Below are 67,196 nucleotides of genomic sequence, written 5' to 3' on the forward strand. Positions count from 1 at the left end.
CTAGTTGTGGATTGTATATGTATAGAAATATCTTACCTGTGTGGGAAATGGAATCTTCCACTATTTAGCAAGCCTTTGTTGAATGAGTCATCCTGGCTGCATCTTATTGGTTCACATAGTTAGCATCCAAGGAATTGCTGCCTGGTAGACCTGCCAGGCCCTGCTTCATTCACAGAAATGCTGGTATGCTAGCCAGCTCTTTCATTCACATATACAGAAATCCATTCATATTTTCCAGTTTTTTTGTTTTTTTAAAAAAATCTACTTTTCATGAAGGGAATAATTTCTGAATGACAGAGATTGCGGCTTATTGCAGAACACAAGATCAGAAACGATCCATACCATGTATATTTGCTGTTGCTAGGGTAGCAGGAGAAAAGGGGAAAAAAATGAATGCAGTGTGGAAGCTGTAGCAGGTTTGCACTGTGATGAAAGGCTATTCTGCAGATCACTAGAAATTTGCTTTTTACAATGAATGGGACATTTTCATTCATCACTGCTGGGATCAGAGGTGCTGCCTTCATTTATGTATCATAAATTTGTCTCATTAAATACCTGCATTGAAAGATGCTGTTGTGTGATTGCTTTTTCTGTAATTCAGCCTTTACTCTGAGAAAACTGTCGTATGTTCTCTGGATAATATATTAAGTTGTGTGCTGCCATTCTCATTTCTGTTTTTTTTGTTTGTTTGTTTAAGTTGCAGTAGGATTATTCTGAAATTTGCCTTTTTGGTCTAATTGTTCAAAATCATAGTTTAAAATATAAATACATGAATTTAATAAAACATGAGCAAGATTAGCTTTCCATAATAATGTTACATTTTGCATGATTACAATAAATACATTACACATGTTTTAAAGGTTGATGTGTTGCTTATTTCTTCATATTAGGAATTTTATGCATCTTTTATTATTATTGATGAAAATCAAAATGCTTATTAATGGATTTATTTTCAGTTTGGAAAGGAGGCATTCCTATTTTGTCTTAGATATTTTTCAGTTGTCCTTTAGCATTTCTGAAATATTAGATTAAAGTAAATATGCATGTGTGTGTATGTGTGTGTGTGTTAATACAAATTATTTAAGCCGTATGTTTTTCATACTGTGCAGCACAACATTTAATATAAAACTGTTGGCACTAAAATACCATAATCAGAACACTGTGGTTTTGAAAGAAAGACTTCACTTTGGTGATTATGGTGACAAACATATGGCTATTTTAATCGATAATGAGCTTTTCTGAAAGAGAGAGAGAGAGAGAGAGAGAGAGAGAGAGAGAGAGAGAGAGAGAGAGAGAGAGAGAGAGAGAGAGAGAGAGATTCTGTACTATATAGAATTTGTAGCATTGCTTCTAATTTGGATAGTTGCACACTGGGACATATTTTATAAAGTTATTGGAATAGGCTGGTACTTTGCATAAGGAAAAAAGTTAATGCAATTGCTTTGAGCCATTGCAGACATCCACCAGGAAGGAAGGAAGGAAGGAAGGAAGGAAGGAAGGAAGGAAGGAAGGAAGGAAGGAAGGCTAAATATCTGTTTCAAATAGGGAAAGGAAATGTGAGAATTGATTGGAGGTAGTGTGCTGTAAGTGGGTGGATTTTTTTTTCCTTACAGGAAGTGCTTTGCAGCATTCACTGAGCCTTTTGTTGAAAAGGGTCCTTCTCATTTGTGTGAGTCATGCTTTTGCTGTGAGAGACTTGGCAGCTCTGAGCTGGACTGGGATCTTTCTGTTGCACAGAAAATTACCGCTTTGCCTAGCCTTACCATGGAACCTTAAGCAAAATTCCTTTCATTTTTCTCTTTAAAAAACCCCCACAAGCTCCTCCCCATGGCCACATTTTCACTGACCATCTTTGATACTCTGAATCATCTGCTATGTTAGTAGAGGAGTTTCCTGTTTGCCGGAACGTACACAAGATTCCAGATAGAAGGGCATGCTTCAGCGTTCCAAGTATAACCGCTTCAGGAATGATTCGATGACATCAGTGGATGATATTGTCCATAACTGGTCCATCAACAGCAAGTTCTCCTCAACAGATACCACCTCAGCATCTTCACCATATCTGGACTCACCTGAGAACCTCCAGAAAGAGCATGATGGACACACCACCCTTTCCACTCTTGTGCCTAAAGCGTCCCACTTAAAACTCTCCTCCACAGGCAGCCTTTGGGGCATCAAGAGCCTCTCCTCTGCAGTGAAAGAGCTGGCTGTGTCCAAGTTGCAGAGTAGCTCAGCAGCAGAGACCTCAGACAACATATGTAGCCTTGCTACTTCCACCCTGTCTTCTCAGCAGGACAAGAACAAGATGAATACCGGAAAAAAATCATGGTCGGAGGAAATGTACCTGGGAGGTGAGGACTGGAATCAACGTGGCAGCACTATCAACAAAGTACCCCAAGGGTGGCTGCATTCAAATGAGAAGATCCTAGGACCTGGAGTGATGTACATTGTGAAGGTTGGTCTTTTTTCCCCTACGCTCTATTTTCTTTGTATCTGTTTAATAAAGGGGGGGGGATCTAGACACCAGCCAAATTGGCTAGAGGATTTTTAATACTAGTGTTTTATTTCTGGAAATCTGATGAAGACTGTTAAGTGCAAAAGACTTTATTATGAAACAAAAAACTATGTTAATTTGCTTTCATTAAGTGAGCATTCAAGCTGACTGCTTGGCAGTTTAAATGATTTAAAACAGTGGGAAAGAGCACTTCCAAAATTAAAGGGATTATATATCCAGCTCTTCAGAGCGCTGCATGTGTTTGTCTATATTCATTAGTATTGTCTCTAGAGAATCTGTAGTAGGTGAGGTAACATCTTTCCGTATGATAATTCTGATTTCAAACGTCAAATATCTCAAATGGAGTATGTGTGTGTGTGTGTGTGTACCAATACACACACAACTCTTTTATTTGCATGTCAAGGCTAGAAGAGCAACAGCTTGTAGAATGTGTCTTATTTGCAAACAGAAATACTCTTTCTTCAAGTGGTGCATTCAAAATGCAGTCTTGTTTTACATAACAGTCTTTAACAGGACTTTTTTTCTCTCTCTGTTCCCTGATAGTTGAGGGGTAGGACAAAAAAAATCCTTGTGCATTTCTAGGTTAGTTTTTTTATTCAATGTAGTTAAGGTCTCATCTGACCAGGTGAAGTCTAAGACTTAAGGGCAAAATTAATGATTTATTTTGTGACTGTATGCCGATAGTTACTTGGTTCTAAAATGGCACTGTTGAGAATGAACATTTATTGTAACAGAGCAGATTTTCATAAAAAATAATTTGATGTTTCATAAGATTAAGCAGAAGCATTGTATTTATATTTTATTTATTGAAAATAGGAATGATTATTTAAAGGGAAAAATTGTGATGTACCATATAGTACAACAGAGTGCAGACTTTTAATTTCTCATTGCTCAAGATTCCACACTGATTGTACTTTTATTTCAGTTATCTTCTTAATTATCTGTTTTAAAAGTTTGCTTTTATAAAAATAGGAAAATTGTTACTGTTTGTAATTTGTAATTGTTTGTAATTATAGCTGGATTACTTAAGAACCATATTTAATGAATAAATTGATCATGGCACGTAGAGTAAAATATGCTTCTCAATGCTATCTTTCAGAATATAGTACTTATTATTGGATAATGAAGGATATATATAATACGGTGTCAGATTTTAGAATAGCTATTCTGTATCAGTTGCTTACTGATATTCTGATAAAGCAGCGTCAAATTTCAGCTGACTTTAAAAACTTGATTGATGAGGCACTATTATTGGTGGATTAAATAATATGCTTGATAGAAATATTTTCATTTTAATTATTTATTATTGAAAGCTTCTCTTAAGCATTCGTGCTGACTTTTGAAAATAGAAAAACAAAGTGTATTCGTGATCTCAGTATATAATTCTAGTTCAGCAAAAAGATTATCATTATTGGACATCGTTTTTTGCTTCCTGCTTATGAATTGACTTGGAATGGAATAGAAAGTAGACCAGTATTATTCTGTTTGGTCAAAGTTTAATGTATTTAAAAGAGAACTGATATTTCTATTTTACTGAATTTTGTTTGCCTCGTATTTTTTTTCTTTTTTAGATTCCCTTTTTTCCATTTCCTTTTTTTATTATTAGAGCAATTTTTTTTTAAAAAAGTTATTGACATAGAGAATAATGGATTGTGATTCCATATATTTCAGATAGTTTGCTGCCTAAAGTGATTTTTTTTCATTTGTTTCCAGACTTCACTGATAATTATTCTAATAATATTTTATTGTTTTGAATTTTTAATGTTTCTGTTAGTCCCCCTGGTATATGTAAGACATTACATGAATACACAGAATTAAAAAATAATATAACAATGATATTAGTTTTCCTCCAAAAAGAAAGGGAGGAAGAAAGAACTAGAAATTTATCTTATGTCTGAAAAAATTCACAAACAGCTGAAAAATCTTCTTTCTTGTCTCCTTGTTGTTGATAATGATGGTAAACACATATCAACAGTCTTTTGCTGTAAGTCAGGAATAGATTTGTCTTTCTGATAATAAGAACATAATATATTTACATTATATAACAATAACATTATGCACAACAATTCTTTTTTAATGAAAATATCAATATACTTTTCTAAAGATGATTAACTGGCATATTTGATGGAATTTTCCAATGATCGACAGATTTTGAACATTTGTTGTTAGGGAATCAGATCTATTCTTCCTCCATCCTTGTAAAACAGAAACAATATTTTTTAGCATTGCTTGAGAGAGAAAAATAAGGATTTGATTAAGTTATGTTGGTGACAGGAAGGATGGCTATAGTTCATAAATGGAAGGAGATGAATATTCCAAATTTAAACTTTTAGTACTCCAAACTATTAGAAACAGTCCTAATTGAAAAACTCCAGGATACAATACATTAAATCCAGAACATTATATCATAACATCTCTTATATTTAACTTGGAAAGACTTTGTTTATCTTAATAACACATTCAGAATCCATTAGGAAACATTTATCTTCACCAATGTTAAATATATAGTGGGATAAACATGAATGATAATTTTGAAAAAGAAGATTTAATGAGAAGTCGTGAATCAGTAATGCATTCAGCAAAGATATACTGTCCATGTAATATTTTAGTTAATTATCTAAAAATTTGAGTATTTTTATTCTAACCTTCTAATTGTTAGTGAAGTAGTTTAAAATTTGCATTATCTATAATATTATACACAATGAATAAATGAAGGAATGAATAAAAGCAACTCATTATTCAGCATTTTGCTATCTTAGAAGTTCATTATTTTAGTATCCTTCATTTTAATAATGCACATTATTAATTCTCTAACAACTTATTAGTTTAACTACTTTAGATTTTGTCTAGTATTTTAATAACTAAACTTGCTTTTATACTGTTTGATCTGCTTTAATTTAAAGGATCTGATTAGAAATTTCCTTTTGCAATTTTCTTTCTCTCTGTATCTTGTTTAAAAAAAGTTTATATTATATACATGAAGCCAAGTAGAACTATACATAATTTTAGAAGTCAGTGATTATTTTTAGTCATATTAGCAATCCTGTGAATTTCAGCCAAAATGTGGCAATAAGGCAAGTTCAGACTGTGAGAATTGACATAACATTCAAAAATTCAGAAATTGGAAAATTAATTCTCACTCTGATGACATAACTGACAATCATATAAGATTAGAAGTTCAATAAAACATATTAATCCAAAGTGTAAAATTTTGGAGAAATTCAGTGTGAGTTAACATCTGTGTCAGAAACTTTGAGAAAATTACATCAAAAGCTTTCTTTGTATCTAAAGAAATAAGTGCAGAATTTGCATTAATTAACAATTTAACATTATCAGAAGCTTTATGACCGCACAGAAATCCAACTTAAACAGTTGTGCAATATTAGGAAAAAAAACAAGCAGCAAATCTATGAGCCAAGGTAGATGATAAAATCTTAGTATCTATATTTAAAGAAACAGTTGCTTCACTGGAACTTTAACACTTGGGAATGTGTGTGTGGGTGTGTGGGTGTGTGGGTGTATGCATTATTGAAACTGAGAAATAGGAGGAGGTTTGCAAAACATTTGATTTATATCACCTATTAAATAGAAGGAAAAATAATCAAATTAGCTGGGAAATCACCAAGATCAGCAGACTTCTACAAAACAGTAAATTTTAGTTATATTCACAATTTTTTGAAGACAGGGTTAGAAAAATAGTCCTGCAATAATCTCATTATCTATTGATGAAAAATTGAAACTGTTTAGTTTGAAGTAAAATTTTAAAAACCATTGAATAATTGGTTTAGAATCTATATACATTTCCCAAGTATACAATGGTACTGATGCAATTACTGAATTTGTTGAAGTATAAGGTCAGCATTTTCCTAGATTTTTCTTTCCTTCCCCAGCATCTATGCCTGGTGCAATGTAATAAAAACTCTGATTTGGCAATGTACCACTTGTTGAATTCATATTTAATAAAAGCCAGAGGTCTATATAAATTGTAATAAATGCTTTTGTTGCAGCCCATAGTAAAGCAATTAAATTAAAAAGGGGAAATGTGTAGCCATCTTTTTTTATTTGGTTACCGTAATAGTGCTTTATCATTCAAATATTCATACAAAGACTAGTTCAAAAATGTATATAAATTATTGCCAGGTGTGTCTTTTAATTCCACAGAAATATTTAGCATCTGTATGAGCTGCCAACTTAACATAACCAGGAATTAATTAAAGAAAAGCATTTTCTTTGTGCAGAAGAAAAGTAAATTCATGTTGGTAAGGATTATCACTTATCAGATATGCACGAGGTTAATTTGTATGTATTATAAATCCTGAAATATAATTTGGATTATATGGCAGTTGGTGTGATCTAATTAGGGTTCTAGAATATGTTAGGCTCCTTTCTATTAAATGCTACTGAAAGAAGATGAGGATAATAAATAAATTTAATAAATACATGGACATTGCTTTAAAATATATAGTACAATATATATTGTATGTATTGGAACTCAAAATGCTAATATTTCTTTTATCAGACATCCAGTATTCTTAGTGCAATGCAATACATCAGTTCTTATGATGGATGGAAACAATGCATTCAAGTCAATCCCTTTTCAATGCTGTAATATCTAACAGTTTGGAACCGTGAGCGTAACCTAACCTCAAGGATCAGTGGCTGAAGACAGCTAAAATCTCTATTGTTTTTTTAAACTGTTGTGAGTTTGCATTGATTTGCTGGTTTAAATTAATAAAAAATAAAAATTCAGGTGGTGCTTACAACCAATTTTCTCTGATAAAGATAAATATATTTTGAAAACTGATATTCAGTGGGTTTATAGTCGAAATATATAAGGTGAAAGTACATTTTCTGAAAATAAAATTAAGCCGTTTTTTTCAGCCTAATTTGCCATCTTAAACTCAGGTCCTTTTAAAAATAAATATAGAAAGATGCAATATTGCTGCTTATAATTGACAATGCCGTGTATGGAGATACATCTAACACACATTAGTCCTGTGTAATGGGATTTCTTCTGTTTTGTTTTGTTTTTTCCATTTTTGCACCAGAAAAATCTATTTTACTTATGGCAAGTTCTAAATACAATTATGTTGGTCAAGATATTTTGTAGTCTGAGAATAGGAAATTATGTTTTTCAACTGTCTTATACCAACACTTACCAACTAATCAAGATGAGTAATTCCTAAAGCTATACAGTTTGTCTTACAACTGATAGAAAATCCAATTAACATCTCTCCCTATTTATAAAAATATAACTAGATTATATTAAAAACAATTAACTATGCTTCCAAAGCCAGCCACCTGATTCTTTCAACCATTGTTGGATACAGGTGACTACCAATAGAGAAAAAATTCTTTCTGTTGGCTTCCTTATTATCAAATTAAACAAGACAAGTCAACCTTTTGTTAATATATACACAACTAACAAATTTGTGTGTGAAATCTCTATATGTATGCATTAAGATTCTATTGTTCATGTTGACTTGTAAATTTAAAAAAGCAATTCAATCATTAGTCTTTGTTCAAAAGTTTCTTTTGATTTATTTGCTGTGAAATTGCAGGAACTTTGTAAAATGCAAAGCTCCATTTTACAGGCACAGACACTGATCAGGAAATTAGCCAGAAACAATTTAAAACTATTTAAAGATGATCATAAAATAAAATGTTCTGATTCAGTCATGCAGTGGAATTCTAAAAAGCATCATGGCCTCTATGCATAGCATACGAAACAAATATGTTTCTCAGTGTTTTGGCATGGGAAGTTGATGTTTATGTTTGAGACAAGTGAAAAAATGCATTTAGGTGGAAATTTTAAAGTTTTCTTTTAAAAATATCCTTCATTGATGAAATGTATACTGGATTAATCATTTTACCTCTGGTAGTCTAACACAAAGCTTCAAAGGCTTTTCCTTTTCTTAAAAGGCTTTAGCTGTCTTATTGAGGCATAGACATCAGGTCTTAAACGTCATACTAAAACGGTGAAACATATTGTGACATTGCAGTAATCATTCCACCTGTTTCTACTTTTGTTGTGATGTCACATGCAAGTAATAAGGTCTGGAATTCATGTCACAACACTATACAAGCTTTTTAACAGTTCCCTTTTGCTCAGACCTTCTAGGGTTATTTTGTGCAAAGCTACCTAGTGAATCTATGACTCTGGAAATTTGATGTGTTATCTTCTGGATCTTAAATTAGAGTTACAATCAGCAGTGATCTGACAGTGATCCAATTAGCTAAAAGCAATGTTGTTTGAAAGGATCAAAATTCTGACACAATCTGACTTTTTTTCTTAGTTTAAAATGGCTCCCTGTTCAGCAAAGGAATGGCACTCTCTCAGTAAAAGACTAGCAATATCTCAGGCTGATTTCAGGAGAAACTGGATCCCGTCTTAGAAATAGCAGTGGAAGACTGTGGCCTGTTGTAAAGATGAGAGAAGGATTTACATCCATAGCAGCTTAAATTGTCCAATAATAATAGGGCAAACCCAAGTTCTCAACTTCACCAACAATAACAGAAGGCATGCCAATGATAGAAATTGTGTTAAGAGTAGAGAGAAAATGTGACTTGAGAATTGGAACAGCTGAAGATGATTTTTACATATCTCAGCTTTGGGCTGAGGTGAGGTAAAGTCAACTTCACAGAGACAGTTACTGGAATATGTTTATGCTGCAGATAAAGGAATGTGAAAATAATAATAATAATAACAACAACAACAACAACAATAATAATAATAATAAAAACAACTTTGCAAAATACATCAAGAACCTGCAGCTTCCTGCGATAACCCCAGCAATGTTACAAAAAACTGCGCAACTTGGAACATCTTATATTTTAAGGAGATACCTGGTTGACACCTAGGATGCTGGTAGCAACCCGTGTCAACCATCAGCGCCAGCCAATTTGAATGTTCAGTTCACTGAGGTTCATGTTTAATGAATAAAAGATAATAACAACAACAACAACAATAATAATAATAATAATAATAAAGTTAGAAGGGACCTTGGAGGTCATCTAGTCCAACCCCCTGCTCAGGCAGGAAACCCTATAACATTTCAGACAAATGGCTATCCAGTCTCTTCTTAAAAACTTCCAGTGTTGGAGCATTCACCGCTTCTGGATGCAGGTTGTTCCACTGGCTAATTTTTCTAACTGTCAGGAAATTTCTCCTTAGTTCTAGGTTGCTTTTCTCCTTGATTAGTTTCCATCCGTTGCTTCTTGTCCTGCCTTCAGGCGCCTTGGAGAATAGCCTGACTCCCTCTTCTTTGTGGCAGCCCCTGAGATATTGGAACACTGCTATCATGTCCCCCCTCGTCCTTCTCTTCATTAAACTAGACGTACCCAATTCCAGCAACTGTTCCTTATATGTTTTAGCCTCCAGTCCCCTAATCATCTTTGTTGCTCTTCTCTGTACTCTTTACTCTTCTCTGTACTCTGTACTCTTTCTCTGCACTCTTTCTAGAGTCTCAACATCTTTTTTACATTGTGGTGACCAAAACTGGATGCAGTATTCCAAGTGTGGCCTTACCAAGGCATTGTAAAGTGGTATTAATACTTCACATGATCTTGATTCTATCCCTCTGTTAATGCAGCCTAGCACTCTGTTGGCTTTTTTGGCAGCTGCAGCACACTGCTGGCTCATATTTAAGTGATTGTCCACTAGGACTCCAAGATCCCTCTCATAGTTACTACTATTGAGCAAGGTACCCCCTATACTATACCTGTACATTTGGTTTTTCTTGCCTTATTTTTTTCACCATTGAATTTCATTTTGTTGGACAGCGCCCCAGGTTCATATCACTTTCTGATACTTTGCTGGTTCTGAGTAGCATTTGATTCCATGGATACAAACCAACTAGGACTTGCCAATAACTTGCCACCATGGTGGAGTTTGCATGATGTTAGTTTACCTTAGAGTGCCAGGAAGTAGCACACATCAAGAACAGGGATTAACAATCCAGCTGCTAAAGCAGGGGTGTCAAACTGCCGGCCTGCATGCTGGATGCATCATAGCGAAACCGCGCCCACCCCATTGCTGGCAATGGCAAAAAAGTTGTGATACGTCGTGACACGTCACATGACGTTGCGAGTTTGACACCCCTGTGCTAAAGAAACTTTTGGGAATTTTGATATTGCATCACCATTGAAACTACTGTGACTGATCTCTGTATTCATTAGTGACGGAACAGAACCATGATCTGACAATTTGATATAATAAAAAGGGCTATAGGAAATTATTAAAAATATGATGATAACAATTCCTTTAATTTATACAATGGTATTTTTAATTATTGCAAAGACATAAATAACGAACACAATTAGTGCAACACAATTAGAAAAAAAGGCATAAGGCAAAATATTTTAATTTGAGAGCTGCTCTAGAATTAGATTGCAGCTGACTTCACAAATAAAATGTAGTATGATTCTTTCTTAGTATTAATGAGGAATTTCTGAGCATTAAAACACAATTTTGATTAGTTCAAGGAGGATTTATCGAAACATCTTACTCCTGGACTCTGCTCTGGGTATTTACATTTTCTGAACCATTTCTTATCAAATTATGTTTGCTTTCCATAGTTTTCATCTGGAAATAAAAGCATATTCACTACATACATTAATGAGAAGTATATATTAGAAATATTAATATTTGTGATCGCACATTTAGTAAAATTCTGCATCTGTGCAAATGATATTAAGGGTTAAGAAATCTTAGCTGCTTTTTTCTTTATTTTTGGAATACACTAGCGAGCATATAGGGATATTTTCTGTTCTATTTCATTAGATTTTTGTCAGGCAGAAGGAACCAGAACGACACTAAAAATTGATCAGGACAGTATTTTTATTGCCACTTGCCTATTTACAAAAATCTCGCCAGACCAGCTGCACTCACTACAGAACAACTCGGTAAGCATTCCAAGGTTTGGAGAGGGTGTCTGCTTTCTGTTGCTTCCTCCCCTTTCGTGATTCCAGACTAGCCAGTCTCTTAACTCTTCCCTCCAACTCCACAACAGATTTGCAGCAATAATGAAGACCACTGAGATAGTGATACTGTAAAATAATTGTTATTTTCTCATCAGGAAGATAGCCCCAAATAAAACTGTACAACATACCAGTAGTCCTCAACTTGCGACTATTCGTTTTACGACGGTTCGAAGTTATAACGGTGTTGAAAAAGGTGACTCGTAAGTGGTCCTTGCAGTTATCCCCATCAGAGTCCTTGCAGTCTCATGATTGTGATTCACGCACTCGGCAACCAGCATGTATTTACCGTGGTTGCAATGTCCTGGTCTCACATGATCGCCATTCGCGTCTTTCCCTGAGGGTTTTCTGACAAAGGTAATATGGGAAAGCCAGATTAATGAGCACAGCCCCCCCCAAAAAAGGTCATAAGACTGGGCATGACTCGATGATCAAAAAGGTTTAACAATGGAAGTTCCACTCATAATTATGGCCACAATTCAAGGACCACCTGTAATATAAAATTAATAATGATAAAAGCATGCTTATTGGAATGGGATCTAAGATCAGGAAAATAAAGACTTAGGAGGAAAAGAGATCAACTTTAATAGGTCTTGTGTTGCTACTCACCAAAATATTATCATGAGTAGATTATTATGTTTTATGCTACTCTTCCCAAAAGGTTCTCAGGTCAGTATAGATAATTCTTAGCTCTTATAATAATTCAGTAAAGGCTTGAGTGCACATTTTGAGTAAATGAAGTTTTTTGGGGGGTTTTTTTAGTTTGGTGACCAAGGGCCAGAGCATCTGGGTGGGGTAGGAGTTAAAACAGTCAAAATGACTTTATGTGCATGGTGAGACTTTTTTGACTTCTTCCTGCGGATATCCCTGCAAAGGCAGAGGAGGTATATCCTAATATCACATCAGTGGGTGTAGCCTTCAACCCCACTTTTTCATTTTTAGTTTAATTTTATTTCTGTGTTTTAGAAAATCCAACTGTGAACCTGACTTGCATAACTACTACTGTATCTGCCTCTGTTCTCTGTTATTACTTTCCCAAATGGGTAAGAGCTATTATATATTTTCAATAATGGAATTAATTCTTTCTGTTTATTTTTTTCTATTTTTAATATATTAAAACTTAAAGTTTCTCTTTAATTCTTCTGTTTAAGTAATTAAATTTTATCTATTTATATTGTAATTTTGATTCGAAAATCTAAGAATAATAAAATGCAATCATGCAGAGTTCTGCTATCTTAAAAATAAATTTCAATCAAATGTAACAGAATATTTATAGAGCTTCACACACTGATGCTTCACACATAAAAATACCTGAAACAAAACGTATTCTTAGCCCTTATTCATATGCAATTAATATCCTGGATTTTTTTTTATGAAGCCAGTTCTGTTTTATGACATTACTATACACATAATCAGTTCAACATGAATAACTATTGGCAAGTTCTCAAAAACAGGCTTATTTTTCCCAGCTAAAAGTATTAAGCAGCCGTAGTGAAACAGATTGCATTCAGACAGGCATGAATTTAAATGTGCCTATATAAGAAATGTCTAATTCTGCAAGCTTATTTTTAGAATATTGGCTGACTGGCAAACTACCAAACTTAGGGGAGGAGTTTGGTGCTAGCTTTAGAAGCAGCTATGAAAATGCTATTTTCATGATTTAAAAAATGCAAGAATAGTACCTATATAAATTGCATTTTGTTCAGGCCCTATCTCATATTTGGGGATGTGGCGAATTTCTTAGAGAATTTAGTACCTGCTCTTTGCATGTTTTTTCCTATCCCAGTCATCATTTTTGCAGACTTCTACATAATCATTTTTATTTCTTCAGCAAGACAATTTTATGTATTTTTATACACGCACACTTTCTTATGGCATTTATTGATGGCCAGGTTCATAAGTATCAGTACTCATTCTATCTTGCTTCCTTAAAATTCCAGGACTCCCCCAATAACCCAAAATGTCAGATTATTTGTGAATGTTACTCAGGAATATCTATATTTCTAATTGATTTATATAACATGCTGAACCGCTCAGGTAAATGTATTTACCGTCTATGCAAGTTGAAATCATAAATGCTATAAAAAGCGTGTTTGTGTACACGTGTGACTCTATACACCTTTGTTTGAATCAGTTTAAAGCCTCGCTCAAATCTAAAGTAAATAAGGAGGGCTGGGTTTTGGAATAGTCACTTTTTCTCAGCCCTAGGAAGGGACACAATGGCAAACCTAAGCTACTCAGGTCTGTTTACCAATAACAGCCTGTATTGTATGCTCACCTCTGGTATGGGGAAAGAGTGGTCAGATTAGCCATTAAATTGCACAGGTTCAAGTCAGAAGGGAAGGAAGTCTGAAATGAAAGAAGAAAATAACAGAGTTGGAAGGGACCTTGTAGATCATCTAGTCCCGTGGTGGCGAACCTAGCCCTCTCTGTGGACACGCGCACCATTGCTCCAGTCCTAGGCCTTCAGCTGGGTTTTATAAAACCTTTTCGCTTTAGGCCTCCGCCACCATGTGCAAAAAAAAAAAAAAAAGGTTCAATCAATCAATCAATTTCAACTTATCTGGGAAAAAAAAAAATCTCGCAAAGTTGGAATTGATTGATTGAACTTTTTAGTCCCACCCAGTCTGCTGTTACCACCGAAGCCAATAGGCCACGCCCACCCAATGGGCCACGGCCACTCAGCACCCAATGATACATAAGTGGGTTTTGGGTTGCAGTTTGGGCACTCGGTCTCTAAAAGGTTCGCCATCACTGATCTAGTCCAACCCCCCACCCAAGCAGGAGACCCGACACTATTTCTGACAGATGGCAGTCTCTTCTCGAAAGCTTCCAGTGATGAAGTTCCCACAACTTCTGAAGGCAAACTGTTCCATTGGTTAATTGTTCTCACTGTCAGAAAATTTCTTCTTATTTCTAGGGTGAATCTGTCCTTGATCAGTTTCCATCCATTATTCCTTGTCTGGCCTTCGGGTGCTTTGGAAAATAGGCTGATCTCCTCCTCTCTGTGACAGCCCCTCATATATTGGAACACTGCTATCATGTCTCCCCTGGTCCTTCTCTTCACTAGACTAGCCCTGCCCAGTTCCTGTAACTGTTCGTCATATATTTTAGCCTCCAGTTCCCTAATCATCTTTGTTGCTCTTCTCTGCACTTTTTCTAGAGTCTCAACATCTTTTTTATAGTGTGGTGACCAAAGCTGGTTGCAGAGAGAGGAAGGAAGAGATGACCCCCCCCCCAAATTTTAGCATAATCCATAGAAGGTCCATTACAAAAAAAATACAAAGCAAGTCTTTTAGACAAAGAAAGAAGACAAAAGTGCTGAGTCCCTCTGCCAATTATGTCTGCATCTATTGCCCCCAATGGTCAATAGATTTATTGGTGCAGAAAACTGGTGCATCCAAAGTTGAATTCCAACCATTACCCCTCTATATTCAGCATCCCAGCAACTGGCCCAAAGTTGTTTACTGACTGAAATATCTGGACCAGGAAAAAGATGTTTGTGGCCAGGAAATTTACAGCTGCCTTCTATTTCTTTTCCAGCAAAGACAGGAGAGATTGGCCAGACCTTATTATGATCACTTAGTCTAATTTAAATATATCTACACAGCTGTCGAATTGTCAATAGCCAGTTAGCCTTTTTACCGTCAAATCTAAATTCTCGTGCACGTGTGATGGTGTATAAACACTCATGAAAAGAACCTGAAACAGTCTGCATAGCCTCTGATGCCTTTCACAATTTGAGGGTCATGCATGCGGCACAGGATATATCTTCCCACAGTACACACAAATGATATCGTGTATGCAAATTTTCTAACTCATTCTTTTCTTGCACAGCTATTATGCACTTACTAGTAGCATCAAATTAAATTATAAGCATAAGGGACTTTCTGCTGCATTAACTAACTATGCAACCTAGACTAATAATAGTATGCTTAAAAATGTGCACACATGCTAGTGAAAGGGCCTTTTGTGTGGCTTCTAACCTAACAGGAAAAAACAGAAAGAGGGTTCCAATTTTTTTTAAAGGATTGCTGCTGTATATATAAGTGAAAAAAATAATAAGAAGAAAGGGGGTGTTGGGATTTACTATACATCCTTAGCAAGCCATTTTGATGGACTATTTGTTGAAAAAGAGATATAAATAAAACCAACAACCTCCATCTATCAAAGTGTGAGTATGGATTATGCTAGACAAAGTTTATTTCAGTTATACTTATACACACACTTTTTTCTCTTTGTAGTATTTGGGATGTATAGAGGTCTTGCGGTCCATGAAATCTCTGGATTTTAATACTAGAACACAGATTACAAGGTAAGATGATATGTTCTACGTACATTCCCATTCCTTTATTTTGAATCAGGTACAATTCACTCGAAGGAGACAAGAGCAATAGTGCAGAGTGCAGGCTGCTGCTGCTGCTGATAATTATATGTAAGTTTGTACACATAACAAATGTTTTCAGATATCTTCTCTGCCTTAAAATACTGAAAATATAAAACTATTTATGGCCATACCATATAGCATATAAAATTAATTATTTATGGCATATAAATGATTGACATATTCTTGGACAGTGTCTTCAGGGACTATTCTACTTCGGCTAGCAGGAAGTCCAAACACCTGCTTCCTCTGTACTCACCAGGTCTATGAGCTGATCTCCAACTCAGAGACCTAGCAGTGGAGCAGCAGTGGTTGTGGGGTTTGTAGGGAAAAGATGAAGGATGAAACAAGCCACTTTGTAACACAACCTCATGCCCACTATCTCCACATCTTGTTTGGGATTCTTTTGAACATGAGTTTTGCACCAAGAGCACTAAGCTCCATGTTTAAGAGTTGCACAGTGAAGCAGCAGAGAGAGACAGAAAGGGAGATGGAGGGCGATGGCTTTGCAGGATCCCTTCATTGGGCCTGTCCACTGTTGTTCTGACTAATCCTACAGATCTAACTATCTGAAATGCGGTGATTGGTAGGTGATTTTCCAGCCACTTGGAGATATTGAGAAGAGTGCAGACGGTAATCAACTCTATGAGCTAGCAACTGAAATTGACCGTGGGGAGAATATACCCTGCGCAGCTTTACTTTTTGGCTTTCTCACAGAAGAAATATAATAGGAGGAGAGTTGTGTTAGTCTATGTTGCAAAAAAACAGGAGTCTGGTGGGATTCTTCTGCTGACTAACAAATTTATTAACAGCAATAAGCTTTTGTGAAATGCAGCTCAGTGTTTTATTTGAGCTATGGGAAAATGTCCTAAGCTAAAAAAGGCTGCTTTATGTACAAAATTTCAAATAAATAACACAGTATGTCAAGTTAAGATTGTTTTATTTGACTTATTTTGTCGTGTGAAATGTTTTTTAAGGCAGGAAATATTGTAACTAGTATATTGTTTGAGTCTAATCTTTAAAGCATACTGCTGTAAATTTTGGATCTATGTTTTCAATGTAAAACAACAACTTCGACAGGCTGGCCAAACCAGGTCGAGAGTAGCCGTTGTGTCTTTGACATTCGGTGAGCAAAGGATTTGTCTATCCTGAGCATGTGAAGACAGACTCTGGCGGATTGAGCATATGAGACCTATTAAAATAGGACCAACGGTCATGAAGGCAGTTTTCTGCAAGCGATGTGGTACGCTGAGAGCACGGCAAGACACGAAAGACGCCCTGGTCAACCACTGCGCCCAGCCCATCTCCAGCTGTCTCGACTTTTGTCCTGCCATTGGAACAAGATGGAATCTGGGAAGAGAGAGAGTGAGGCTGACTATGCGCACCTCTCCCTCACTTTAATCCAATCCACGCGCAAGTCTTGACATCTTGACCCAAGATGTCAAGGTCTTCATCGAAATCGATGGACAAACAACATTTGCACCATTTCTCAGAACATTTTTTCAATACAACTTCTGAATAGTTTCAAATCTGTGATTGATTCTATAAATCCACAAGAGTATATATATTTGAAAGTGAGGATGTGCTGTTATAAATCTGGAGGATATAATAATTTCTGTGGAAAAGCCTTGGTGTCTGTCACTTGGGGAAAGCAATAGGTTTCCTAAATAGTAAGGTGAAACTAAGGTAATATTGAATAACAGACACTGGGTCCATTGTGAATATACGAGGGCAATTTGGAAATAAATCTCCGTTTGGCTATCAATTACAGACACTCGCAGATACAGAACTTTTATTATACACATTAGAAAACTACAACATTACTTGACTTTTTGACATAATCACCATTCAAATTGAGGCACTTGTCATAATGTCTTACAAGGTTTGACATTCCTTAGTAGTAGTCGCTTGATGCTAAATCTGTGCTATGGGGAGGTGATCAAAAACATCCCAATGGAACTGCATCAAAGGTTCTTGGGTGCGTCTAGTGGTGTGCGGGCGAGCATTATCGTGAACCAACACCACATTGGAAATGGTGCCATAGAAAATCCCACCAAATGTGAAGATGCCAAAGGAGTTCTGCTAGTGAAGTTCATGGAGTGTGGTTAGACCATCAGTTCAGAAGTCTACTGTGAAACGTTACGAAAACTCGGACAAGCCATCCATAACAAGCGTCGGGAGAAGCTGACTTCCGGTGTGATGTTGGTTCACGATAATGCTCGCCCACACACCGCTAGACTCATCCAAAAACTTTTGAAGCAGTTCCGTTGGGATGTTTTTGATCACCCCCTCATAGCACAGATTTGGCACCAAGTAACTACTACTAAGGAATTTCAAACCTTGTAAGATGTTATGACAAGTGTCTCAATTTGAATGGCGATTATGTCAAAAAGTCAAGTAATGTTGTAGTTTTCTAATGTGTATAATAAAAGTTCTGTATCTTCGAGTGTCTGTCATTGATAGCCAAATGGAGGTTTATTTCCGTATTGCCTTGTATGTATTGAAAAGTACATAATGCTACCTAAGTAAATCAGTTTTAAGAATTATTACAGTAGCTTATTAATAATATCTGATTTAATATTTTGAACCCAATTTTTGAGGGCATTAAGTTAGGTTTGAACTTGTCTTAAAAAATCATCATTATATGTGAATAAATAGCTAGACATATGCCATAATATATAAGGGATGGATAAAGAAGAAGGAGAGAAAGAAGGAGAGATCTTACTTATGCATTGTTCTACCTTCATTGCTCCAATAGCCGTATTAGTAATTGGTTGGAAATCCTTTTCTGGTCCAGTGGTCAGTTTTGATCAAGAAAGCAAGATATATCATAAACACTTATTCACGAAAGAATTAGGGACCTCTTTTCCCCAACAGATTCTCTTCTGGGAATGCTTGTCAGCTGTGGAAATCAGGAAATAGAAGTCCAATGGTCTTCAGATGAAGACAGCACCAAGTTGGAGAAGGCTTATCCATTGCTTCAAAGGGGTTAACAAATGCAAGCCAGCATTTAACCCCATTTTTGCCATACTTTTTTTAAGCACTTTTAAGCAGATTTTGATAATCTGGTGTTTCCAGATAAGGGTTTTATGGGGCAGTCATCTTGTTGCATTCAGGGAATGTGAATAAGAAGTTGCTTTTTATATTTTTCTATTTATAACCCACTCAGTCTTTCCCACTTTTCCTTTTGCTATTTTTTTAAACAATAATTTACTTCTGCTAGGCTAATCTGGATTTTTATCATCTGATTTGTTGCCATAGGCAGAAAGGATAAGAGGTGCCAATCGTTCCTCCTGATTATCTGTTATTTTTTCTATGCTGGGTATAAAGAAGTCACCTTGTTCCTGCTTTGCCCAGAAACAAACAAACAAAACTCCCAGAATTCTGTGTTCTTTCTTTCTTATAGAATCCTTGCAGTTCCTGTCTCAGCATAGGGAGCAGCTAGCCGAGGAAAGAATGCTAGCAACTATTATGTCATGCCCTATGAAACAACGATTGTGCAGCTGCTGAAACAGAATCCAATTTAGGGAATCTGCTTCATGTGTCATCTTCACAGACTTCTGGTCTATTCTTAAGCCTTCTCCCAGGCACTAAATTATTTTGAAAGCCCTAAATATCTTATGGTCAAGTTTCCAGAAACATAGTCTCTTCTGTATTATGTAATATTTCCTTTCAACAATCATAGAATTTCCCAAAGAGTTCCTGATAGTAATAAAAAAATACTGTCTTGGCAATATTGTAGATGAAAAACACAAAAGCAACTGTACTCCTGAAAAAGGCTTTGGATACATCACACATGTAATGAAATCCTCTCTAAAACCATGCTAAACAAAATAATTTCTGGGGGAGGTAGGGCTGAGTTCCTGATTCTTGTATGTGGTCATTCGACATCAGGGTTTATTCTGCGTCAGCCCTAGTCTTCCTGTGTCTATAGCACACTACCAACAACCCTTTTTTGTCTATGGAACTATGAAGGCTATTCAACACTAATTTTTTACTTTACATTATATTTCATTTTATTTTATTTCAATCATAGATTAGCATACAACTAATAATCTTAACAGTCACTCTAAAACAGAAATAAATGTTAATACTGAGAAGTCTTTTTCTGCAGCAGAGCACTCAAATGACCTTGACATCATATTGAATAAGGGTTTATTTGACCCGATTTGACTGTGAAGGATTGTGATCTGTTTTGGTGTATGTTTATGTGCTTGTGTGCATTTAAACCAAAAACTGCAAGAAAATGAGAATTAAGAGTTGGCAGAGTTTGCCGTGTATTTATTCAGACTATTTGCATTGATTCTTAATAAATGTTCATAATAAATGTTTTAGGTATTGAAGTGCCTGTTACATCTAATCTAAAATCAATCTCATTGACTCCAGAAAACCCCAAAATATATTTCAGGTAGAAGGAAAATCCATGCATTAAAATATATATTATGCTATTAACTCACATTCCTCTAGGAGAATTTGCTGTTTGAGTCATCCAGTTGTTCCTATTAGCACAATTAATGCAATCTATGACATTGTCAAAATATACAATATTTCAACTGCCTAATATCATACAATGCTAATTTAACTTCAGATTTTTCTGCAGATTCTTATATACATAAATGTCATAAGGAACCAATTTAGATTTTCAAGCACTGTTCGTAAAAATTAATGAAGAAAAATAGCATAAGCATTTGCTTTTGACATCATATTTCATGTTTTTTAGAGAAGCAATTGGCCTTGTTTGTGAAGCTGTGCCAGGAACCAAAGGAGCTTTTAAAAAAAGAAAGGTAGTAATCTTAATTACTTATTTATTACCACTATATTGTTGTCCAACCATCACGTCCTTCTTCAATTTTATCTATGAAAAATGTCCCAAAATTAACCAGTCAGCTTCTGTGGAGACATGAACTTGAGTCTTTTCAGTCCTAGAACATCTTCACCATCAAATGGAACTGCTATCTTGTTTCTTTATTAATTTATATTGCTTCTACCCAAGATAATGGGATACGAATAATTGATCAGCACTAAGTATGTTTATGTTTAGTTTTTTGTACAAACATATACTGTATAAGAACTTAAGCAGGATAGGGGAAGAAGAATTAACTTTTTATTTAGATTTATATTTTGACTTCTGGTGACTACTTGGATAAATTCATTCAATTTTCTCGGCAACATCTTTGGAAGTGGCTTGCTACTGCCTTCTTCCTAAGATTGAAACCACCCCAAAGTACATAGTTGGGTTCTACACCTAAAGTAGGACTGGAACTTGCATCTTATTGTTCCTTGCTCGGTGTATTAACAGGAATTAACCAGAGTTAAAGATTAACCATTAGACCAAATTGGTTTTCAGTCCAGATGGCTACTAGATGACTGTGAAGAGACACAGAAAATTTTAAGTCTTGCCATTTAACAACCTAGCAGCTGTCTAGGGGCATCCCAAACTTGGTAGCCCTAACCTGAATATCATAAAATTACCTATCCCGAAGCTACTCTTGATCCTATTTTATAGATTAATATTAGTTAATGCTCTAAGGAGAGTATTATTTTAATAGATCACACAGTTCTTTTTTTTACCAAATGCTCTATTGCAGATGGAACTACGTTAAGAAAAAGACAAAGTAGAATATCTTTCTATGTAATTTTTAGCTTTTCACAGGCATGATATTTTTGTATCAAGAAGTGTTGTGCTAGGGTACATTCAATGTGTGTATCTATCTTAGCATTGAGACATGATAGAGCTCCTAGTTTTCTTTACATGGATAAAGTAACTCATGGATACTTCAGTTCAAACATTGCTACTAATTTACATGTACCTATATAATTATTTATCTGCTGTTCTAGTTCAGATTGTATTAAGCACAATGGGTTTGAGGCAGTTAGGAACATTAAACATGTAAAGTGAGAGCTGTATTAAAACCCTAAACAGAAATAGAAAATTGTCACAGCATGTGTGAACTTTCCTCTTTACAAAATGTTCTTCCATTGATCTATGTTTTGTATTAAGGTTTCATCTCTAGCATTTCAGATTTCTCCTGGTTTATTATTTTAACAAAGGTGGTTTATTATATTTGTTAACATTCTTATTACTTTTTTTGACTGAAGACAAATAGGTTTCTGAATAGGTACTGCATTTTTTTATGATCCTAATTGCTACAGGGTGGGTTAATGATCATATAAATATGTGCACACACAATACACATTAAATGCATATAAATGTAAATAAATATAAATATGGCCTAGTTATTTCAGGGACCATCTATCTCCTGAAGTTTGTGTCCATCCTGTAAAATTGAGCAGAGTATAGCAATCCAATCATCATACACGGGATCTGCCACTCAGTCTAAGTTGTAGTCCTTGGAGAAGAATGAGATTTAAAGGGCTAGTTTAGATAAGGCCAGGGTATAGCCCATGTGAAACTCTGAGGAGATGTTCTTACCAAAGGGCAGAACCAGAAACAAAGAAAGTCCATTTCATGAACCTCATCAGTTGACACTTTTAATTGATGGAACCAAAAGGATGCCAACTCTGCTCAATTTTACAGGATGTGCACAAACTTCAGAAAATCAAATTTATCTTGCATACTTGGTGATATCTATGTGGAGCCAATAATCTGGAGATTTTGTCTACATTGTTACAAATATGTAAAAGATACATGCCTATCTCTTGTCTACAACTTAATCCAACAATAGTTGTGGATATCCTGGGGGAATCATTGGATAATGTTTGAGGGAAAATAGGCATGGATTTAATTTAGACATTTTGAGAAATCAATTGTTTGGAATGGGTACACCTATCTACTTGGTGGGATAGCTTCCCTCTTGAAGAATTAAGTGTAAAGTTGAGAATTCTCTTGAGCTTGCTACTATAGTCAATAGCCTGGATGGTAGAAGTTATAAAAATATCTATTAGACAACACAGCAGTTATCACACTGTTTGAAACTGTAGGAACTAGTCATTTGTAACCCATCTCTACTTATCACTAAACTGAAATAATGTTTTGCCCTACACTGTAGTTGCTTTGAATCTAGCTCAGAAACTCACAAACACCTCAATGTGAATGAAAGAACAACTAAATGAAATGGGTTAGGTTTGGTTAGAAGTTGAGTTAAAGAAGTGAACACGAACTAAATACTCTGCCCAATTTTACAGGACGGACACAGCCTTCAGGAGATAGATGGTCCCTGAAATAACTAGGCCAGGGGTAGGCAACCTTGGCTCTTTTATGACTTGTGGACTTCAACTCCCAGAATTCCTGAGCCAGAATGGCTGGCTCAGAGAATTCTGGGAATTGAAGTCCACGAGTCATAAAAGAGCCAAGGTTGCCTATCCCTGAACTAGGCCATATTTATATTTATGCACATTTATATGCATTTAATGTGTATTGTGTGTGCACATATTTATATGATCATTAACCTACCCTCTAGCAATTAGGATCATAAAAAATGCAGGGCCTATTCAGAAACCTATTTGTCTTCAGTCAACAAAAGTGTTCTTTAAAAAGTAGTTCTCAACTTATAACCATTCCTTTAATGACCATTCGAAGTTACAACAGCACTGAAAAAAGTGACCTGTGACTGTTTTTCATACTGACAACCATTGCCACATCCCCACAGTCACATCTCAGATGCTTGGCCACTGGCTCACATTTATGACAGTTGCAGCGTCCCAGGGTCATGTGATCACCTTTTGCGACCTTCTGACAAGCATAGTCAGTGGGGAAGCTGGATTCATTTGACAACCAAGTTACTAATTTAAAACTGCAGTGATTCATTTAACAACCGTGGCCAGAAAGGTTGTAAAATGGGCAAAATTCACTTAACAACTGTCTCGCTTAGTAACAAAAATTGTGGGCTCAGTTTTAGTTGTAAGTCAAGGACTACCTGTAAATGCTTTTTGAAAACCAATAATAAAAAATCTTAAGTAGGGTTTAAGATTTGCAATCCTGCAAATTCTCACTCAGCAATCCGGATTACTGGGCACCAATCATTCACACAGTGGTGTCTCACCAGAAAAGGTTGGTATTCCAATTTTAAAACTGTTTCTTCCATTTCTCAGTTGTACAAAATGAGATCCATTTTTATCGTATTTTCTCTTTCTTTTAAATCAGTACTTAAAGCATCAGCACACTGTTGATTAAAATGTCACATTCTTGACTATTAAATTTTAGGGGTGACAATTTATTCAGCGGGATTCAGAGGGTATCAAATGTGGATAGAGTACTGAAACACATGCATTTTACTTTTCCAGCCACCAAGTAAAGCTCTCTCTAATATTCTGGGGAAGAGCAATCTTCAGTTTGCTGGAATGAACATCAGTCTGAATATATCCACTAGCAGCTTAAATCTGATGACTCCTGACTGCAAGCAGGTTGGTATTTCATCATCCCTATTCTCTCTTTTTAAACTCTGATGGTTATTGTGAGAAAGCTATTTCTGTTCTTAATACTCACAATTGTTAAACAAAAGTTAATATTTGAATAGTCCAATTCGTTTCAGTAAAAATACAGGTACATTAACAGATGTGTATAACTCAAGAGGCAGTTTCTTCCATTTGAACTCACCACTAATTGAGATCATTTTCCAGTTCCCACCACCACTACTTCGCGTACTCGCTCCAGATGTAAAATGGGTAATGATCAGGGATATTTCTTTGCATAGTTATTGTTGTGCTATTTTCAAGCTGTATATTCGCTTTGTATGTTGTTAGATTACCTTCTTTAGATATTTTTTTATTTTCAGTTAGAAAAGAGAAATGTAAATGTTTTAAAGAAATGGATATATACACCTTTTCTGGAACTTGATCTTAAAGCCGTAAATACAAAAGAACTCATATTGGAATGAAAGAAGAGAATAATTTAGCTTTTTAGTACTCCTAAAACTTCAGCCAGAGAACAAATTTTACACAGCATTGTGATGCTACTTTGGTGGTTTAAAGAGAAAGGACTGGGTGTTTATCAGTATAGAAAACAGTAGGGTACAGCTGTGTAAACCATGGCTAGGGATGAGACAAGAACAGTGTCATGGGGACAGGCATTAAGCTGGGGTTGTAAACTCTTTGCACTGATTCTGGAAGTATCTAATAATGAAAGGCTCTCTGTAGATTAAGAGCCATATTGGAATAAAAAATGAAAATTAAAAAAAGTTGGGAAAGCAAGGCAAGGCATTGGCTTTCATTGCCAAATTCCAGGTTCACATCTGAAAGTCTCTTGAAGATCTTACAGAGTTGTCATTTGAATATACTTTAAATGGAGGCGTAGAGATGCATGATGTTTGTCACTGATAGATACCCTTGTATTTCTAATTTGGGCTTCTGATTTTACATGCTCAAGAACACAGCTGGAAAAAAAAAAGGAAAACTAGCATTCTGTGTATCTCACACATTGTGTTTTCTTAACTCTGCAGATTATAGCAAACCATCATATGCAATCTATTTCTTTTGCATCTGGAGTAGATGTGGTAAGTCTCTTCCTTTCTACCATTTGCTATTGATGCAAGAGGTTATTGTGCCAAATTTATTACTTATCTTTCTTGGGAAAAATTGCTCATTGTTACACCCTTGTGGCTTAGTGATAAGGGAGAAAGGCAAAGAAAATTTCAGTTTATTTAAACATGCTTGTGATACATGAACATATTTTCAGTGGGGCTTACAATACGGATGACGTTTAGTCAAGATTTACCAATAATAATTTCATAATTTGTAACAGCTTCATTTGATGTATATTGAAAAATACAGCTCAGTTTTTAAAAATAGCATATTAAGCTTTCAGTTGATTTTTTTAACCTAAATATTTGCTCAGTTGTTTTACAAAGTAATCTGTGCAAGACGTTGAGAATGCCTGCTTGATTAATGTATCTGTTTTAAAATCTAATTGGATCAATGTTTGTAACATACTTGTCACCATGGGATCCAGACATAAGTACCAGGTTGCAAAGATTCAGATGAAAATTCAACTGACCTCTAATTCAGCGCAAAAGGAAACTTTCATATTCATGACAGATGCTTCACTTTTTCATTCTCTATCCTCCTCCAACAGGATACAACAGACTATGTTGCATATGTAGCTAAGGATCCTGTTAATCACAGAGGTAAAGAATGTCTTATCTTGAGTCTGATCTTCCTTTTGAAAGCACGTATTGTTCAGATTCTCTTCAAGGAGCCACATATTTTATTTCTAATGGCTTCCTGCAAATATTTGGCTATAGTTTGCTTGTATTTATTTGTTTGAATATTTCTTTCCTTTATAACACTCTTGCCTTCAAAATGATGAGGGCCAAATTAATAAAATAATCAAATATTTGAGACTGACTCTCCCATGTTTTTATGTTAGAAATAAGAGTTGCAATAGCAATAGCAATAGCACTTAGACTTATGTACTGCTTCACAGTGCTTTACAGCCCTCTTTAAGCAGTTTACAGAGTCAGCATATTGCCCCCAACAATCTGAGTCCTCATTTTACTGACTTCGGAAGGATGGAAGGCTGAGTCAACCTTGAGCCGGAGAGAATCGAACTGCTGGCAGTTGGCAGAATTTGCCTGCAATATTGCATTATAACCACTATGGAACCATGGCTCTTTGCAGTGGAAGAAGAATGATTGTCTTAGCAGCCAGTCCAGCAGAGTGCACTGCATCTGCATGAGAGATGAACTTACTTTTATAACTTTGCTCCCTCAAGAACTTTTCATAAGAACTTTGTTGAGGATACTTAGATATGTAGCATTTGCAATGCTCCTGGATTGGCTCCATGTCCCTGTAAACCTATGCCCCCCAACAGGAAGGGCAATATTCTCAGCATTTTACAAATGAAGTGGCAGAGTTCAGCAAAGGTTGAGGTGGGCTAGTTTTCTTTTGTGTGTGAATTTTTGATCATCAGATTTTGCAGAGAAGCTGAAGAAACAGTGAACCACCTAGTTAACTGCTGCAAGAGAATTTTTGATGATGCTTAATTTATTTATTTATTTATTTATTATTTATATTTATATCCCGCCCTTCTCCTTGCGGACTTTGAGAGCTCTTTGAGAGCTCTTTTTGGCTAAGAAGTGACTAGAAGTGCATTATGACATGATCTTGAGATACCTTAAAGACTAATTGATGTATCAAACTTTATTAAAGAAATGAAACATGTTAACCACTTATATCAGGAGTAAACACCCTATAGTTCCAGTCAGATCTTCAAATTTTTTGCTTTACTTTCCAGGGATAGCTTAGTGGCCAGATAAAATTTTATTTATTTATTTAAAACATTGTATATTAAAGTCTGGGCTGCTCCCAATCAAGAATTAAAACAATACCAGTATGATGTCTTTAACATTGCTTAGATCAGTGGTGGTGAACCTATGGCACGGGTGCCAGAGGCGGCACTCAGAGCCCTCTCTGTGGGCACGTGCACCATTGCCCCACTCCTAGGCCTTCAGCTGGGTTTTATAAAACCTTTTCACTTTAGGCCTCCGCCACCGTGTGCAAAAAAAAAAAAAAAGGTTCAGTCAGTCAATTTCAACTTCTCACAGGAAAAAAAAGATCTTGCAAAGTTGGTATTGATTGATTGAACTTTTTAGTCCCACCCAGTCTGCCGTTACCACCACAGCCATGCCCACCCAATGGGCCATGCCTACCCAATGGGCCACACCCACCCAATGGGCCACACCCACCCGGCACTCGACGATGCATAAGTGGGTTTTGGGTTGCAGTTTGGGCACTCAGTCTCTAAAAGGTTCACCATCACTGGCTTAGATGATTTTTTTTTCATATTTATAAAAGTCAGCAAATAAAATTGGAAAGTGTAATACAGATTTGTCCTGGATATATATTTGAATAATGGTCTTGTTTTCTCATCACTTCCAGCATGTCATATTCTTGAATGTTGTGATGGTCTTGCCCAGGATATAATCAGCACCATAGGGCAAGCATTTGAACTTCGTTTTAAGCAATATTTGCAGTGCCCTTCTAAGATTCCAGCACTTCAAGGCAGGTGAGTAGTACTACCGAGATTTTTATACACATAGATTTGTTCATTTAGTGGAATACAAAGAATTATTTTACTCAAGAATTTTAATACTAGATCTAGCTGCAAATGTTTTAATTAGATCTACTTGCAAATGTTTTAACTAGAATGTTTAGATATGATAACTGAGTAGCATGCCAGAAGAAATTCTCTTTTTATACATTATCTTATATACAGTATTTAGCAATAGTACTTAGACTTATATACTACTTCATAGTACTTTCAGCCCTCTCTAAGTGTTTGTAAAAGCCAGCATATTGCCCCCAACAATCTGGGTCCTCATTTTACTAACCTCGGAAGGATGGAAGGCTGAGTCAACCTTGAGCTGGTCAGGATCGAACTCCTGGCATTTGGCACTTAGCCTGCAATCCTGCATTCTATCTACTGTGCCATCACGACTCTCTATATTATATATTTGTTATACTGTACATAATATAATATGATATTATTTTGATTATTTTCGGTATCTAAGAGACTGAAGGGGCAATAAAGTTTATTAGAATACCTTTTAATGGGACAAATAAGTTCATAAGATAGGAGACAGAGCAAATGTCTTTATGCGGAAGATCTTAGACAGCTGAATTTCCCTGCTTTTCTATTGAGAATTAGGCAGGGCAAAGTGGTATATGNGGTATATGTATATCATTGAGTTCTGATTAGATGTTTTCATAAACTGGATATATTATATTGTTATTATTACCTTTGAATAACTGTTATAAAATTATCAAAGTAGATCTAGAAGTTGGGCTGAATAGTCTAGGAACAGGAGCAACCTTCAGTAAAAGTGAAGAAGTTCTTTATTTATTTGTATTCTGTTTAAAGCATGGGTGTCAAACTCAATTCCATTGAGGGCCGCATCAGCATTGCGGTTGCCCTCGGGGGGGCAGGTGGGTGTGGCCTATTGGGTGGGTGTGGATGGAGTGGGTGTGGCCTACTGGGTGGGCATGGCCAGCTCTACATCGTTCACGTCAAGGGTGCCTGTGGGGGCCTGGGCAGGAGTGGGACAGATCTGAGAGCCTCTGGCAGAAGGGGGTGGGACCGGGGCAAGCGCCAAGGCATGGTCCATTTCTTCATTCCTCACAAAGGATGACACCTCTCCAGCATGCACCCAGGGGGCGGGGCTGACACAGCAGGGGCTGGTTCCTTGCTGTTTCTAGATGGCCTTGTGGAGCTAAGACTGAATGTGTTTCAGCATAGATGGCCACCACAAAATTGTACATTGGCTCCCAGCTGGCCTGGGCCAAGGCCAAGGCAGCGGGGGCCGTTCCCTCACTGTTTCCAGGATGGCTTCACGGGCCATATGAAACCACTTCGCGGGCTGCATCCAGCCCCCGGGCCTTGTGTTTGACATGTCTGGTTTAAAGGAACGAGGACTCAAATTGTACCGTAGTAGAGCTTTTAGTCCCAATGCATCAAATCCTGATTCCAATAAAGAATATCCCATCTGTAACATACTATTGAAGATAGAAAGTGGCATCCTTCTCACACTTCATGTTTGTCCTTTGGAGGATGATATGAACTCAGAGAAAAATAGGATCCAATCTGGGTCGGTCACCGGGACCAGAGATTTTTGTCTTCTGAGCTTTTGGACTTGTACTACAGCTCATCTTCAGGGAGAAGATGGGCTCCATCTTCAGGGCTTCTGCTAGAGAGAAGTTTCCTGAAGATGGGTTCCAGTACGAGTCTGAAATCTCGGAAGACAAAACCTCTGAATTCTGCAACACTGTCCTGGGACACGTATATTTGCCTTCATTCGTCAGAGAAACATAGTACCCCAATAAAATAGTCCTAATTGCTTAATAATTAAAAGAAAGACTTTTACAGTAAACATGAACTTTACAATCAAACTTTACAATCCACAGATACTCTGTGATATAAAAAAAAAACTTAATTGTTTATAAACCATTCCCATATTAAAATATTGTTTCCTTATGATAACAAATGAACATAAATCAAGAAGCAATTAACAGAACCTCTCTCTGCAGGATGCAAAGTTTGGATGAACTGTGGATGGAAGAAGACAGTGAAGTGGCAGAACATCCCTACTACAATAATTTCCCAAACAAAACGCATCCCACTGGGGGCCTAGTGGACGAAAGAGTCAAGGTCAAAATCCCCCCTATTTCAGATCCTGCTCAGGTAAGCAAAGCAGTCCCTATGATGGATTGAAAATAGCTGCCTAAAAGAAGTAAAGGATAGAGAGGAACTTTGCTAATGCCTCTCCAGCCAGTCCATGTAGCTGCATGATCCAAAGATTTGATATCATAACAGAAGATGAAGTTCTTGCCCCTCTTAATTTTATCTATGCCAAGTATGATATATACGATATCTAGCTGCACCACGTCTATAATTGTGTAAGTCCTTCCTTGCTATATTTTTATTTGATCCATGAAAGCTGCCCATTGTCCTCATTGGTTTCTTGTAACTTTTTTTTTTTTACCCTGCCCAGTTCTGCAACATCTTTTCAAAATGGTAGTATAATTGTATGCAGAAGAACAGCCCCATCATAAATCTCTATTTCTGTATTGCCACTGCTTTTGCTCATGGGAACAAGATCTTCACTAGAGTTCCCGTTTACGTCTAAGGCGTATTTGAGCTTTGTCTTTCCTAAATGCCATTACTAATTGGGCAGATATTAATGAATGTAGTGTCTTCATTTAAAATGCAATAGGTAGCACAAAGACAGCATTTAGGGGGAGAATGGTATGTTATATTGTTTCCATAAGTGAGCCATATATCAAAAAGAGATGTTGGTGTAGTTAACTCAAGGATAATAACATGACCTGATAATATCTCTTTCCTACTTGGTCATGTTTGAAATTAACGTTGGTTCAGTTTTGTTTTTCTCCAATGTACATTAACTGAGTTTCTAAATGTTCTGGTATCTTGCATCTAATAATAGAATGAAAGAAATATTTAATATTTATTTAATATTTAATGTTTACAAGATTGTGAAAGGAAAGCACTGCTCTGGTAACTTTTGTTCATTACACTCTCCTAATTTAACTAAGATAGTCTTCTTCCTTCCTTCCTTCCTTCCTTCCTTCCTTCCTTCCTTCCTTCCTTCCTTCCTTCCTTCCTTCCTCCCTCCCTCCCTCCCTCCCTCCCTCCCTCCCTCTTTCTTTCTTTCTTTCTTTCTTTCTTTCTTTCTTTCTTTCTTTCTTTCTTTCTTTCTTTCTTTTTTTCATTAGGAGAGAGTGATTCAACTGGAGGAGTTCCTTTTATAGATGTAATATACCAACTTTGTCATTTAGAATTACAGGGGTTAATAAAACAGGAAAAGAATGCAGTTTTCCAGAAGGTCATCATTACTCTCATCCTCCTATGCAAACTCATTCATGCTCAGGCATAGTGTCATACATGATGAATGAACGAAGACTGGGTTTGGGTAGAATTGCACCTGGACCAATCATAAAAAAAAGACCTACTGATAATGCATTACAGTTTTTAAAAGTAACGTTTGCATGAAGAATATTTTTACTACCGCCTTAGTCTGCCTCAGCATTGGGAAAAGAGCAAACATACTACCAGAGACAGCACATTAGAAACCTATGTGGTGAAGACCGGCAACAGGCACCCAGCAGGCAAGGTAAGCTACACTCTTGTATTTTATAGGTATGTATCAGTGTAATATATGTGAGAATCCAAGCAATGTAGGCTTTTATAATTGACAGGTTAGAGAATATTGTGTTAGAAGAGCTTTCTATTTTTATCCTGATTAAATTTTGTTTTCACACTATGGTTCTTTAGCTATCAAACATATCTAGCAGAGTTCTTCTCTGTTGTAAAAAATCCCCCTGTAAGTTTACTTGAAGTCAGTTTTATTTAGCAAACAATAATTCCAAAATTAATTAAAAACTTCCTGCTGTCACTTTTATTGTATTCTTCTAAAGTAGCAGGGGTATTTCAGATGAATTGCTATTAACTGACTTTAAGTTATTTATAATAATTACATTTAGCTGTACTTGCAAAGGATAAGAATTATTAACATTTTCTCATTTTTTTCTTATCTATTTGTATGTTTTTGTGTCCAGATAATGCTCTTTTACTATATGAAAATGAGAAAAACAAGGTTATAAAATTAATATTGAAACAAATAAGCATTTTTAAAACTGCACATGCCTGATTGTTCACAGGATAGGAATAAATAATACTGGAATGATCCAGGGGTCAACAGTGATGCAGAATGAATTCTACATAATGGACAAAGAGTGACAATTGAATATCTAGAATTGAAGCAAAATGACCCATTAAAATCAAGATATGTTGGTTTTCACAGGGTCTTTGGACATTTACAGTATGCCAGAAGGAAAATCCAATGTTGATCCATCAAAGGAGATGCCAATGTATGTGAATACACGACATATAAATATGGAAACTCTACATGCTCTTCAGACAGAGGCTGAACATTTGTTTACTGAAAAAATAGAAAGCACCAAAGACAGCAGACCAGGAAAAGATCTTTTTGACATGAGTAAATTCATCTTACAATCTTTTAAAAATCTGTTTTGAAGTAGATTATCTTTTTCTTTCTTTTTTTCTTTTTAGACTTTATTAAGTTGTCAACAATTTTATAACCACCATTATATTGGTTGAGAAGTGCAATCCTGGAAAGAGATTAAAATGGACACATATTGGCTAATAAATTATGGCATGATTCAACTTCCCCAACAATTGCTAAAAATTAGCTAATTTCGAACCAAATTTTCACATTCCTCCTGCTTTTTGGGGGGGGGACTATTTTTGACTATCTTGCTTTCGGAAAAACAAATGAGAGCTGAGCAGAAAGGCTGCCATTTCTTATGCAGGGAGGAAAGGGTGGATTAATTGAACTTCCAATCATTTGCTGTTGTGAGCAGCGATGATCTTCATTTTAGGACTCACAAAAACAATCAGTGCGCAATTTCCATCGATGTTCTAATTTAATTTAATATTCCAATTTCAATTGAACCTGGTCACAGAGAAAGCAGAAGAACTATTGTGAAACAATGCCTCCACTCCCAAGCCTGAAGCCGATCCAAAAGAATACCATGTTCAGTACTGCTGAGAGATCAAGAAACATGTTCCTCCATCCTGACTCTGTCACAGGTCATCAGTAAGCATGATCAATGCTATCTGCATGCTGAAGCCTGACTCTAACAACCTAGAATGATAAACCCTTCCCTTGAGAGTCTTCTGGAGTTAAGGCCTAACTTTCCTCTCTAAAAAAGAAAGATTGCAGACTGGACAGAAATTGTCGAGCAAGCCCTTCCTTCCTTCCTTCCTTCCTTCCTTCCTTCCTTCCTTCCTTCCTTCCTTCCTTCCTTCCTTCCTTCCTTCCTTCCTTCCTTCCTTCCTCCCTCCCTCCCTCCCTCCCTTCCTTCCTTCCTTCCTTCTCAGTGCCTCTCCTGGATGATTAAATTGCCTTGGGGAATGACTTGTGCTGGAAAATGGATAGAGGTATATGTGACTAGTTCTCTTAAACCTCTTCAAGGCTTTGAATACCAAAAATCATGAGATCCTTTTGGAATGCAGGTTGAGATTGGACCTTAGTTCTTATCCTTCCTGTTAGGCAGGGTCCAGAAAGTGGTGCTTGAAAACATTTAGGAATTTCTTGCTTTTTAAAATTTATGTACTTTGCTAAGGTAGTAGACTTGCTGTTATTCTTTTATTACATATCACTCCATCGCTCTGCAGCTTCTCTTTCGCCCAAGTTTTAATCTGAAAAGTTCTTTAATCACCTTATAACTAAATTAGTACAGAAACACTCTATGCTATTTATAAAAATTATACTGAAATGTATTTAGTTTTTTGGGGGAAAAGTTAAATACAATTTCTTTTCTACCCAACTGAATTACAACTAGTCCTCGACTTACAGCCATTCATTTAATGACCTTTCAAAGTTACAACGACATTGAAAAAAAGTGACTTCTGACTGTTTTTTACACTTATGACTACTGCAGCATCCCCATGGCAACTGGCTCCCCATGGCAACTGGCTCATATTTATGATGTTTGCCATGTCCTGGGGGGTCATGTGATCCCCTTTTGTGATCTTCTAGACAAGCAAGGTCAACGGGGAAGCCAGATTCGCTTAATAACTGTGTTACTAACTTAACAACCATTGTGATTCACTGAACAACTGCGGCAAGCAAAGTCATAAAATTGGACAAGACTCATTGAACAACTGTCTTGCTTAGCAACAGAAATTTTGGGCTCAGTTGCGGTTGTAAGTCAAGGACCACCTGTAATTAAAAGAGTTCAGAGGTTCAGATTAAGCTAGTTTAAGACACCCCCCACCTTGGTCTCAGTGGAAGAGAACAGTAGTTGAAATTTATTCAGATATCTTTCCCGAGTACAGTATACAGAAAAATTAAGGAATTTGGATGGCATAAAATAATTAGTGGGCTACTTGTGATGCTAATTTCTCTCTGTTATTTCCTCTCTTTCTCCAGGCCCTTTTGAAGATGCTCTCAAGAATCAAATGCCTGGGCCTGTTTTGAATAAGGCTACCTCATTTGAATGTACCAGTCCTCTCCTTTCCAGAGCAAGTGGGGCAGCTGTAGCTGAAGAACTGAGCACTGAGCCCTGGTATCAAGGAGAAATGACCAGGAAAGAAGCAGAAGAGCTCTTAAAGAAAAGTGGAGACTTTCTGGTTAGGAAAAGTACCTCCAATCCAGGATCCTATGTACTCACTGGATTACAGAATGGACAAGCCAAGCATCTTCTGTTAGTAGACCCTGAAGGAGTTGTAAGTATTTGATCCTAAGGACAGAGGAGACCCCTTTTTATTTTAGGTTGTAGAGACACAGCCTTCTGCCCTATCCAATTTCGTCATTAAAGCAGACTGATTCACACTTACTTGCTAGTGGTGCACTAGGATATTCAGAGCAATAGAGAATCTTATCTTAGGGACCAGCCAGGGCAATTTTGAAGAGATGCTTCAGCTGGGAGGAAACCCACTGAAGAGAAGTCCTGCTTCTTGAGGGATGGCACCCCAGAAGCCTTGTCAGGATTCGGTGTGTGCAAATAAGCCCTGATTTAGTTCAGATTGAAAACCTGAGATTCAATAGTTGCATGGCTTGATTCAGTTTTGCATTTTGAAATTCATAGGCAATACGATTCAGTTCAGCTGGATATGAGTCCATAAAAGCTTCAACCGCAAGCATCAAAATATCTGCAACTGCCTCATGAGGGCGGACGAATGGGATTACAATTCAGTGGGGGAGAGATCTTTAAGGGAGAGTGATGCTGCAGAGGTTCAGCTTAATAACTTCAAGGATTTCATTGCAATAAAGTTTTGAGACATTACACTTCGTTTCAGGTAAGACAGCAAGAGAAGGACAAGGCAGCCTAATCACACCAAATTGCCCATCGAAAAGCCAACACAGTTGTGTGGAACTACTGCAAAGAATATTATATTCCAATTTTAAAATAAAACCTTTTTTAAAAAAGAAAAAGAAAAAACAACGACAACCACAGTACTTTACTTGGCTGGCAGGGCTTGCTGGCGTGGTTTATTGGCAAAGGAATCCTCCTCTGGGAAGGATATGAAATAACCAAGATATTAAAAACGGCAAAAGTCCATTCTGCATCCAATTATCTCTTTTCTCTTCATATCATTTCTGAATCATAAGAAATCATTCTCTCATAATCTGCCTTGGTGAGATGCAGCCTTAAATACTTTGTCCAGTTCTGGGCTACAAGCTTTAAGATGGATTGAGCTTGGAGAAGGGAACAATCAGGGTACTATAAATTACGCCCTAGGGTGATAGTTTGTAGTCATTAGCCATGCTTAGCTTTGAGAACAGCTAAGGGTATGTTACACACTTCAAATACTTGAGAAGATGTTTCAAAGAATAAGATCATTGTCTCTTGCTCCAGATTTTGGATATAAAGGTTGGACTCCTCCCTTGAGCTTAGGCTTGAATCTGATGAGCCAGATGCCACTTTTTGGCTGCTAAAAGTATTCCTGTGCAAAGCAACCTGCATAATTCTCGGTTGAAGGTTTGCCTTCTTCTCATCCCCATCTCCACTGAAAGCCTCAGGCTTAGCTGAAGACACTGTTGACTGTCTGAAGAGGAAAGCTTGGAGGGCACTGGGTGATGGAATTTCCTATTCCAGTAATATCCTTCTTCTTCTATATAGACAAAGCCATGACATCTCTCTCTCTACCTCAATCAACAACAGTGACAGAACAACAGGAGAATGGTTTCTCTTTGTCTGTTGATTCTCACTCTAAGAGAACTTTCTAGGACAGTGGTTCTCAACCTTTTTAATGCCGCGACCCCCAACCGGTCGTAAGTCGAGGACTAAACCGGTCGTAAGTCAAGGACTAAACTGGTCGTAAGTCGAGGACTACCCAACCGGTCGTAAGTCGAACACTTTCCCTGCTCGGGAGCGCCGCGCATGCGTGGTTCTGGCCCCTGCGCCGGCCGAGGCGTAGCTGGCAAGCAGCAGAGATGGAGCAGGCTGACCACCAGCTGACCCAGCTCAAGGGAGGTAAGGCACCCGCTGGAAAAGGGGAAAAAATGGCGGACAGCCTTGCTTGGCGACCCCCATGAAATGGTCTATCGACCCCAAATGGGGTCACGACCCATAGGTTGAGAACCGCTATTCTAGGAGAAGAGAGAGACAGGAATGGCAAAGCACAGACACTGAGAATAACAGATTATGTCATTTTCTCCCGTCTGACGGCAAAGTTTGTGAAGCGATTCCCCAGTCAATGTCGGAGAACTCAGCATAAAGTCGAACCACTTGCTCCACTAAAGCTTTATTCGTATATGGAAGAAGAGTTTCAGCCCTGTTTAAGCCCTCGTCAAGGCCAGAAAGGTGGCTGAACCTCTCCAAAGCAATCTGGGAGCAAATAAACTGATGTAATGCTTTGGATCAGTTTGGCAATTCAGGTGTCAGATGACATGATTTTGACATATGCATCAAATTCATTTCAAGTGATCAGCATAACTAGCTAGATTGTACATGGAATCATTTTCTTCTGAAAGAGAAATGACTCTGCTGGTTCTTTCTGTGGAATCAGTTTTATTTACAAATAAGTCTCTATTTCAAGAATGCACCAGCAGATCTACTTCAGGTTCCCAGCCAATTTCTCTGAAAACTGAGTACTGAACCACATTCCCTGGAAGCCAACTCTGATATGGCTTGGATCATCAACCTTAATTTAGGCGGGAATTGCTTTCCCATCAGGAAAGAAAAAGGGAAAAATTCTTTCCTGATAAGGTTTTTTTATATTATTTGAAGTAGAATGGATAAGTCTGTATCATCCCTAGCACCCACAAAAGGATGCATAACCCTTTTTATGGGCCCTAAATTTCACTACTACTTTATAGGCTGGTCTCTGGTTCTTGATGAAGAACCAAGAAGTAATAGATGTAACTTTCATGTTTGAACAGCAGAGGACGGTCAAAGATTATTCTCACAACATCAACGAGGCTGTATTAGGCTGAAGTTGCAAAGAGGGAGACGCTTCATAGAGAGAGGAGAAGTATGATTCTGATTTTTCTGCTCAAAAAAGTGGCCAGTCTGTTAAAGGTTACAGTTCCTAAGCTTGGATCTAAGCTTTTAAAGGATATCCCAGTGCTTGAATTTGACTTTCGTCTCCCTATTCACGATGTGATCCATGTATTTGCTCATTATTTACATCAGTAACTTGGACATTAAAAATCTGCAAAGGAATATACAAATGATGAAAAGTAGTCTTTTTCACAATTGTAATATAATGTTATTATATTGTGATTTAGATTGGTGGACTCAAGCATGGTAGTTAAAGAAATAAGCATAGACCAAAGAAATAGGTTCATTTTGAAGTTGATCCCTCACTGATTTCGTTGGTCTTCTCCCAGCCTGATCTTCCAAACCTTATAATTTTTCCAGACTGCCATACCTATCAAATTCGTATGACTGGATTGTCACATCTGGCTTTGGCCTTAAGTTAAGCATCAAAACTGCCTTCTCTGGCAAATGATATGACTGCATGTCCTTTTTTATTTTCAGATTCGTACAAAGGATCGTACCTTTGACAGCATTAGCCACCTGATCAAGCATCATCTTGAGCACAATTTGCCCATTGTTTCTTCTGGAACTGAACTCTGCCTCCAACAGCCTGCTGAAAAAACCCAGTGACTGGCTCTGTGGTTGGTGAGATGTGCAACAAGCCACAATCAGAAATAAAGTGTAGCTGTAGGTCCATAGAAAAAGAACATCACCTGTTGAGGTTTTCTGTAGACTGAAGAAATACCATTCCTGCAGGGTACTAGAATAATATGTTCTTCGGACTTTGGAATAGAGTAGCATTTAAAAAAATACTGCTTAGGAGGATTTTCAGAAAAGTGTCTTTAACAGGAACACTGCTTGTGTACATACACACATGTCCCATTCTGTGTAGACATGGTAGATAGTTATATTTTTGAAGTCAATCTGCTGAAGAGAACAACCATTTTTCTACTCTTCAATGCAGTTTTAACAGAAGAAAAGATCTGAGTTGTGTACGATTGTGAAGTTAGAATATAAGTATCACAAGTCTTGTTTCCTTTAGAAAATTAAAGCTAAAAAAAAAGGTCAGAGTAGAAATGTAGTATAATAAGCACAATAATAGAAATCAAACAGAAAAAAAAAATGCAACGAGCGAGCATCAAATAAAGGAAATGTCGCTGTGAGATAGTATTCCAACCGGAAATGTTATCCCGAATCAACTTTTTAACACATTCTTGTTTCTCAAGTAAATGAACATTTCCCCACACTTCAGATGTCTCATTTTGGTTCCTATATAACACTACTCCAGATTGTTTGCGATTTGTTTTGACTTTGACTTGAAGTGATCTGTGTATGGAGTACATGCATTCAATTTTCTAATAATATGCTGTATGAATTTACTTTGATTTAATAAAATAGTGTTCAATATCAAGGTTTTATTATACATGTAATTCTTCTTTTGCAGTCAAGTCTAAAATTATATGCCCATCTTTTTCTAGAAGAATGCTCGGGGTGTGTGTGGGGGGGGGGAAGCATATGTGGTAGGGGGAAGGAGAGACTTGTCTTGCTGGACATATTTTGTTAGAACCAAAGATTATACAATATTTTTAAAAGGGGGCAGGTGGTGGTGGTGGTAATGTTATAACATTACAAGGTAGAATAGGGTTTCCAGTTTTTTCATCTTTTACTGATTTGGGGGTGGTGAGGCTATCTATTTAATAGCTATATGAAAACTGCTGAAAATATAATAGAGTTTTTTTAAGATTAAAATTAATAAAGGAAATAATAAAGAACATTATTATCTTATCCTCATAAGAATTTGGATTACTGAAATACCCATTTACTTTATAATTACATTTGTTCATATATTATAGATGTAATAAAAATCCCCCCAGACCCCACCACACCCCAAATTATGAAATTGCTCTGAGACTTTTAACAAAAATGTTGAATTGGTTCGATTAATGAAGGATAAGCCCATTGACAGCTATAAACATGTAAAGTAATTGTATACTTTATGCCCTCAATTAGATTGTGGTTTTGGCAACAAAACTGAAATTATTTGCTGCTACCATCTTCTGGACTTTGAAACTTCCCAGCCTAGTCTACAGATTAGACTGTAGATTTCTGCCTACAGCCTAGAGTAGTGTTTCTCCTCCCTGGTGTAGGAATATCTATATCATACCAATAACTGTCTTATGAATGGTTGCCATTAAGAAGATAATGATAGGTGTCGGCTGTATCTTTGGAATTTCAGATCCCAAAGACTTTGTTCATTTCAAACAAATGCAATTGTCTCTATATCTATAGCCACTTTTGCATTGTCTGTATAATAATAATAATAATAATAATAATAATAATAATAATAATAATAATAATAATAATAATAATAATAATAATAATAATAATAATAATAAAGTTGGAAGGGACCTTGGAGGTCATCTAGTCCAACCCCCTGCTCAGGCAGGAAACCCTATACCTATCTATCTCATCATTCCAGGAATCATGGAAGCTAAAAAAAAAAAACCTTTTACTTTCTATAATGTCAATATTTACCTCTAAATGCTATGTATTTGTAGCAAGGTCACATTAAACAAATCTTACAAAAAGCCATTTCTAGTTTGGAAAACTAACATCTGGAGAAGATAACTGAACAGTCCTCCTTGCTAGCAGCCCAGCTGGCAGAAGTCATCTCTTCATGAGCTATATTACCATTTGAACAATGCTATTTTGTGTCCAACTTATTTCAGAAGAAAAAAAACATAATTTCTTACAGAGTTTTAAAATTGGAAACTGATGAAACATTGCTTATGATTCAACTCACTTCACAAAGAACAGCTGCTAACCATCCTAGGCAGTTTCTAAAAAAGAAATTAGAAAATAAAGAAAACAAGGTTCTTGGCTGCTTTTGAATGGGAGGGACTTAAATATAGAAAACGTGATTTTCCTGCGTACAATTTCAGCAAACTGCAAATCTGAAAGATTCAATTTTTCATTAAAAATAAGAATCCTATCTGTTTATATCTAGACTACATTTTTTTCTTGATGATTATGTTGTCCTGAGGACATATCAAATGGGTACTTAGAATTGTGTGCAAATGCAAATATTACAGCTTTCTCCAAATTTATATTTCCAGATGTCCAATAGTACAGCTTTATCATCTAAGACAGGGCTTTTCAACCTTTTCACCCATTGTACCACTTTTAGGATATGGCAATATCCGAGTACCACCAGTCGCCTAGCAAGGTGTCAAAAACTTGATGACAAAAAAAAAGGAAAAAAGTGATAAAGTACAGGTAGTGCTCGACTTACAACAGTTCGCTTAATGACTGTTCGAAGTTACAATGGCACTGAAAAAAGTGGCCCCCAAGCCACAGCCGAGCAAGACACCTGCCTGCCCACCCAGCGGCGCTCTTCCTCCTGTTTGAGGTTTTCATTGTTGTGAGCATTTCTGTTGAGGATTGGCAGCGGAGGTGGGGTGGGGGTGTTTGGTTTTTATTCCACCCGTCTGCTGGGTGGTTGCAGCAGGTTTTGGTTACTTCACATGACCCTGGGACACTGTGACAGTCATAAATATGAATCAGTTGCCAAGCATGTGAATGTAAATCACAAGGCCCTGGAGATGCTGCAACATTCCAGCTGATCGGCGCTTCTTCTGGGCTCAGCAGAAGCTCCAGGATCAGCGCTGAGCTCCAGCTGGAGCCTGGCGCTGATCCTGGCGCTTCCGCTGAGCCCTGACAGCCCTGCAGCTCCAGCCATCTCTCGTTCAGGCTTGTGCGGTGCTGCCATCCGTTCAGCTCATTCCCCTCCCCCGCTACCACTTTTCTAGGATGGTCGCGTACCACCTGCCAGGTGCCAATGTACCACAGGTGGTACCCGTACAACTGGTTGAAAAGCCCTGATCTAAGATAACAAAGCATTTGCTTGAACGGGATAGGAAGGTAAGAGCTCACAAACTGAACTCATTAATAAAAATTCTGGAGCTCTTCTTCAAAATAGAAGATGAAGAATACCAAATCTTTCAAGTAAGTATAATTCTAAAGAATGGTGCTGTTCTAATCATCTGATTTAATATTTTATTGAAACATTGCTTCAGCTGAAAGATCATTGTCAGCCAGCAACTCTTTTCTCCCACTTCCCAAAATATGTATTTTTCTGTTCAAAATGAACAGTTCCAAACCTTTGAATCGCCAGAATCATATTAAAAAATATCATGTCCAAAACTAACTACTCAAACCAAACTTGGAGTACTAATTTATAATTATTACTTTCTCAGAAATTCAGCATTGGCAATCAAATAACGATTTCAAGTTGGACTTAGTACTGATAAGTTGCTAGTTGCAATGCAGTCTGTGAAATGCACAGTGCAGTTTTTATATTCTGAAGTTTTAACTTGGCCTGGAATATAGTTATAGAACAAGATAGGCAACATGGTGTCATCTGTATATTTTGATCCCAGTATCCTTGACCATTGGCCGTGTTTGCTGAGAATGATGAAATTAGTTCCAAACATCTGGAGGATATCAGATAGTTTATGCCAGTTTATGATCGCTTATTCCAGGGGTAGGCAACCTTGGCTCTTTTATGACTCGTGGACTTCAACTCCCAGAATTCCTGAGCCAGCATAGCTGGCTCAGGAATTCTGGGAGTTGAAGTCCACGAGTCATAAAAGAGCCAAGGTTGCCTACATCTGGTTTATTCTCTACCATTAGGAGGAAACCCATGGTCTAAACCCTTTTTAGTCAGTAGTAATTAAGGTGTTGTACTAGGACCAGGGAGATCCAGGTTCAAGTCTAACTCAAGCATGAGAGTTTATTTAGTAATTTGATAGCAGTTATCATATCTCAGTCTACGTAAAGAAATTGTGGAGAAACAAAATGGGAAAGGGGGGGGCTCTATGCAGAGGAAACTATAAGTCTAATTAACAAAATGGTAAATAAATAAAGCAAGATCTTCTTGTAAAAGTCACCGTCTGCTTGGACACTGTGGTACAGCAGTGCTGTTCAGGAAGGCTTCGTGAAATGATAACAATTATCCAATCTGTACTCAGGAACAGGAACCACTGAGAAAGATTCCTTTGGTAAACGTATCCTGAGTAATGATGACATCCAACCTGTGCAGGGCTTTGATATCTTGGCATTTGCTAGATTACTATTATGTGAAGTTGGAAATCTAAAGGATGTCTCCTTCATTAAAAGATCAGCTGTGATTTTTGTTTTGCATCTCATCTATTTCTGCAGCCTTGGCTCGTTTCCTGCAGGATAGCTGTTGCTCATGACATTTTGTGGGCTGTGCAGATTGATGGGTGGACACACTTGGCTTTAGGAAAAGGACTGAGTCAGGCAGTCTCCTATTCCTTGCCAGCATTTCAAGATGTATTTGACAGTCCTATCTGCTCTCACCCTTCCTGTCTCGTTTTTTGGTCATCCTTTAGAAAGAGAAGGACTTGTCTCCTGTTTTTCCATTTTGAATTGTAGCTGTAACTGTCAATTATCTTCCCCAAAGAACCCCATCTACAGTAAAGAAGAGATGTGTTTGGAAGGAATAGCATTCGGATCTCCCTCTTGGCAAGCAAGCAATATGAAATATTTGCATGGTGGAAGCAATTTCCATGATCTGTAGTGTTGAGTGCGATAGGGGAGCGGGGAATCTGTGTCATGGGTAGGATATAAAAATGTGTTAAACAGCTCTTGGGGGTGTAGCTGAACTCCTGTGTGTGTTTCAGTCCACCAAGCCTTTGTAAACACTTTATTTTGAATAAAACTTTGTTGCTGGAATTCCAAGTGAGTTTGTTTGTTTTGGGATCTTGAACCACGTTCCAAACAGATGGATTGTGGAATAGCAATTCATTATGGCATATATTTAAGGACATGTCTAAGGCTCATGGGGACCTGCACCAGTGTAGAGAATAAGAAATATGACCTTGACAAAAATAGGCCAGATCTGTTAAAACAAGGCTTAAGTCCAAAACGAGCAGAGTATAATATATACAGGGAATCCTCAGCTTAAAAAAAAAGAACAAAATTTCCATTCTTAAGCAAGGTTATTCAGCGAGTGGCACCTGATTTTACGACCTTTTTTTTTTACCGTGGTTGTTAAGCAATCACTGCAGTTGTTAAATGAATCATGCAACCATTAAGCAAATTCGCGTTCCCCCATTGACTTTGCTGGTCAGAAGCTAGCTGGGGAAATTGTGAATAAATAACCCTCAGAATGCTACATATATTTTCATTATAGTGGGGGGGGGGGAAAGGTTCAATAACTTTTTTCTGTTTCAGTAAATCAAATGTGGTTTTCTTCCTATTTATTATCTGTTCCCTTCCATCCAAATAAATCATATGGGAAAAGCACAGGGGTAGGCAACCTTGGCTCTTTTATGACTCATGGACTTCAACTCCCAGAATTCCTGAGCCAGCATAGCCGGCTCAGGAATTCTGGGAGTTGAAGTCCATGAGTCATAAAAGAGCCAAGGTTTCCTACCTCTGGTCTAGGAAGACTCCCAACAAGGAGGATTTCAATGTAGTGAAAAGATTTCAATTTGAGCTAGATATAACTACCAATCAATATCAGCTGTGAAATATGATTTATGATTTGTATATCTTTGTCTAAGCAGTCACAATTTTCCTGTGCTTTGTCTTCTCATGATATTGGGGAAGATCATATCATTTCCAATAAGACCATTTATCTAGTTCTGTTATGAACAACAATAATACAGACTGATTTCTCAATCTGTAACATTCTTCCCAAATAGTAAAAACCAAAACCCACATTAAAATATATAGATGAAATATAGATGAAATTCCAAGTCACGTTTTAATTTTACCATCAAACTATATTAAATTAAAAAAACTGTTTTAGTGACAAAACAATGATTATGATTTTTTTTTTACAGAATAACACAGAAATGGCTTCTAGTCACAACTGCTACATTTGCATTGGAAATTTGCATTGGTAAATGCAAGACTGGTTGGATTAGTTGAACATCTATTTTCTGTCTCACAAAACTTACATAAAGATGTTTTCTTCATTTACTTAAAAAATATTTGAAGATTACATGTTCACAGTACTCATTACATTAAGGAGTTATATTATACAGAGTAGCATATTATAATGCCATATAATGTAAACCTATGCCACACAGCAGGCATAATAAAAACAAATACAAAGAAAAACAAAAGTTGGTACCTCAGCTTAAAATCCCCCTTTTTTCCCCCTAGGACGCCTTGATTGGTGTACTTCAACACAGCAAATGCTGAGCCTTCCTATTATCTGTGACTGTTTATCAGGCCTGGTAAAATAAACCACCACATTCTAACTTAAGCTCTGATTTCTTGATCTAACAAATCTCAAAATATGTGAATAAATATTTGTGAAAATGTTAACAGAAATCAATAACAGTGCAGTGCGGCCTGGATAGAATATCCCTATATTATTCACCTTAAACTGAGGAGAGACAGTCTCATCTCCTATGGCCAATGAACAGTAACCGTTGAGAAGGGCATTTTGTACATATATACAGCAGGTTGACCAGCCATTGCCATGAGATTCTTTCTCCCCTTTCTCCAGACTGCTTGCTGAATTACTAGGACATCACAGAACGTTTATAGATATTTCTATTACCAAAGAGGAAGCCAGGCATATGATGCTAAAGTGTTCTGACCCATTCTTAAATCCTAAATGTAGATGGATGTCAGAAAGATCAGATATGTGCAAGGTGGGCTGAGGAAGACTCTGCTGGGGTCCTATAAGGGAAAGACTTCCACAGTTGCATTTTGGAATATAAGAAGTGAATTTCATGTAGTGCTTTAATCAGTGGCCACTTATACATTATTTCTCTAGCACAGTGGTTCTCAACCTTTTTAATGCTGCGACCCCAACTGGTCGTAAGTCGAGGACTAAACTGGTCGTAAGTCGAGGACTAAACCAGTCGTAAGTCGAGGACTACCCAACCGGTCGTACGTCAAGGACTTTCCCTGCCCGGGAGCGCCACGCATGCATGGTTCCGCCCCCTGCACCGGCCGAGGCGTAGCTAGCAAGCGGCAGAGACGGAGCAGGCTGACCACCAGCTGGCCCAGCCCAAGGGAGGTAAGGCACCCGCTGGAAAAGGGGGAAAAAATGGCGGACAAAAAAAATGGCGGACAAAAAAAATGGCAGACAGCCTTGCTTGGCGACCCCCGTGAAATGGTCGATCGACCCCAAATGGGGTCCCGACCCACAGGTTGAGAACCACTGCTCTAGCAAGTACACTTTTTCAATTGAACTGCATCAAAGAAACCCCATATCAGGATAGCACTTTTTTCTTTACACAACCCTCAAGAGAGCTTGCAGAGGCAGCCAAACTTTTCCTGAATCAGTTGGTGAAGAACCAAAACTCAGTGCTCAAAATAGGCACTTAGAATTAAGCAGCCATCTCAAGTTTGCCCCTCCTATGAGTTAAGTGCATGAAACTCCACTAAAAAAAAAAAAAAGACACCCTTTCTCGTTGGCTCCGTAAAAGCCACAGGACAAGAATCCTCCAAGTGCCCCCTCAGCAGGCTTCACTTGCAGACGTTTCCATTATAAAATGGAGGTTTATTCTTTTCAGTGATGCACGACAAACTTTTGGTTTGCACAAAGTTATCATTCAGTTTCGGTGTGTTGCTGCTGCTGGATTTGCTTCGACTCTGATCCGGGGTGGGCTGGATAGGCAAAGACATGGCAACATTGTTCTTCACCAGGCAACCACACACCAGGCGAAAGAAGGCTCGGCGCATGTCTTTGCTTGCCAGAGTATAGATGACGGGGTTCATGGCTGAATTGAGGACCGCCAAAGCTATGAAGCCATCTTCTTGATACAAAATCGAGCACTCTTTCACTCTGCAGGCCACGTCAATCAGCAACAAAATAAACAGGGGGGACCAGCAGGCAATGAAAACCCCAACAACGATCACAACAGTCCTCAGCAATGCCATGGACCTCTCCGAGTTGTTGTGATTGGTGACATTCCGACTGCTTGATTTCACCAGGATGTAAATGCGGGCATAGAGGATTACAATGGCCACTAGGATGGCTATGAAGATAATGGTGCAAAACGCCACATATTTCTTGGAGTATAGTGGTAAAATGGTGGAACAGTCTCTTAAATTGCCAATACAATTCCAACCAAGGATGGGCAAAGCTCCCAGAGAAAGAGAGATAAGCCAGCACGTTCCAATAAGCAGGAAAACTCTGTACTTTTTATTTGCATCGTATGGCCTCATTTTGATCATGGTCAAATGCCGTTCGATGGCAATAGCCAACAAGCTGAATGTAGAAGCACCCAGCGCCACAAACATGCTGCCTTCCCGAACAAACCAGATCCTGGAAGACAAAGTCAAGGTCTTGTTTCCTGACATCAAAATGTTCACTTTGTAGACTATTCCCGCCAACAGGTCACAGAGGGCCAGGTTGCCAATAAAAAAATACATGCGGTTGTGAAATCTGTTGTTCTTCCAGATGGCAATCAGCACCATTAGGTTCTCCAGGATGATAAAGCCACAGATAATGAGAAGTGCAATGATGGTCAGTTTTTTTTCTTTTCCACGGCTAAGCTTTCCAGTATAATTGTAATGAAGTACTATCACTGGGTCCACGGCTTCATTCTCCGGAAAGAAAAAGAAACTAGGGGGTGCTGTGCTGACAATAGCCATGACTTAATTTGAAAAAGATGCACTGTAACATCAAGAAACTTTTGTTCCAGTTGTTTCCCACAAGGGGGAGCCCACACCACACTCTTTAGAGTACGGCTCTTTAAAGATGTCTCCAAGCTGGATGCATTTTAGCATCTTCAGGCTCTGGGGTCAGGACCTTTAAAAACAAGTAAAAGACAATGTTAGCCAGTAGGCTTAACTTCCCAAATCTCATGTTGTAACAAAGTAGAAACAGGAAACTCTCACTTTAAATAGAGAGCAATCAGATCCTCGAGGCAAAGGAGATAATATCAAACAGGTGAGGTCACTATTATAAAGGACTTTCCCTATCAAATACATTGGCACTCTGCCCCAAAAAAGCTAAGATCATTTCATATGATCACGTAGGACTGAAGAACTTGAGCAAGTTATTACATATTAAGGGGAAGGACAGAATTAGGGTAGGAATTGCCTGAAGTACAGTATTTGATGATGCTAGCCTCTTCTCTTCCACCCTGCCACAATCCAGAGTCATCTGAATAGAATTCAAGGCCTGTTAAATTAGTTGAGCATAAGAGAGAAGCAATGCCACAAGGATTTCTCATTTCTGGTAATAATAATGCATTAATATAAATTCATAACCCCTCCATTTTGTGTCCTTTCAAAACACCCCAAAAGTGCTGTCAGGCTGTTCCTAATTATAGCACTGGTCCTGACTGCAACTGTCTGAAATGGTATCTTAATTATGCAACAGACTGCAATCCAATACAAACCTTGCCTGGGAAAATGTTGCATAGAACGTGAAATAAGATTTCCTTCACTTCACAGGAAAAATACTTCCTGGTGAACCATTCAATTTCTCTCCCCTCCACTTCTTGTTTCTTACCTCCCCCTCTTTTGCACATTCCCTGTTTGATCTCTTCCTTCCCCTTTTATTAGACAAAAACATTTCAATTGTACTTTTTTTTTTAAAAAAGGGCAGCACCACTTGTAGCATCCTCTAGACCAGGGGTAGTCAACCTTGGTTCTTTTATGACTCGTGGACTTCAATTCCCAGAATTCCTGAGCCAGCTTAGCTGGCTCAGGAATTCTGGGAGTTGAAGTCCACGAGTCATAAAAGAGCCAAGGTTGACTACCCTTGCTCTAGACAGTGTGGCTATGAATCCCCGTCTAGAGATTCAGCTTTGACAGCATCACTAGTTGTAATTAGAAAATCCATCTATCTAAAAGCCATCTTGTTAGGTTTTTTTGCTGACTATTCAGTATTAAGCACAGAGAATAGATTGAAAATCACACAGTAGTTAGATTGTCTAGGTGTCTTAAGAAAGCAGTTCTTATATTACATTAGGTAAAGCATCTGAGTCAACATACACTCTTCCAAGTCCTGCCCTGATTCATCTAGTCCCAAAAAATAATTTATTTTTCCCAGGGCTTTTATGGTTGGTCATTGTCATCTCCCATGGTTATGTTTTCAGTCTGCCCAACAACAAAACTCATCTAAGCCAATTATATAAAAGTAAAGAATGAAACTAACTAACTAACTAACTAACTAACTAACTAACTAACTAACTAACTAACTAACTAACTAACTGCATTATTGAATGTGTGAAGTGGCCATGCTTTGCCCCAATATGATACTCCATGCCGTGGAATCACTCCTACTGTTTTTCTTTGGCTCAGCCAAGATCATCACCTTATACCCAGAGCTAGGGGGGGAAAAAACCACATCAGAACTATAGGAAACTCTCACTTTGCTCTTTAGAGAACAGAGAGGGTCGTGTTCTTTTATGACACAGCTATACCTCTTCAAACTTTGCACAGCCGAGAAAATGAAAGAAAGAAATTGACTATTAGGCAAGCCATTACAGCACTCTCTGGTCATTTAAAAATTACAACTCCACATTATCAAATTTGAAATGACTGGATGAAGAGGATAGTCTTTGTCGAAAAAGACATTATTGCATCACCTGACCTCCTTGAAGAGGTCTCCCCTTATGCAGTCTCTTCAGTTCTTCCTTCCTCTTGAAGCCACTTAAGGCATTTCAGTCAGCTAAGAGTGCCAAGGATCATGACTTCTTTAGCAACTGAGTTTTTGACCAGGGTACATTTCTCCCTACTGTCAATGAATCAGATCGAAAATGAATGAACCACCAATGACATGCTTCAGAATTGATAAAGTACGCCAGGAGGATTACTGACATAAAATTGAGATTTGGCATTGGAGCAGGCTCTTTCCTAACCAGTCTGACAACTTATTCTATCCTTCCCTTGCAATGCTTCCAAAAGCTCTTTTCACAACATGCATTGGCTTGTTAAATAATTAAAATTAAATGTGATTATTATCTAGCTATTCTCTACTATTATATTAGAAATTATAATTTGGTGGCAATTTGCAGAGAAACTCTGGGGTTGACTTTGAAGAAATATGCAGCTCTGGCATGGAAGTTGTCTATATACAAACATCAGAGTCAAGATAAAAGGAGAGTGGATGTTCACACAATGCCAGCACACATTAATACTATATTGACGTTTCTAATATCAAGTCAATATTAGTTGACATGGTCTGTTGCTTACTGTTGCCCCACGTACAAAGCCTATGCACTAGCGTCTTCCTGCTGTAATCAAATTTCTAGAGGACACACATAATTCATTTTTAAGCACCGAGTCCTGCTGCAAAAGTAGGAGGAGTTTGCAGTGTTTCTTGCTTATGAGGAATGTTTGCATCCATTGGAGGGGATGCTTGGCTCCCCCTCCTTCTCTTTTTGGCATACCACTACGGTATACGGTACTGTACGGAGAAGATAGCCTAATTACACAAAGAGATTGAAAGAAAGAATTCCCCAGCAGGAGAATATGCAATATGTTGAGCAGAAAAGAAAGTTGCCATTGTCTTTCTTTTATCATTGGCTAAGACATCTTCACTGAAAGTGAATAGCAAACTCTTGGCACTGCTATAGACTTTTAACAGAGTAAACAGGAGTCTCCTGTTGCCTCGTGACAGCCTTAAATAATTAGAGCTGCCCATTCAAGCCTATACTGGGCATTCAGAAGGTGCAGGTAATAGCAAGATTAGTACTCTAGAAGTACAAATGTTGGGAATAAGGAATAGGGAATAAGAGAAGTGGCTGGAAGGGGAGAAAGCAAGGCTTGTATCTCTCTTTTTCAACTTCCAAATATATGTTTTATATTCAGATTACCAGCTACTGGCAGCCCTGGGATGCTATCTGCAAACTCAGAGTTGGGGGAAAGAGAACTGCAGAGAAAAATGCAGATGGGGGGGGGGAGAGACTTGCCAACAAGCTACTTTGCTTTACCGATGCCTCTCTTTTATATAGTTGCTGGTGGCAGTAAAAACTCAGAACAAAGTCTTAGCTAAAAGCTCCCGTTTTCTAGATCCCAACCCTGCCATTTTTCCAGTAGCTCCTATAAAGAGATTCAGCTAAGTTGCTAATTACCAAACACAACACCCTTTGCTGCTATTCTAATATTTATGCAAACATAGCAATTTAAAACCAGAAAATTAGAAGTGGGGAATTTTGCTTGAGGCGGACCTGGAATCAATTCTATTGTCCAAACAAAAGAGAGGTTAAATACATAAAACCTCTCCATCAGGGGTTGTCTGGATACATTTCCAAGAATTTCCAGCCAGCAAAGAGGGCTTCAAGTTGAAAAAGCATGGCTGATTGCTAGAACCTGACAAAACTATGGGAGAGCCTCTTATTTAAACCCTCTGTCAGATGAGAACAATTAAATATGCCAGCAAAAAGAGCATACACACGATTTCACTATGAAACATGACTCAGTGGACTAAGGCTAAGAAAGTAACTGAGAGCTAGATTACATAGACCTTGGGAAATCCCACCATCTTGCAAAGCTCACTGGATGATCTTAGGCCAATCATTATCTCCCTTACTAATACCTAACACAGGGATATTGTGAAGATAAGATATGGATTGGGAAACCACGTATGGCATTGTGAATGCTTTGGAGAAACAATAGGATAAGATAATAAGATTATCTCCTGATAAAATACTAAGCGTGTACTTCCAAGGCAGAACAAATCTTCCTCAGATAATTGCTAAGTCCTATTTATACATTGATTCCCTCCTTTTTTTCCCCTTGATAAAGAGAAAAATGGAAAACCTCCCATCCAACTGCCTTTAAACCACTGCACCAAAAGGAATGGGACCCACAAATGACACATTTTACACCAGAAAAAAGCACGTACATTTCAAGGTTTATGGAGAGTCTCAATCATCCAGGTCACGATTGATTCAAAGATGCTTTTTTCAAAAGGCAATTGGACTTTCTTGGATTTTTTTTTTCTTTGAAAGTGTTTTGCTTCTCATCCAAGAAGCTTCTTCAGTTTATTTAAAGGCCATATCTTAGTTCTTTGACGCACCCTCTGGATCCAGAAGGGGCAATTCTAAAGCATATAAGCATGCTGGGCAGATAGTTGCAGATGACACACCAAATCATAAATTTAATACTACATTATATTTGGCACGTTGCAGCAGCTTTAGCTATTATTTATTAATATGTTGGCTATTCTATGAAAAATAATTTCATACCAATCAAAGGAATGTAGGCCAAAGTAATATACACAGAGTCTATTGTCCAGCACCTCCAATCCTTGTCCTTGAATGCATAGATGATCAGCCCACAACCCTAGAGTAACATATGGGCCTAAGTATTAATTTCAGAACCCTTCTGTAAAAGATCTGCCACTTCAGATAGCAGAAAGAAGAAAAAGAGTGGTATGAGAGAATAAATATCCTCACCCATTTTGGGTTACAGCCAACATTTGCTGGTTACTTCAACCCTGTCCATCATATGCGCCTCTCCAAGGCATTATCCATTCCAGACATGTCTTTCATCACTCAGAAAATTGGAAGGGATGAGGCAATCTGGAAAATACTTTCTTACAGATACTCATGTCCAAGGGCCCAAGACAATAAAGCATTTCATGTAAACTTTATGCGCTAAAAGCAAATAGCAGGTGGATATAAGAGGAACCTTTAAAATCTTCACACACACACACACACACACACACACACTCACACTCAAATATCCTGGCTCTGCCTACTTTTGGATTGTAGTCCTTGAAGAAATGCTGTTATAAAGTCTGCTCTACATGTTTACGCCACTGAAACTCCAGGCCCCCCCATCTATTACTACTTTATTAAACTTGTATGTCACTTCTGATGGAAATGATTATTTTGCTGTTTACAAATGGAAATGATTAATCTAAAGGAAAGACCACCAGGCAAAGGCGATACTTCCATTATTTTGAATATGAACCTACGAGAGATGTTATCAGTATCAGGTTCAAAACCCTAATGTATGTTATTATGATATATCATATATGTATATCAGAAGACTTCCAACCTGGTAATGATGCCATCAAACAATTCCTCTAGAAACTGAAAGGCTTGTGTAGATCTGGCTGTTTTAAATGCCTTTCAGAGACTGATTGATCTAATATCTTCTAACTCAGGGGTCTCCAACCTTGGCCACTTTAAGACTTGTGGACTTCAACTCCCAGAATTCCTCAGCCAGCAAAGCTGGCTGAGGAATTCTGGGAGTTGAAGTCCACAAGTCTTAAAGTGGCCAAGGTTGGAGACCCCTGTTCTAACTGATATCAGAACATTCCAAGAAGGTGTCAACATGTCTTCCCTTAGGTGTGCACTAGCTACATCAACCAATGCATGTTTGTCATAATTCTAAAAAAAGGCTCCAATGCACCCAGAGGTATGTGTCTGGAATGCTCCACATTTCTGCAGTCCTTTCCTATTGGCTTTCATCTGTAGCCTGACCATGATCAACATGCATGCAGCATCTAGATCAGGCCAGCATAACATATGGCCTTCAGGCCACAAATATCCCACCAAACAGCCTTTGTGTGGCCTGCTGGCAATTTTTAGAAAGTAATAATTCCACTACTCTGCTCCATTAGCTGCAGACTAGCTGAGCGGCACGCCAAGTATGTCTTTGCATCCTGCAATGATTTTTAATTTATCAGTGTCACCCTGTCCCCTTTACAAGTTGTTCAGGCCTGATCTAGGTGATGGGATTTGATGTGTTCCAAACCCGATTCACATATTTGATATCAGGGGCCACCAAGTGACTGACAGCTAGTCTGACAGAGGTGCATGTGAGATAGATGAGTTGATAGATAAATGACAGACAGACAGACAGATAGATATAAATGTATTCTGCCTAAGTAACCTATTGTTTTTCATGACCAAGAATGGTGAAAATAGACTATGCAGGACCTGTAAAATGCATTATGAAAAATGAATGCATAATTAACAGCAAACTCAACGTTGGGTTTCATGTTCAAGAAAGCAGTGAAATTACATCATCTGTAACAGAGGAAATTAAAAGCAGACCAGTCAATTCACGCACTGCAGCTCAATATCCCTGAGATATGCCAGCAAAAATAAGGTGACTTAGTTAGATTAATCTGGGGTTTTAGATTCGTATAAATATTTGTGAAGCTGAGGATATGTATGGACTGGCTGTTTGAAGAAGTGTTCTCATGTTCCTGAAGCCTAGCTGAAGTAATATTCTTTCCAGATGGTGGATGCATTGAAATTGGATCCTTACAAGAGGGAGATTGTGGGAAAGCGAAACAATAGGAAAAGCAGTCCGTTTTTACCTTTAAACCTTCTTCCCATAAGTCTGAACTCAGAGACAGTCATGAAATCATGAGGGGATGAGGAGTGTCCTTGTCAGGCACTCCAGATGCTGTGCCCTGATACTGCTTCATTTTTCCCCCTAGTCCTTCACTTCAGACAGAGAGAAAGAGAAAGAGCAGGAGAGAGTGTGAACACGAGAGTGAACAAGTAGAGAAGTGCTTCAGATTTTGCACCAACTCAAAACATCTTCTGCCCATTAAAACCATGATCCCATATCAGCCTGGGGAAAAAAGACATGACTGCTACATTGTATTAACAATCAGAAAGGTTCTATGCTTGTGTTTATGCAGGATCCTATTCACTTCATTTCAGACTACATCACTCTGATCTAGCTACAATGCTCCACAGAGCAGTCCACAAATGAAATAATAGCTCTAATGCCAAATATGATGTCATGTGAATATTTTGACCTTGCATGATCTGTAACTGTCTGCCCAGCATGTTTCTGCTTGTCTGATAAAACAATGACACTGGGGTATGACATGGCATTTCAAACTGATTGACAAGATGTTCTTAAAGCAAACTCACTACAGAACTTTCCATCTGCGATTTAGTTTATTTTATAACACGTTGTTGTATTTTATGCAAAATCTATTTGTATGGGAAGGAAGGAAGGAAGGAAGGAAGATAGGAAGGAAGGAAGGAAGGAAGGAAGGAAGGAAGGAAGGAAGGAAGGAAGGAAGGAAGGAAGGAAGAAAGGAGCCTTCCACCCAAAGGCATAATAGTGAAGTGGGTGGTCATATAAATTGTTTAAATAAAATAAATATTTGGACTGTCCTTTCTTGTAGATCAAGAGTGCATATCAGATTAAAGTTTCTTGCATAGAATATATGTGATGTTCGCTAGCAGCATGCAGAAGTTTTCAATCTTCAGTTTTAATTGCTTGGGGGGGAAAAAATGTGCCTGCTTTAATTTGCAGCAAAGAGCTACTGCCCTGGAGGAAGTCTAAAGCACTTCTCCCAAATAATTTTTGAAAGTTCATATACGTAGTTTTATGTCTGAAATGGGAAGAGACTTAAATGTGATCTGTCCGGAATAGGGAAGAAATTAAGTGTGCTTATTTAGTAATAAATTATATAACAAAGGAATTGAACTGTTAGCTACCATTGTCCAATTTTGCTTTAAACCTTAAAGCAAAAAAGGCTTAAACTTTTAAAAGGCTCCATCTTTTTTTCTGGATCTGACCTGCCCACTTCCGGAATCCAGCCTCTAACATACTTTCCAAAAGCCTGCCCAACCACTGGCTCAATAGAAGCTGCATGATTCTTTACAAGCAAATGGCATTTGTTTGATTATGGATTGGATGGCTGCCCATATTTTATTACCACATTTTGCTAAATTTAGCATTGTTTTAGAATTGCACCTCATATTCTACTGCTCATTATACTTCCAGAGAACCCAATGAGTATTTTTGTTTTTTTAATAGCTATCTTCATGGAGATCTTCTCATTTCAAAGACTATTAGGCTATTTCCTAAAAATAGCTTTTCTCTTCCTTGTACTTCAAACTTTTGAATCTCAACATTGTCTGTTTCTTTAGAGGTATTTAATGTGGCAATTTTAAAATCCTGCTGCAGTTATCCTGAATTCCACCCACTTCTGTGGATTTTTTTCCAATCCCATCCCCAGAAGAATGCATTAACCTGATCAAACCAGAAGCAAAGTATGTTGAATTAGGACCAGAAGACTGGGGTTCAAGTCCTGCCCTTCTGAGTAGTTTGAAGTCAGTCATATTAACTCAGTCCAACCCATCTACAGAGACAATGGAGATTATCCTGCTAGGTATACTACCCTGAGCTGCCCTGGAGGAAAGGCGGGGTATAAATTCAGTACATCAACACTTCGACCAAATAAATGCTCAAGCAAATTCTAAAGCAGGGGAGGAGAAAAATGCCTCCTGGCTTAAAAACTGCTGCTATAAATTAATTTTCCCGTCTTGGCTCTCTCCCACAATTCCCAGTCTTAATCCAACGCTTTGGAAGGTGTCGGGTCGGGAATGGCTGATCCGACGTGCAGCGCTCATGCTCATCTTCCCTGTTACTTCCATTGTTCGTTTGGTTTCCCCCAAAACTGGTTAGCCCGATTGTGTCGTCTGAAGGTCGGATCACCAGAAGCTGGAAAGACCAAGCTGACCTCCGCTAACCCAGATACCGATGGGTTCATTGGTCTCTCTCCGCGGGAACGCGCCGCCGAGGAAGCTGTTCTGGATTAAGCCCGTAGTAGGGCGAGGGTCCCACCTAAACTTTTGAAAAAGGGGAGGAGTCTTCACCCCCCCACACACCCACCCCCGCCCCACGGAACATAACGAATGTGGAAATCGGTGAGGATGAGCTGAAGTTCACTGAGTATCAGTGCCCAACAACAGTCCAATCGTGAAGGGACAATGCAACTGTGGGTCCGCCAAGTTCAGAAAGAGGACAAGGATCGAGGCCAGATGCCTTCGGATCCTCTTTCTATCTTTTTTTCGCGACACGGGATCCGTAAAAGGTCCCCCCTTGCTCCCCTCTCGAGCCGATTATTCTCCCGCCCCCCCTCCCAAATAGCGAGCAAATCGCACGCCTATTGCTTTCTGGGGGATTCAGGTTTTGCCTTGTCCCTCTGGGCTCGCTGTCGGCGCCTTAAAATTGCGTCCCCCCGTCCCGCCCGATCCCCAAGCGACCCGCGCCAATTCGGATTACAAAAGGCCAGGCGTCCCACACCCCTTCGCCCTTAACTTCGACCGGCGTTGCCTTCCCGCTCACCTGGCGTCCGCTCCTCTCCCTCGTCGCCCGCTCTCCGCTCGACGCGCCTCATCCTGGCTGGATGTTGGGCGCCAAGCGCTCTGCTCAGCCGAGTCCCACTTTCGCGCGGCCAAAGTTCCCGCTAGCCAAAGAGCGCAGCCGCGCGGGGTGATCAGCGCCTCCCGATCGCGCCGTCCCGCAGAAGGGGAGAAAACTCCGCCGGCCGGCCGCGAACCGATACCTCCTCCTCCTCCTCCTCCTCCTCCGCCTGTTGCTGCTGCTGTTCCGCGGCCACCGCCTCCTCTTGGCCTTGTGGGGCTCCTCCCGCCGAACTCTCCTCGGCGACGAGTCCCGGTTCACACGCGCCGCCACATCCTCCCCTGTTCCCCGCTGGGCTGCCTCTACATTCCTTCTCCGGCGAGCCTTGTGTCCTCCGACGCACCTCCCACGGCAGCCGCCCTCTTGCCAACTCTCCGAGCCAGGCTGCTAAAGCCGGATCCACTTACCGGCAGTGGGAAAGGAGCCCCGCCGTTCTCCAGCGAGCAGGGCCTGCAGAGGTGGCCCATTTCTGGCCGACGGGTGCGCCCTCGCACCCCTTGGCGAGGAAAGGCGCTCAACTGAATTCCCTGAGTTGGCTTCCGAGTCAGTAGGCACCGGGGTTGCCAATACACGGAAGGAGGAAGAGGGTTCTGCTTTACTCTCGGTCATCATTTTTATTTAAGAGCAAGAAGCCCTTCGAGAACTGGGAAGTTTAAGGGATATCGGGGAGGTTGTGGGGCATGTTTTATAAAATGCTACCCATTCCCGTTTTGGGAAAGGAATACCGTCGATTTTTTTTTTTAAAAAAGAAAGCAAGTAAATAGGAACCCCAGAAGAGCATAATGCTGTATATCTGCTGAAAATATTTCCATTCTGTGTATTTTCTGAGAAGTAAATTTTGGTCTCCCTTCCCTGGCTTTCTTTGGACTTGTCCTCACCTTCTCTAGTGCTGTGTGAACTTCTTTGCCACTATGTCACTTTGTCACCGTGGTGTTCCCCTGCGGCTAAGGCTGCTTCAAGCCCCCGCCCCCTTAAAAATTTTGGTTTTTAAGTAATGTTTTCCCTCTTCTGACACATTTTTTTTTCCCTTGGAGACTTCATTGATGCTGGGTTTGCTTCATAGATGTGGTTAAGATGTGAGATCGGTTGCATCCACCACAAACAGTGATGAAGCCCAAATCACAACACACATGCAATGATGTCATACGCGTTTCATCATTTGCCTCCAGCAGTGTCCATGGAGTAAAGGGGAGATCAGATTGATGAAAGCCGCATCACAGTCCCAACCCTTTCTTATGTGATTTATGACATCACACTCATGCCTTAGAGCAGGGGTCTTCAAATGTGGCCCTTTTATGACTTGTGGACTTCAACTCCCAGAATTCCTCAGCCAGGCACACTGGCTGAGGAATTCTGGGAGTTGAAGTCCACAAGTCATAAAAGGGCCACGTTTGAAGACCACTGCTTTAGAGGTTTGAAGTTTGAGGTGTGACATTGCCATTCGGACAAAATGTGATCGGTTGCACATGTCTTTGTTTGCTGACCTCTGTCCCCTGTAGATAAACATAGTTGGGATCTTCCCAGTTCCCTTTGCCCTACCTGCACACTCTTTTATGGCCTACCTGCACACTCTTTTGCCATGAAAGAGTGTGCAGATTAGTGTGATAGTTACTTAAAGAATGTGGGTTACAGGAGGGACTGGACACCAACTTCCATAGAGGCAGCTGCCTGCATAATGTCTAGCTAATGCTCTTGTTTGGGTTTCACGCTGTTTTCCACAAGCAGTAGGTCTGTTTTTTTAAAACATGTGCCGCGCAGAAAGGAGATGCTCTCAATCACTGCTATAGAAATGGCCAAAGTAAAAACAAAACAAAACTCCGCATGAGATTTCTTATTCTCTCAGATCTTGGCCTCTTCTCCGATTCTGTGTCTCATCTGGGATGAAAAGAGACAGTATGCAGGGTATGGGAAAGGAAAAGGTTGTTGAGAGGGGGAATCATGCGTAATCATTTTGTGTACACTACGGTGGCGGGCAGTTGTGTTGCACGCCTGGATTCATTCATTCATTTCTTTATTTTACTTTTTGTTCTGTGGTTTGAGAGTGGGAGGGGACTCATTCCAGACAGGCAGCTGATGAGTTGCAGGGATCAGAATAAAATCTGAACTCCGGAAGTGGAGAAAGGAAAGAAGCCAGAGAAGACTTGTGGTTTAGGGAAGAGAAGTCTGGGCACCTCAAGACCCTCTATCCTTGGGAAAATCCCAGGATAGGCTTCTGTTCTGCTCTTCATCTCATATAAGAACTCTTGGATTGAGGGAGCCCTTGTCTAAGTGGTGCATGAGCACAAGGGAGAGAATGTGGGCAAGTATCTTGGAGAAGGAAAGTCCCTCATTTATTTAGATAATATAAGTGTAATATCTCTGTGTTAAGAATAGAATAGAATAGAATAGAATAGAATACAATAGAATAGAATAGAATAGAATAGAATAGAATAGAATAGAATAGAATAACAGAGTTGGAAGGGACCTTGGAGGTCTTCTAGACCAACCCTCTGCTCAGGCAGGAAACCCTATACCATTTCAGACAAATGGTTGTCCACTCTCTTCTTAAAAAATTCCAGTGTTGGAGCATTCACAACTTCTGGAGGCAAGCTGTTCTACTGGTTAATTGTTCTAACTGTCAAGGAATTTCTTCTTAGTTCTAGGTTGCTTCTCTCCTTGATTAGCCTCCATCCATTGCCTCTTCTCCTGCCCTCAGGCGCCTTGGAGAATAGCTTGACTCCCTCTTCTTTGTGGCAGCCCCTGAGATATTGGAACAAGGCTATCATGTCCCCCCTCGTCCTTCTCTTCATTAAACTAGACATTCCCAATTCCAGCAACTATTCTTTATATGTTTTAGCCTCCAGTCCCCTGATCATCTTCTTCTGAACTGTTCCAGTGATGGCTGAAGAACCTTGAAGCATCTGCTCTGTAGCCAGAAATGTACTTTCAAGTCAAATTCCACCTGGGGTTTTGGAACATCTGTTCTTTAGTTTTCTAGCTTCCTCCAACAATCCTTTCACTTCACTTCTGAAATCATTTGTGTTACTCTGGTTTCCACTGAGTGTGCATGGGTGAGGAGCTGGGAGGAGCATTTGAGGAAGAGTTGAGAGCTCTGGTATGAAATGGAAAGGAATACTCTAAGCAAGAGTACCAGGAAAGTCCCTCTCACTTCAAACCACAAGCCCTCCTCCATACCTGCGATCTGCCAGCAAGGCTATTTTGGACGTGGCTTTACGATGCTCATGCAGAACTGTGAAAGTCCAGCAACTTGAAAGGTGGCTAAACCCACAATTCAAAGCATCTGTCTACATTTACCCAACCAGCCCCACCACATATTAAAGAGCACAATTGGCGGTTGTTTTTCCAGCTGGCAAGTAATGCTCAGTGGGAGGCGAAATAAAGCTACAGGAATCCACCAGTCTCTGTCCTACACAAAGACAGCAACAATCATCAGCATAAGCAGAATGGGGGTTGGCAATGAAGCCAGTGGAATTTGTGCTGGAACACTTTTTTTGCCAGCTCGAGGACTAATGGATTGCACTTTAATGTGCAATCATTTTTTTTCTGCTTTGAATCCACCCCTCCTTTGTGAATTCCTATGAACTAATTTTTATGAGCTCAGACTGGGCTTCGAACTTAAATTTGGTCAGTGTGGGAGAGAAGTCGTAAGGGGGTTCCAGCACTGTAGATCTGAGAAATTAACAAGGCCTCCAGATAGTATCCATGAAGCCATTGGTGTCAATTCCACTGTGGGATGTGATTATGTATTATTTTTATGTACAGTATGTAACTTGAAGAGCCCCTGCAAAAATGCCCATCAAATTCTAATTTCTTGCATAACAAAGAAGAGAAATCATTTTATGATTATATTTAAGCATTTAATTTGACTGTGTTTAAATCAGATTTAATATTTCCCCTGGTTCTGCCCACTTCCTTATCGTTACTTAGTGCATATTTTGGACAATGCTTTCCCCATTGTGCAATCCTCAGTCAGGAAGAGCCAAACACCCACTTATATGTACTTGTCTCCAGGTCCATCAGTTGTAATTAGACATGTGTGAATCTGATTTGGTGGTTGCTATGTACATAATTTTAAATGAGAGTTGGAAAAACATGAGATAACATTTGTTATCTGAACATTATCACAGAAACACGTACACAAACACAAACACAGAAGCACAATGTCTTAAAACTGTGCATTGAGGTAGAAATATTTTAAAATAGCCACTATCGTTTTGTGCTCTTATGGGTTTTCAAGATGTTATCATCAGGGCTTATATTTAGTGAAATGTCTACAGAGCCCAATAGGGGCAGTGCAGACACAATGTGTGAAACTTACTTTGGGGTTTGCAAGAGATGCGTCAGAGGAAAGCAAAGACACTGTTAGTTTCTGACCTTTTCTCCACTGTACAGTCTTGGGAGAGGTCAAGCTGACCAGAGCAGAGATGCTGAACAAGAACACAGAATTTTGGGAAAGTGAATGAATTCCAGACACACTGACAGTAACATCAGAAGAGGCAGTTGGGAAAAGATGCACAGTTCAAAAATCTGGCAGATGCTTTGTGGCATCAGATGCTTTAAAATGCTTGAAGTACCAAATGAAGTTGCTTTGGAAGAATGGTTGCAATGCATGGACCTGCTAGGTTATTGAATGCGTCAATTACACAGCAAACCATTTTATTATATCCCACCAGCTTCCTGGTAAGTACAAACATGCAACACGTTTGTCAACTTTTATTACTTGAGAATCTCCATTTCTTTTATCCTTTGGCTGTGTGATGGAGCTAAGACAGAAGGGCATTGGGGCCTTGAAAGTACATATACTGTGGCTTAATACAGATTAGCTTTCATAATTTCCCAAGCAAATATAGCGAAGATAGCCTTACTCCTGGCCTGCCCAACACAAACTGAAGCTTTAATTTAGTGATGGGCAATTTATTCGTGTCCAGGAGATGCATGTAACATTTAATGAGGTGTAGAGAGGCAAAGGCTGAAATTAGCAAGGCTAAGATTCAAAGTTTTTGTTAGAGTTTACAGTTTTTTATGGTGTTGAAGTCTCAGAATGAGGCACATTTGGCTTTGGGGTGAGTGAGGTTTTAGTGGCTATAGTGGCAGTAATGATAATGCATGGAGAGAAAAATTAATGAATCAATCAATGAAGAAAAGAATGCAGCACGCCATGACACAAAGTCTAATGGCTTATAAGAAAAGTAACCAGTTCTTTCTAGAATTTCTCCGGAGGAGAATGGCTCATCGCAAAGCCAAGGCAAGGCAAACTGAAAACAGGAAACTTGTCCTGACTCTAATTAATTCTGGGCTGATGCATTTCTTAACATTTCCCTAAAGATAGCATTTGAGGGGAGGATTAGTACATGTTCTTTTTATGCTACAAGTAGCGCAGAACCAATTTCTATTCTGAAACAGTACAGCAAGGAACTTAGGAGGAAGCTATGGACACCAGATGTTGCTCTAGCTCAGCTCTTCAGGGTACATGCTAATAATAATAATAATAATAATAATAATAATAATAATAATAATAATAATAATAATAATAATAATAATAATAATAATGACGATGATGATGATGATGTCCCCAATTCTAACAATGGAGCATCACACATCAGGATCTGAAACATACACACAGCCTGGTAGTAATTTTTTGAATGTTTACAAACAATAACACTTCCACGTTGATAGGATATAGGTAACAGTATGTTAGCATGACTGGTAGACTCTGGATGAGAGATTTTTGCATGGAATAATATGAGATAAAGCTGAGATAAAGCTGAGCTTCATTTGTGCTTGTAGCATAATGGACACATTGTGCCAGAATTGACTGGCATTCTCTATGCTGCTGAAGACAATATATATTGCTATCTTTCTATTTTCATCTCCATTTCTATCTCTGTCTTTGTGTGTGTCACTGTCAAACTAAGAGCAAGGTGAATGGTATAATGGAGTGGATCAAAAGTGTTTTGATGTTGTGGAATGGAATTGATGAACACACAGAAGGAAGTAAATGTAATTATGAATGAAAGAGCTAAGAGATTATAGGTGCAAAAGAAGGATATCAGGCGAGGTAGGCAGGAGAGGTGGGGGCGGAGGATAATGTGCCCCACAACCACTTCTTCCTATCTGTAATCTACCAGTAGGACTATTTCTGAGCACAGGACTATTGCTCTTTTGAAAACGTCTTAAACCTGAGTTCAAAGATAGCTTGGCTGTCAAGTTACAGGCATTAAGGTAGGATGGAGGTGGGGAAATAGGATGGGGTTGTCTGCGGACATTACTACTTTGTTTCTATGAAGCTGACTTATCCATTGTTCCTTGCTGCAAAATTTTCATAGAACCCAGAGGAACTTAGGAACAAAAGAACAACTATTTCCTTATTGTTCTGATTATTGCAGCTTCAGAGCAATTCTAAGGAACTATAAGGGGAAAAAAAGGAAATTAAAAAAGGGTTCATGTTAGTGTCAAGGAGATAACGTGGGAAATGGTGGGTGAATGGAGCATCCCACTTTCCCAGTTCCCAACAAATTGGAAAAGTAAAGGAACAGCATAGGGCTAGTTAGGCGGGAATAATCCCTAAAAGAAAAAGGCCAGTTGATAGGCCAGTTCATACTGGAACCAACTAGTTACTCCTGCCTTTCCTGAATGGAAGGGCAAGAAGCAGAGAATGACCAATGAGGTCTTACAGAGGTCATGGTCTGGTCTGAACAACAGCTCAGTCTTCTTGCCAAACCACTGCAGTCAAACCGCAGATGGACTTTCTGAAGCTGGTTTAAGAACGGTTGGGAGCACATGAGACAGCAGCTGAAACTGAAGGGCAGAATTGCCCTAAATTAAATTGGACTTGCAAAAAGGTTTACTTGGGAACTGACAGCTTTCATCATTCAGATTAAACTGCCTCCTCCTCCTCCTCCTCCTCCTCCTCCCTTTAATTTCCAGAGTTCAGGTAGTGATTGTGTTACAGCCAAAACAGACAACACGCTCAACCTCAAATGTTTTGAGGACTCCAGGGATTGTAAAACTACAAATCTCATTGGGAAAATATCCCCTAAAGGGGAAAAGAAATACCAAAAACTGTTGGAAGCACCAACTATGGGCCTTGCTTAAGGAATGCAATACTGGGGCTTGCAGATTCTTTGCATTTATGGCTATCAGGACAATGTTTCTGGCATAGCACAGGTTATTGATGTTTCATCCATCAATTTTAAAACCACTCTTGACTTCTTCCAACCCATCTTCCCATAATATATATAGGTTGAATAAATAAAGGGAGAATATGTGCCTTGTTGCATTCCTTTGCCAACTTGGAATCAATCTGTTTTACCATGTTCTGCCCATACTGTGACTTCCTGATCTGCATAAATATTTCATGAGGACAATGAGATGTTCCGGGATTCCCATTTTTGAGCACTTTCCAGAACTTGATGCAATCAATTTAATCAAAGGCTTTTCTATAATTGATGAAGCACAACTGATTTCTTTTTGGTAATCTTCGGCCTTTGCAATTATCCAATGTGACTCTGCAAAAATGTCTTATGTTTTTTGGCCTTTTCTAAAGCCAGTTTAAACATCTGGCATATTTTTTACTATTTGGACTCTAAACTGTTTTGGATGATCCTAAGCACTTGCTAGCATATGAAATTAAGGATATTATATGATAGTTCGCACACTGGAATGTGAATTAACCTCTTCCAATAGGACTGTCACTGTGTCATCCTCCAGATTTACTGGCATAGCTTGGTTAGGATTTTGACTTCTGTTCCTTGCCATATTTCAATGGGTATTCCATTAGTTCCTGTAGCCTTTCCACTTGGTAATGAATGGAGTGCTGATCTAATTTCATCTCCTAATACTAGAGGTTTTTGTAAGTAAGAAATATTTTCTAAAGAATTTTGGATGTTGCCATTTCTACTTTATAGTGTTTCAGTATACTCCTTCCGTTATCCTTCTATTTCCTTTGAATTGGTTAATATCTGTCCATTGGCATCCTTTAGTTAGCAAACCAATTTGAGGATGGAGTTCCTTTGAAAGACTTTCCTTGTTCTTCAATGTCTGTCTCCAGCCTCAGTGTCTTTACAGATGTTGCAATACTGCCTCTTGTATCTTCTAACAGCTGTCTGAACTCTTTGTTAAAATTCATTTCTGAGATTTTTGTCTTTCTTGGCTCTCCTTGGCAATTTCTTCTTCTCTCCTTGGCAATTTCCATGATTTGTGCTGACATCCAGTTGGCTTTCTTCTATTTCTTTGTTTTTGGTAGTCTCTTTTTCACTACATGAGTTCCTAAAGTTCATTCTATAATTCCTTGATTCTCTATCAATGAAGTTTTAAGACTTCAGAGTGAGTCCTGATGTTCTCCTTGAAAATGATGGTGTATGTTCAAGATTATAGCTAGAAATTTAACTAGTTTTTTTCTCCTTCTTTAGCTTAATTTGGAGCTGAGCAATTCGTGAGCAGTTCCTAAGTTGGCACCCGGCCATGTCCTTGATGCTATAATTGAGCTCCGCCACATCCTTTTGGCAATAATATAGTCAATTTGATTTCTATATACTCCCGTCTGGTGATGACCATGTACAGAGACATCATTTTGATTGTCTGAAAACAGTGCTAGCTAGGAAGAAATAATCAGAATGTTAGAAATTGATAAGTCAATCTCCTGCTTCATTTTGGTTTCCTAAGCTGTACAATCCAAGTACATTTTTTTTTCTTTCATGTTTCCAACTTTAGTATTCCAGTCTCCAATCACAAAAAGTACATCTTGCTTGCATGTTTGGTCAATTTCATTTTGAATTTAATCATAGAAGTAATAAACATTTTTCCTTTTCTGCAATAGAAGTATAAGCTTGAATGATTGACATATTAAAGGGTTCTTCACAAAGTCTAATTGATATTATTTGGTCACTGATTCCATTGTAATCAAGTATTTTTCTTGCCATACCCTTCCTAATTATAAAAGCAGCACAGGCCCTTCTTTCTTTTCATGTCTTGAGTAATAAACAGTGCAATCTTTGACTGAAAGTGTCCAACCCCAGTTCATCTCAATTCCCTGATGCCTAAGATGTCAATTTGTAGTTGTTTCATTTCATTTTTCATTGTGTTAAGCTTTCCTGTGTTCATACCTCTTATGTTCCATATTCCTACTGTAATTCTATCTTTGCAGCTTCAGATTTTCTTTTCCTGTATGGCAACATCAGCAATTAGACATCCCGAAGGCTTTAATTTAGCCAATATGATAAATACCAATATGATAAGTTATTGCACAGACATAAAGTTACAAGAAAACCTATGATGTAGTCAATGTATGAAGCTTCCATAACTAAAAAGAAACAGAAGTTTAATGGGTAGAAGATATAGAACAAAAGCCTCTAAATGATTTAGTAATATGGGCTTCAGAGGTTTTCTAAGATAAATGTGTATTTCCCCTTGTATCAATGGCTGTAAAGGTTCAGTGTCCAGGATCATTACAGATTCTTTGTAATACTTGGGATATTATGCTACTTTTTCCTGTTTTTTTAAGCACTGCATTCTGAAAAGAAGCTATATTCAGCCTATTAGCTACAATAAATATTGGACTTTTCTAATCGTTATTTTTGTTTTATAGCTTAAGTGGTTTTAAGAATATATAGTGAGGCATACTATTCTTGGTTCACCAGGAATGGGTTTAGATAGTGTTAATGTTCACATGAATTCAAACACAGTAAAGATCAAAACAGGTCTAATCCTAACAATGATTTATAGCATTTTATAGCATCTTCTAATTATTGTTGTCTTGATATAATAATATATATCAATATATATCAATATATATATCAATATATATCAATATCTATCTATATCTATCTATCTATCTATCTATCTATCTATCTATCTATCTATCTATCTATCTATCTATCTATCTATCTATCTATCTATCTATCTATCTATCTATCTATCTACAGTATATATATATATATATGATAAAACCTTTATAACATGTCAATATATATATATATATATATATATATATATATATATATATATATATATATATATATAATATATATATATATATATAAAAAAATATATATAATATATATATATATATATATATATATATATATATATATATATATATATATATATATATATATATATATATAAGCTTTATATCTTGTCAAGATAGATAGATAGATAGATAGATAGATAGATAGATATATTGATAGATATTGATAGATATATTGATATAACAAGCTTTACATTTCCCCAGCAACAAGTGACGTTAGAAAATGTTCTAAATAATTCATGAGGAAATTCTGCACATTTCATACTATAGAGGCAAATTACACTGCATCCAGTTTTGGTCACCGCGATGTAAAAAAGATGTTGAGACTTTAGAAAGAGTGCAGAGAAGAGCAACAAAGATGATTAGGGGACTGGAGGCTAAAGCATATAAGGAACGGCTGCTGGAATTGGGTATGTCTAGTTTAATGAAGAGAAGGACGAGGTGGGACATGATAGCAGTGTTTCAATATCTCAGGGGTTGCCATAAAGAAGAGGGAGTCAAGCTATTTTCCAAAGCACCTGGAGGCAGGACAAGAAGCAACGGGTGGAAACTAATCAAGGAGAGAAGCAATCTAGAACTAAGGAGAAACTTCCTGACAGTGAGAACAATTAACCAGTGGAACAACCTGCCTCCAGAAGCGGTGAATGCTCCAACACTGGAAG

General features: G+C 38.2%; 2 protein-coding genes across 2 annotated transcripts; one reads left to right on the forward strand and one right to left on the reverse strand.

Annotated features, from left to right (window-relative positions):
- The first annotated feature begins 1,933 nt into the window (after nt 1-1,933).
- SHC3 (SHC adaptor protein 3) lies at nt 1,934-37,991 on the forward strand. The gene is made up of 14 exons (XM_029285469.1): nt 1,934-2,340; nt 2,377-2,455; nt 15,739-15,809; nt 20,599-20,662; nt 24,123-24,242; nt 25,277-25,330; nt 25,909-25,960; nt 27,714-27,840; nt 29,859-30,012; nt 31,366-31,462; nt 32,153-32,285; nt 32,322-32,347; nt 34,307-34,602; nt 37,863-37,991. The coding sequence occupies exons 1-14, from the start codon at nt 1,934-1,936 to the stop codon at nt 37,989-37,991; spliced, it is 1,809 nt and encodes a 602-aa protein (XP_029141302.1).
- A 7,887-nt stretch (nt 37,992-45,878) lies between these two features.
- Nucleotides 45,879-47,009, reverse strand: S1PR3 (sphingosine-1-phosphate receptor 3). The gene has a single exon (XM_015823010.1). The coding sequence runs from the start codon at nt 47,007-47,009 to the stop codon at nt 45,879-45,881; it is 1,131 nt and encodes a 376-aa protein (XP_015678496.1).
- Between the last annotated feature and the right edge of the window lie 20,187 nt (nt 47,010-67,196).

The sequence above is a fragment of the Protobothrops mucrosquamatus genome, unplaced genomic scaffold (genome assembly GCF_001527695.2).
Source record: "Protobothrops mucrosquamatus isolate PMUCROS unplaced genomic scaffold, P.Mucros_1.0 scaffold1740, whole genome shotgun sequence".
Taxonomy (NCBI): domain Eukaryota; kingdom Metazoa; phylum Chordata; class Lepidosauria; order Squamata; family Viperidae; genus Protobothrops; species Protobothrops mucrosquamatus.

Excerpts from the sequence above, each read along its gene's own strand:
- SHC3 (XM_029285469.1), top strand. The coding sequence starts at position 1,934 with ATGCTTCAGCGTTCCAAGTATAACCGCTTCAGGAATGATTCGATGACA. Across the intron at positions 24,243-25,276 it reads TGACTCCTGACTGCAAGCAG|ATTATAGCAAACCATCATAT; the intron begins GTTGGTATTTCA and ends TTAACTCTGCAG. Across the intron at positions 32,348-34,306 it reads AAAAGATCTTTTTGACATGA|GCCCTTTTGAAGATGCTCTC; the intron begins GTAAATTCATCT and ends CTCTTTCTCCAG.
- S1PR3 (XM_015823010.1), bottom strand. The coding sequence starts at position 47,009 with ATGGCTATTGTCAGCACAGCACCCCCTAGTTTCTTTTTCTTTCCGGAG.